We start from the raw sequence: 72,089 nt of genomic DNA on the forward strand, positions 1-72,089 counted from the left end.
AAGACTTGGTTTTGGAACGAAGTATGATTGACTTCTTGATTTAACCATTTCTTCAATTCTTGATTCTTCTTCTCGAACATACAATCGCACTAAGACTCACTTAGAGGATCAATTGAGATATGGTTCTTAATCATTAAGACCTATCATAAATCATAATAAAAGATACTCTCCCTTCTTCTTAGAATAGAGAAACTTTTATCTTTCTGCCTACTTGATTCTTCTTATTCGTTCTGCTATTGATTTAAACTCTTTCAAATCAACTCGGAATTACACTTAATCTTATAAGTATAATCATATCCACTAAACCTTTAGTAAATCATGACGAATATCTTTGTTACTCTTGTGGTGGACTTGATCAACACACAACCTTGTGTACTTGATCTCCTAGTCCTTCACTTGACACTTTGTCAACGAATTAGTCTAATTTCCAAATATGAAACTTCTCATTCATCATGCTATACTTGTTGTGTGATTCCAAGTTTCTATCCAATTGAAACTTGGGCGATGAGAAACTTTCCCTATTTGGTAAATTCTTGACCTTTCCACAAATAACATAATTAAGAATCAAATCCATTATTGCTAATAATAGAAACTTTCAAACATCAATTTTTCATACACCCCATTGCAAGGATAAATAAATAATATAAAAATCAAAATTTATTTTATTGTGGAAAAAATTTGTCCTTACAATGCAATTCAATTGAAAAACTATGTTAATACATATTTCTTAGCAATCTTATTCTAACTCCAAGTAGTAGCTCAAGATTCTAATCTTCAAGTAATGCGATCGAAATCCATTTCTTCATGATTAGATTCCGCTCACTTTTTCCCCTTAAGCTTCCTTTCTTTTCTTTGATCCTAAAACAGAGCCATACGTTTTGACTCTCCCATCTCTTATATCTCTTAGGTAAATAGGGCAGCTTCGTCTCCAATGCCCATTCTCTTGGCAATAAAAGCAAATTGACTTCTTTGGAACAACACACGAAACTACTTCTGACTTTGCCTTTCTCTTATGATCAAACTTTTCGATCATGGCATGCCTTTCGTTGCCATTGCCTATATCCATAGAGGTCCGAAAGGCAGATCCACCAATCAACTTTGCTTTTCCAGGGCGCCAAATCATTGCTGATTCAGCAGCAATAAGCATATAGGTGAGATCAATGAGGGTTATGTCGTGGTTTATCATATAGTACTATTACAAACTCACTATATGAGTCAGGAAGTGACTGAAGAACCCAGTCAACAGCCAGCTCCTCACAGACAACAGATCCCAACATTCTTAATCTATCAATGTGTGACTTCATCTCTAGGATGTGTGCACACACTGACTTTCCTTCTTCATGTTTACTTGCCAAAAGGGCTTGAGTGAGTTTGAACTTTTCAATCTTTTGAACTTGTGGGTTAGGGAGAATAATAGGAGGAAGTGGAGGAAGTGAAGCATGATCTCGTGTTCCTCGATCGAATCGTGGAATATCATCTTCATGTGAAAGGTTTGTTCTACGGGATTTGGGAAGACCATAGTTGTCATGCTTTGACATCTACAAAACGGGAGAAAAACTAAATTCAAGTTAGTTGATTGATTGAGTCCATAATAAATCACCCAAATGAGATATTAAGGCTAGGACCCAACACAATACTCTACAACCTAGAAAAGGGATGTCGTAATCTAGTTGCAGAATATTTGAAGGTAAGTGAATGACGATTCACTAATTTCCACCATGAAAAACGAAAAAGAAATTTCAGTTTTAAATCTATTGAAAATTCCTAGATCTTTTGAGATTCATTGAACTTTTCAATGGCATGTTTAAATCTCGATATGCCCCTCTAGTTTGTGACTGGGATACCGAGGATCACAAAGCGGGTGTGAATAACCATGCAAACTTACATGGTGCCCCCACATGTTACAGTCATCTATTCGATGTGCCGGTTAACCACACACGCTCCACCGAACTATGACAAACATTGAGTCACCATTTGCTACCTTTGCTTAGAACCATTTAGTGTGCCGGTTAACCACACACGCTCCACTAACGTCTTCGCGAGGGCACAAAGTGTAATTTCATGGAATTGCATAAATTCACTTTTGCCTAAAGTAACTAAGATTGGGAATTTGTAAAAGCATTTAGTTACTTTTATACTTCATTATACTTATAATGAAAGGTTTCTGTCCTATCCTACTCGTTCGGCTAACGACCCTCCACTAGTCAAGAGTGCGGTGGGTAAGAGTGGATACCCATTCAATCGCCATTTTATAGGCAATTTCCTTAAACACCCCTTATAGACCAGCTTCGTGAATGAGTCATACTAACGGTAAGACTGACTTTTACTCATACATATATATTAGACCTTTAATGTTATATATAGTATAGGGTGTATTTTACACTTTTACAATACTAGGAGGTCAAATTTAATAATTATACTTTTAATTTAATTAAATTGTAAACCAAAACTTTTATTGATTTATTAAATCTCTCTTAATTATACACTTTAATTAATTAATAAAACCATAAGGGTGTGAGTTGAACTTTTCAAAACAATACTAGGGTTTTCGAATTTAACATTTCTAAATTAAACTATTAATCAACTTTTAAATTCCAAAACTTGAGGGCAAGTTTTGAAACATTTCAAAACATTAGGGTTTTAACTATTTAAATTTCAAAACAAAACCTTTAAGTTCATATTTAAACCATAAAATTACGTGGGCACAATTGAAACTTTTTCACAATACAAGGATCAAATAACAAATAATAGAAATTAAACAATTAATTTTGTCATTATCTATATTTGACCTAATTTCAATTTCTTACAAGATAAGTTACCCAATTAATACAAATAATCAATCTTTAATCATATAAGGAAGTTATTATTTAATCAATTGGTAATTATCTTTTGTTTAATCAAGGATATTCTCAAATATAAGATAAAATTCGAATATTAAAGATCCAAAACCATTAAGGCAAGTATCCTCAAGCAAAACAGCAAGAAATCCCAAAATCTCCTCTTTCCGACGCTCGAACTCGCCGAGTTAATCAGACAGGGGACCAAAAAATCGATTTTTTGAAGCTTGAACAAATAACCAAGGCATCAATACAATAGAAACCAATCTAGGCTCTGATACCACTGATGGGTTTTAGCCATAAGAACATCCTATGTGCTCATGCAACCCTAATGCTTGGATCTAGGTTTCTCTATTGTACATGCAATTCATCCAAGACTTTAAACCCTAGTTCTAGCATACAATTAATCATATTAACATTTTAAAGGGTTGTTAGATCTTACCTTGATTGTTATGCAGCAATAACAATCTCAAATCCTCCTTGTAATGACTTTAGAAAGCTTAGAGTCACAATTGTCACTCCTCTAATGGTTCACAAACACCAAGAGCAAGAGGATGAAAGGAGAGAGGAGGCTGCCCAAAACATGTGGAAACCGTAGTGGAACCCTTATCTATGTTTTTGGGGCTTAAGGGTATTATATATACATGTAGGCTATTAGGGTTTTCAACTAGGAAACCCTAATTTGACTGCTTAAGCCCTAAGCAGCCCATGGACCCTTTTAGAATATCCCTTGGACGATTTCTAATGGGTTTCCCCATAGAATTCATGCAACCTATTATCCCAAGGTGATCCATAGCCCAAATGCAATTATCTTATAATTACAGTTCCAGTCCCTTAAGTTTAATTAATCTCTTTTAGTCACAAAATTAATTATCAATTAATTCTTGACTAATATTAAATAAACAATATGATTTCTCCTTTAATATATTATTCTCATAATATATTAATAAATCATAATTAATATTCTCTCTCCATAATTCATCCCATCAAGTTGCTTTGGTGAAGGCAACCCAAAAGGACCATGCACCATCGGGTCAAGTACATACCAAAAATAGTTATGGACTTAGACACTAATCCAACAGAGGTAACAAATTTGTCTCGGACTATGACATATTCATAGAGGGTTTCCTGAAAGCTCTATGTTAATTCTACTTGCATTGTTGTTTGAGCTTTTTCTTCATTGTTAATCACTTTCAACTCATGAATCATGTCATGCTTTGTAAAACATTCTAATTTTAAGATTATGACCAATTACACTTTTTCGACGAGTCAATTTCTTGATTTCTTTATAATCTTGATTTTCGTAAAAAAACATGTTTGGTTTTTCTAATATCTAGGATTCTTCATTATAGCATAATAAACAGGTTTAACCTGATGTAGGGTATATTAGTCTTTGATGATTATGTTAGTTCTTTGTATGATTTGTTTTTCAAGAATTTCTTTAATTGGTGGTGGTTAGTAAGGGTGGTGATTGGTGGTGGGGTCCATGTTAAAGTGTCAAAAATAAGAAAGAAATAAAATAAAAATGGGGGGTAATATGGTCTTTTAGAAGCTATTAACAAATGAAGCTTAAGGTAACAACCTCATTGACCACAATTGCAACTTAACCATATGAATGAGTCTTGTCAAAAAAAAAATGGACTAAAATTGTAGATTGGTGTAAATCATATGGGCCAAAATTATATTTATCATTTACAAAATAATTGTATTACACTTTTAATCTGTCTTAGTATTTTAATTGCAACTTTGGTCCCTGTAGTATTTAGTTTGCATTCATCACAATTTTGGTCCATGTGGTTTGGTTAGATTCGTATGTACCAGTATTTAGTTTGCATTCATCACAATTTTGGTCCATGTGATTTGGTTAGATTCGTATGTTTGGTACGATCTTTGAAAAGTGGACAAGATTGCATCCATGTCTGATTTGGTTAGATTCGTATGTTTGGTACGATCTTTGAAAAATGGACAAGATTGCATCCATGTCTTTAAAGAAATTACATTGTACGTTCATTATCCATATAAAAAATATTGTTTTATCATTGCTAATATTTTTCTATTTTTTTCTTTTATTTATTTTTATCTATAAGTTTTAGAAAATAAAAAAGGCCCACCCGAACCTCCATCCACCACCACCTTCCTCTCTCCCCTCTTTTCCCCTATGTCCACACTCCATCAGTAAACTCATATGAAGTTTCTCAAACACAAGATCAAAGCAAAATCTTCCGAACATATTAATAAAATCAACACAAGATTGCTCCCCCCCCCCCCTTTCTCCCTTCAACTTTTAGTGGTCTTTTTAAAAGATTATTCATCTTTATTAATTTGTGAATGATTGGTTGTTCATCACAAAGAATGGCTTCTCAAACAACTTTTAGTGGAGATTTAAAGGGGGTTCCATCATAATTTCTAAAAGACATACTTTGATTTTGTACTTTCTCACATTGGAAGAAAATTAGTTTTAGAATGTATTTCAAGACGGATAGTGTGAAACTTACTTTTAAAAATGAGTTTGTTTTTCTTAGTTAAAACATTTTAACTTTCAGTTTTAACAAAATAAGTGGTTTAACCTATTTTTAAAAACTTGTTTTATAAAACCAATTTTCTAATTTGTCAATTTTATTTGCAAGTGACCTTAGTTAACTCAATAACGTTATGTCGTGTTTCAATTATTTTCAAAAATATTTCTAGCATGCAATGATCCTATATAAAATAAAAAACAATAAACACAAGCATACATGCAAATAACATTAACAATAACTTCATTCTTAAGTGTTTTGTTGATGAACCGACATGTAGTAAAATATGCTCATTTTAGGGACAAAACAATTAATTGTAAGTAACGTGTTAGCTCCTATTAAAAAGTCACACTAAGTAACGACTAGGGGTGGCAAATCGGGTCATCGTGTTGTGTTTTTGTCTGACACGACACGACAATTTTTATGTAACACGAACACGACACGACACAATCTCGAGTTTTTTTAACTAACACGAAAACGAACCGATTAAAAAACGACAAACACGACACGACACGACAAATATAACATGAAATAACAATTAATGTTTTTAATTTATATTTATTCACACATAACACGAAAAACAGGACAAACACGAAAAACACAACAAAAAATGTTAAATCGTGTCAATTTCGTGTCAAATTTTGAACACGACACGACGTCATATTTTTTGCACTTGACACGAACACGACACAGACACGAATTCGAATTTCAATTTTGTCTCAATTTCGTTTCGTGCCGTGTATTTTTGTCGTGTCGTGTCATCAATTGCCACCCCTAGTGACAACTCAAAAGGTGCCCGTACTAAGGCTTCAATTGAAGGATAACTGGATGATCTTGATCTTGATCATGTTCTTCATTTGAAGGATTGTGCTCAGTTGGAACATCTTCATTAAAAGGCACAAGAATATATGAATCTTGGACATTAATACCCTTTGTGAGATGAAGAGGAAATATGTGTTCAATGAACTTAACATCACTTAACATCACGTGAAATAGAAATGATTCTTATTTGTAAATCAAGAACTTTATAACCCTTTTGACAAAAAGGATATCCCACGAAAATGCATGCTTTTGATCTGGGCATAAATTTGTCCCTGTTGACAGATAAAGTTGAAACAAAACATAAGCAGCAAAAAGACTTCATGTCATTTAAATTTACCCTTTTCTTGAATAAGATTTCATAAGGAGTACTATGATTCAATACTTTTGATGGAGTACGATTTATGATATGAGATGCAGTCAATACACATTCTCCCCAATAGCTTTTTCCTATCCTATATTGAAAAAATAATGCACGTGCTACCTCCAACAGATGTTTATGCTTTCGTTCAACCACCCCATTTTGTTGCGGTGTGTGAGGACATGATTTTTGATGAACTATGCCAAGAGATTGAAAGAATTTGATACCCTCTTTGTAACAACCATACATTTTACGCCAAATTTAAACTTTTTTTTCAATCATAAATAAAAAACCACATAGCATTGTTTACAAAATGTTTTCAAATCATTTTCCATCAAAGTGTCCCAAAAATCTTAACATAAGGATAAGGAGCGGTACGGTCACACCTTCGCCTTTCCACGATCTCCTGAAGTACCTGAAACAATAAACTGAAAACTGTAAGCCCGAGGGCTTAGTGAGCTACCCCCAAAATACCAATACCATATTGATAATACCACAACCGTAATAATCAATTCAATCAACATGCATACTGGGCCATCGGCCTGACTGGACCGCCCTACCGAGCCTATAGTCTGTCTGAATCCATCCTGAGCCTTCGGCATGACTGGTCCGCCACGTGGGCCTAAAGTCTCCCCGGACCGCTCATAGGGTGTATTGGCATACAGCACAAAGCAGGACCGCCTCAACCCAGCCACAAGCAAATAACCATGTGCGCATACTATCATATATAGGCATATATAAACATCAAACATATCTGTCACACTGATCATCAATTATAGAATTCTCTTGTAACTAGAGTACCGACCTAGCAGGTCACTAACACACCAATCCCTACGGATCATAAGAGCATAACATACTGTCTACCCCGATTCCGAACTAACAGATCATAACCACATGCAACATACCATAACAATAACAACTAAAGGGTCGGCCTTGGTGCCGTAGACCCTATCGATATAGTGAGGATAACTCACCCTGCAGATGTCGACACGAAGGGTAAACTCCAACTCTCGGATCAACTTACACGGGATCCACCACCTACCATCATAGTACAATATACTCATGAGTACTTAACCTTATAAGGTACCCCATAACCCACTAGTCAACCCCTGGTCAAAGTGAAAGTTCTTAGTCAAAGCCAACAGTCCATGTTGACCTTAACTCGCCGAGTACCCTTGGGTACTCGCCGAGTTCTCTGAAGTACAATCCAACTCGCCGAGTCATCGGGGTGACTCGTGGAGTTCCTTTGATTTCTCGTTCGAACTATAAGGCCACCCGTCGAGTTTCCTAATGAAACTCGGCGGATACACACTCATACCTATCCAAGAGAAAACTCATCCGACTCGCCGAGTTGTTCTTCAACTCGTCGAGTCTTATGGCGATCTTCATCGGACTCGCCGAGTTGTTCATCCAACTCGTCGAGTTTTCGGCCATCTTCAAATGACTCGCCGAGTCAACCTTGCGACTCGCCGAGTCCATTCAGTCCTCTTTCCATACAGACTTGTTTTGAGCCATGCAACGGCTCCAAATCACATATCCAATCTTCTAGGGCATGCTTATCACGTAAAGTTGCAAACTTTACGTGCATGCATGGCCTTAAAGGCTCCAAATGTCTATTCTAAGGTCTTAATGGAACTTCATGCTCAAGAGGGACCATAATCACAACCAAGACTGTGACTTTATGCTTCTCAAATCCAAGGAGGGTCCAGATCTTAAGTTACAACTTCAGATCTAGCCCATAGCTCATCTTACCAACTTAAAAATCCATAAAAACCCTAGAACTCAACAAAAGGGAAAAAGGGAAAAAGGGAAGTAGAAATGACACTTTGATACCTCCAAAGGATGCTTGCTGAGGTAAATCCGGCCTCCCACTCCTTCCTTGCTTCAATTTCCTTTGCACTCTTAGCTTTCTTCCTCCAAGGTCCTCTTTTCAAGCTTCAACACCACACCAAGGCACACACACACGAATTAGGGTTTAAGGAGGCTCTCAAAGACTGTAAAGGGGCCAAAGGAGGCTAAGGCTCATTTAAATAGAGGTGCAAACCCGTGGATTTAGGGTTTCCACTGCCAGCTCCTACTCGCCGAGTCCCAACATGGACTCGTCGAGTAGGTCACTTAACTTGCGATCCCATCCCGCTGCTACTCGACGAGTAGGTCAACCAACTCATCGAGTAGAGCTTAACCCAACAAATCTTATATAAGCAATACCTGAGAATCGGGGCGTTACAACTCTCCCCCACTTGAACTAGACTTCGTCCTCGAAGTCCGCTGGAATAAACAATGCCGGGTAATGCTCGCGCATCTCCGCCTCCGGCTCCCATGTCCACTCGGATCCCTTTCGATGTTCCCACAATACCTTTACTAAAGGTACTCCCTTGTTCCGCATAATCTTCTTCTTCCTTTCCAAAATAGCCATAAGCCTCTCCACATAGTTCAGGCACTCATCGACCTGAATGTCATCCAACGATACCACTGCCTCCTGGTCCATAATGCATTTTCGCAACTACGAAACATGAAATGTGTTGTGGAGCCAGCTAAGCTCCTCCGGAAGCTCTAGCCTATAAGCCACCCTACCAACCCTGGCGATAATCCTGAACAACCCAATGTAACGGGGACCCAATTTTCCCCTCTTCCTGAAGCGGATCACACCCTTCCAGGGTGAGACCTTTAGAAGAACCATGTCACCTACCTGAAATTCCAGCTCAGATCGACGTCGGTCGGCATAACTTTTCTGCCGACTCTGAGCGGTCTACAGTCGCTGTCTAATCTGCTGTATCATTTCGGTAGTTTGCAGAACTACCTCTGTCTGACCCATCACTCTGTGCCCAACCTCGCCCAAGCAGACTGGGGTCCTACACTTCCGCCCATACAACAGCTCGAAAGGCGGCGCGCCAATGCTGAAATGATAGCTGTTGTTGTAGGCGAACTCTGCAAGCAGTAGGTGGGAATCCCAACTCCCACCGAAATCAATAACGTACGCCCTCAACATATCCTAGAGGGTCTGAATGGTCCACTCACTCTGCCCATCCGTCTGCGGATGGAACGCCGTGCTAAAATGCAGTCGTGTACCCAGTTCCTCATGAAACTTCTGCCAAAAACGGGAAGTGAACCTGACATCTCGATCGGAAACGATAGAAACTGGAACCCCATGGCGAGAGACAATCTCTCTAACGTACAGGTCGGCCAACTTCTCTGCCGACGAACTCTCCTGTATGGCTAGGAAATGGGCACTCTTGGTCAATCAATCCACAATGACCCATATAGCATCGAACCCTCTTGCCGTCTTCGGCAACTTCATGATGAAATCCATAACGATCCTTTCCCATTTCCACATGGGAATCTCCAGAGGCTGTAACTTACCATGCGGCCTCTGATGCTCAGCCTTCACCATCCTACAGGTCAAGCACCTCTCAACAAACCAAGCGATATCTCGCTTCATACCAGGCCACCAATAACTCGAACTCAAATCATGGTACATCTTGGTGGCTCCTGGGTGAATTGAAAAACGAGACTTATGAGCCTCATCCATCACTGTCTGCCAGACCCCTCCGGACATCGGAACCCAAACCTGACCGTAACGGGTCAACAATCTGCGGCTATCCTGAACAAACCGGGCGCTTTCGCCCTTAATCCTCTCCAACTTCCAGTTCTCTGGCCTTATGCCCTCAATCTGAGCATCTCTGATCAAACCCACCAGTGGGGAATCCACTGTTATCCTCATACACCTGGCTGGGGTCAAGGACCCAGCTGAATTGCGACTCAGAGCATCCGTAACCACATTCGCTTTACCAGGATGGTAAAGGATCTCGCAATCATAGTCCTTGACCACATCCAGCCACCTGCGCTGCCTCATGTTCAGGTTCGGCTGATTCATGATGTGTCTCAAACTCTTGTGATCCGTGTATATAGTACAACGGACCCCGTATAGATAGTGCCTCCAAATCTTGAGAGCGAAAACCACCGCTCCCAACTCAAGATCGTGTGTAGGGTATCTTGTCTCATGCGGCTTCAGCTGCCGCGATGCGTAGGCTACAACTCGTCCACTCTGCATGAGGACTGCCCCCAAGCATGTGATGGATGCATCACAAAATATCACTAAATCCTCCACTCCCTCGGGGAGTGTCAACACTGGCGCCTCGCATAAACACTGCCGGAGGGTCTCAAACGCCCTCTGCTGCTCAGGGCCGCACCTGAAATCCACCCCTTCCTCGTTAGACGAGTGAGGGGCACGACAATCTTGGAGAAATCACGAATGAATCTCCTATAATACCCTGCTAAACCCAAGAAACTCCTGATGTCTGAGGGAGATTTTGGAGTCTCCCACTGCATTACTGCCTCCACCTTAGCCAGATCGACCAAAATCCCCTCCTGGTTAACGAGATGTCCGAGGAAATGGACCTCTCGTAACCAAAACTTGCATTTTGAGAACTTGGCATACAACTGTTCTCACCTCAGAACCCCCAACAACTCCCTAAGATGCTCCTCATGCTGCTCTCGAGTCTTGGAATACACCAAGATATCATCTATGAACACAATGACCGAGCGATCGAGCATCGGTCTGCAGACTCGGTTCATTAGATCCATGAACACCGCTAGCGCGTTGGTGAGCCCAAACGGCATCACCACGAACTCGTAATGACCATAACGAGTCCGGAACGCGGTCTTTTCCACGTCATCCTCCCTCACCCTGACTTGGTGATATCCTGATCTCAAATCAATCTTGGAAAACCAAGACGTACCCTGCAGCTGATCAAAAAGATCATCTATCCTTGGGAGTGGATAACGGTTCTTCACCGTTAACTTGTTCAACTCCCTATAGTCAATGCACATCCTGTGCGAACCGTCCTTCTTCCTGACGAAAAGGATCGGTGCTCCCCAAGGTGAACTACTCGGACGAATAAACTGCTTGCCCAGCAGCTCCTGCAACTGAGATGATAGCTCCTGCATCTCAGGCGGTGCCTGTCGGTACGACGCCTTGGCGATAGGGGCCGCACCTGACACTAAGTCGATCCTGAACTCAACCTGCCTCTACGGAGGCACTCCGGGTAACTCTTCCGGAAACACATCAGCAAATTCCCTCACCACCGGGACCTCAAAAACAGAGAGCTGCTCTCTAACCCGCGTATCTACCGCATACGCCAAATAATCAGCACACCCGTGCTGAATATACTGTCGAGCCTTGGCTGCCGAACAAAACCCTGATCCCAACCTGGTGCCCTCACCATATGCTACAATTTCTCCCCCACTTGGGGTTCGAACCACCACCCGCTGACCCTCACAGTCGATCATGGCGCCAAAACGGCTAAGCCAATCCATCCCTACAATCACGCATACATCCCCCATGGGGATAGGAATCAAATCTATCGGGAAGGACACCCCGAAAATCTCTAACTCGCATCCCCGGTTTGACCGAAGAAGCAGAAACCCCATGCTCGCCGGCGATCGAAACTCGCAACGGACACTCAAGATCATCTATCGGCACACTGAACCCTCTAGAGAAGGTCTGAGATACAAACGACCGACTCGTCCCCGAGTCAAATAATACCAAAGTGGGCAAAGAATTTACTAAAAACGTACCTAATCACAGGTACAATCAATAAGCATACCACAAATACAATAACTGAGATAGAGAATAGAAATGTACCAGTAACCACATCTGGCGCTGACTTGGCCTCCTCGGCCGTGAGCTGGAAGGCGCGACCATGAGCCTTTGGAGGCTCCACCTTGACTGGCCTCCCATCTCCAATCCTCGCAGCAGCTGGTGTGGAACCCTACACCGGCTTAGCGGCGAGCTGCGAACAGTTAGTCTTCACATGACCAACCTAATGACAATGGTAACAAATCCTCATATCTACGGGAGGGGCGGATTGACGGCAGTCCCTGGCATAGTGCCCCTCCTTGCCACATTTGTGGCACCCACTTCCTGCTCTACAAACTCCCGAATGAGCCCTGCCACACTTTCCACAAGTGCGGCTCTGCTGACCCCCAGACCGTGTATCAGCGGTCTTAGACCGCTTAGGCGCCGACTGAGACTGTGCCGGTGCCTGACGCTGCTCCCTCAGTTGCAGATCTATCTCCAACTCACGCCGCCTCGTGGCTTTCTGAAGGTCCAGGAGGGTATCACATCGCTGTGTAGAAACGAAATGTCGGATATCAGTCTTGAGCATACTCACATAACGACTCATCTGAGCCTACTCTGAAGGGAACTCCGGGCAAAACATAGCCCTCTCCGTGAACATACGGGTGATCTCCATCGCAGACTTCCCATCCTGTCTTAATGTCAAAAACTCCTGAGCAAGCCGCTCTCGTTCCACGCACGGAATGTAGCGGGTGCGAAACATATCCCGGAACTGCTCCCAAGTAATAGCAGCCCGCTGATCATCATAATATGAACCTGTCATCAATCTCCACCAGTCTTTTGCCCCGAACCTAAGCAGGTTCAGAGCACACCTGACCTTCTGGTCAGCAGGATATAAGCACGTGAAGAAACAGCTCTCCACGTCAGACAACCACCACATAGCCCTGATCGCATCCTGTATACCATCAAACGTCGGGGGTTTCGTATTATCGATGTCCCGGTACTGGAAAGCCCTGTCGGTTCCTCCTCCAACCCCTACCGCAGTTACAGCCGAAGTGGCTGCAACGGCAGCTGTCTCTGCTAGAGCTGCATATCGTTCATCAAGTTACTTAACCATCACGGTCTTAATCGACCCAAACATCTCTGGCAGCTGCGCTCAGAATGCAGTAGCAATCTCTTCGTGCATGATCTCCCGGATCCTGGCATCCAACTCCTCGGTCCCGATCTGAACCACGGGCTCAGGTGCTATTGGCACGTCCAATCCTCCGTCTCCCGACCCCAATCCTGATCCTGATCCGGATCCCGAAGCAACACGTCTCGTCACCACCATACTGAAATATATATATATATATATATATATATATATATATATATATATATATATATATATATATATATATATATAGGCCATCAGACAAATAACATAATGTCGGGAGACCAAAACCCAGAAACCCTAGGGGTTGTGATTTCCTTGCTACACGTATGGGTCTTGTGCTTTCAGTAGTACGGGCCCATACTACCTTCCACACCTACCCATATTTGTCTCAAGTATCACCACAACTCCCTAACAATATCATCAACATAAAAAAATGCGCCCCAACCCTCACTTCTAGAGGAATGCCAACTATCTCGCATCTAATTTGTGACATCCCCATTTTCACGGCCAGAAAAGACCAATTTTGTTTATGCTTTGTTTAAAAATCATAGTAACATTTTAAATAAAGTGTGCGGAATTTGTCCCAAAACAAAATATGATAAAGATTTATCAAAAGCATTTCCGTAGAAATGTATTTTATTAAAAAGACTCGGGATGTCATGTTCGATACAGATCATAAGCATAAACAATACATCATAGGCCTTACTACATTATTCTGTATTTACAGGCCTAAAATCCCTTAATCTCTCATCCCAAGGCATCACATCTTTGCTCATGCGCCACTACCTGTAATACAAGAAACTGAGTGGGTCAGGCTTAGGAGCCTGGTGAACACATAGGGTTTTCAACCCACAATAAATAAGTTTATTAGCTTTATCAAACCAAACAAACCCGATTACCCGTTACCGTTATCCTCACTTTACGTCCCTAAAACATCTAACACAAGGGACCTAGTCTAAGGACCATCATCGGGATAGACACTACTGCTAAGGGGATTCCTCAGCAATAAATGTCCTTAAGGCAACCATGTGGAGGATGGAGTACACCTGGTGAGCAAACAGTTCAAATAAACACACAGTTCAAATAAACACCTACAGGTTGCGAGCCTGCTAGTGTTCCACTAGACTGTCTAGAATAGTCCGTAGTCGTCATCTATACTCCGCTAGATTACTGGATCATCAATAACATCTATAACAAAGCCTCTCATTATTTCATTTTATCACACAACAACTAATACATCTACCCATGTTTTATCCCAATATTTTCGTAGATATAAAATACATATACAGTTTAAATCATTTAAAACATGTATAAAATTGTTCATCCAGCATAGATAGCAACTATTCAGATAATATGCACACATAGCACGTAATTTATATAAAATACTTCATATCTATGTGTAAGCTGAAAGTAACTATGCACTCACCTGAAAGGTGGTGACTCAGCACTCGGACAACGCTTCGATACTCTCAAAACAACTTTCCTTCAATAAAACCTAGTACCAATACCACTAGGGTTTAGTCTAACGATAACCGCGACAAATTAATAATCTGACTATTATTATTATTATATAAGCCTTAATAACACTCAATATAATTCATAATAATAGCCAAAATAATTATTTTAAGGACCTAATAACATTCCTATAATTATTTGAAAGCTATATTAAAAATTGCGTAAGTGTAGCTCACTTACAACGGATTTTAAAGAAAACCGGATTTGGAGCAGCGTTTTGAAACCGAAAGAATCTTTTTCTCGGGACTCCGGGAGCCTCGAGGCTTCCTTCGGGTGCTAGGGCTTCACCTAGACTTTAGGGAACTCAAAAGGGGCTAGAGAGAGAAAGTTCTTAGAGAGAGAGAGAGAGTGAGAAAATGTGTGAAAAATTTGGAGACCCTCGCCCCCCTTTTATACCCAACGAGGCCTCGGATTACGTTGGGTGTAGTCCTTGGCTACGCCGGGCGTTCCTCGGATAAGGGCGCCACCTGGACCCAGTTGTCTCGCATTCATCGGAAGAGATAAGGCCGAAGGTACGCCGCGCGTACTTGACCTCAGACGCTGGGCGTAGCGAAGCGAGGCGTGTCCGAATCCGAAGCTTTCACTGATCAGCGATGGACGGCCCACAATGCGCCACATCATCAAGTTCTTATCAGCCTTCGCAAATTCGATCATAAACTTTAAAAATTCTTAACTTTCGCGTACAAGCTCCGTTTTTAACGTTCTTTATATCCACGCGAAGGTAGGAACATACTCTACAACTTTCGTTTAGACTCCGTCGACTAATTTTGACTTTATTTTAAAAGTTATATTATTAACAGGCCGGGACATGATTGGTTCGTTAAATTCTCATAACTTCTTCATCCGACGTCCGTTTTCGCCCATCTTTTTCTTGTTACGCTACTCGTAACGAGATCTTCGATTCTCGTTCAGGTCGTGTTCGCTAAAAACCGCTCGATCTAACATTCAAATTTCGGGTTGTACACTGCTAATTTGAAACTTCGAAAAATCATAACTTCCTCATACGAAGTCAGATTTGGGTGTTCTTTTTATCGACGCTCTTAGTTTAACATATTTTACGACTTTCATTTAGATCTCTATGGCTAAATCTTGCTCTATCGTAAATTCGTTATTTACACTTCCCGGTATCGTGCCGGTTCTGCCGCGAAACTTCAACGGGTCATAACTTTTTCGTTATAACTCGGATTTCGGCGTTCTTTATATCTCCGGAATCCATGTTTCGACCACTACAACTTTATATAAAGATATCGGGCTTATATCACACTTTAATTTTGACGCTTATTTTTATTTTTTATTAATTATACATTTATAATTAAATAATAAGCACATAAATACACATAATTCACATAATACTCAAACATTTCATATTTATTACTTCAAAAAGAGTTTCAAAAGTTGACCTAGACTATTACATTGTAAAATATGATTAGCCCTGAAACCCGGACGTTACATAATCCCACCACTTCTCATGACTTATACATCCATGAAACTTCCATCATCCCCTACAACGCTAGTGCATGCTAGCTGCACATAACGCTGGACCCAATAGACTTTCGAATATCCAATCCTACCCGAAGGCCGAATCAACATTCTTAGGCTATATGGTCTTTAGTACGCACAGCCGTGATGCATGCGCTAAACATCTACAGTTATGATGTCAATTCGACATACAAGAAACCCTAGGCTAATAGGCATCATGCAATCAGGAAAATCTATCATGTGATTCCTGAAGATCCCTAGCCTAGCACTAGCATGCTGTTCTAACATGTCAGAATATCAAATAACTGCATGGTATTTTGGGGTTTACTTACAGGCTCCGGCTGATCGTACCCTCTGCATCCTCCATCCTTTATTTTGAAAACCATTTTAAAACTTATTTTCGAATATCTCCTTGATTTGAGACTGGATTCACATGAGTGTTCCTCCAATTCACTCAAACCAAGGCTCTGATACCAACTTGTAACAACCATAAATTTTACGCTAAATTTAAACTTTTTTTCAATCGTAAATAAAAACCACATAACATTGTTTACAAAATGTTTTCAAATCATTTTCCATCAAAGTGTACCAAAAATCATAACATAAGGATGAGGAGCGGTACGGTTACGCCTTCGCCTTTCCACGATCTCCTGAAGTACCTGAAACAATAAACTGAAAACTGTAAGCCCGAGGGCTTAGTGAGCTACCCCCAAAATACCAATACCATACTGACAATACCACAACCATAATAATCAAGTCAATCAACATGCATACTAGGCCATCTGCCTGACTGGACCGCCCTACCGGGCCTACAGTCTGTCTGAATCCATCCCGAGCCTTCGGCATGACTGGTCCGCCACGTGGGTCTACAGTCTCCCCGGACCGCTCATAGGGTGTATTGGCCTACAACACAAAGCAGGACTGCCTCAACCCAGCCACAAGCAAATAACCATGTGCACATACTATCATATACAGGCATATATAAACATTAAACATATCTGTCACACTGATCATCAATTATAGAATTCTCTTGTAACTAGAGTACCGACCTAGCAGGTCACTAACACACCAATCCCTACGGATCATAAGAGTATAACATACCGTCTACCCCGATTCCGAACTAACAGATCATAACCACATGCAACATACCATAACAATAACAACTAAAGGGTCGGCCTTGGTGCCGTAGACCCTATCGATATAGTGAGGATAACTCACCCCGCAGATGTCGACACGAAGGGTAAACTCCAACTCTCAGATCAACTTACACGGGCTCCACCACCTACCATCATAGTACAATATACTCATGAGTCCTTAACCTTATAAGGTACCCCATAACCCACTAGTCAACCCCTGGTCAAAGTGAAAGTTCTTAGTCAAAGCCAACAGTCCATGTTGACCTTAACTCGCCGAGTACCCTTGGGTACTCGCCGAGTTCTCTGAAGTACAATCCAACTCGCCGAGTCATCGGGGTGACTTGTCGAGTTCCTTTGATTTCTCGTTCAAACTATAAGGCCATCCGTCGAGTTCCCTCCTTGCAACTCGACATATACACACTCATACCTATCCAAGAGAAAACTCATATGACTCGCCGAGTTGTTCTTCAACTCGTCGAGTCTTATGGCGATCTTCATCGGACTCGCCGAGTTGTTCATCCGACTCGTCGAGTTTCCGGCCATCTTTAAATGACTCGCCGAGTCAACCTTGCGACTCGCCGAGTCCATTCAGTCCTCTTTCCATACAGACTTGTTTTGAGCCATGCAACGGCTCCAAATCACATATCCAATCTTCTAGGGCATGCTTATCACGTAAAGTTGCAAACTTTACGTGCATGCATGGCCTTAAAGGCTCCAAATGTCTATTCTAAGGTCTTAATGGAACTTCATGCTCAAGAGGGACCATAATCACAACCAAGACTGTGACTTTATGCTTCTCAAATCCAAGGAGGGTCCAGATCTTAAGTTATAACTTCAGATCTAGCCCATAGCTCATCTTACCAACTTAAAAATCCATAAAAACCCTAGAACTCAACAAAAAGGAAAAAGGGAAGTAGAAATGACACTTTGATACCTCCAAAGGATGCTTGCTGAGGTAAATCCGGCCTCCCACTCCTTCCTTGCTTCAATTTCCTTTGCACTCTTAGCTTTCTTCCTCCAAGGTCCTCTTTTCAAGCTTCAACACCACACCAAGGCACACACACACACACACGAATTAGGGTTTAAGGAGGCTCTCAAAGACTGTACAGGGGCCAAAGGAGGCTAAGGCTCATTTAAATAGAGGTGCAAACCCGTGGCTTTAAGGTTTCCACTGCCAGCTCCTACTCGCCGAGTCCCAACATGGACTTTTCGAGTAGGTCACTTAACTTGCGATCCCATCCCGCTGCTACTCGACGAGTAGGTCAACCAACTCTTCAAGTAGAGCTTAACCCAACAAATCTTATATAAGCAATACCTGAGAATCGGGGCGTTACACTCTTGACTGGATCCAAGTTCAAATGCATTATCAGAACGAATTTTCTTCACAATGATTTGAAATTGAGTTTGAACATACTTGATAAATGCTTGAATAGTTGTGAATGCACTATTTTTATGTTTCAATAAATGTACCCAAGTACATCTACTGTGATCATCAACAATGGTAAAAAAAATACTGAAATCCATTATGAGTTGGAATCTTGTATGGTCCCCATGTATCTATATGAACCAAGTCAAATGGATGTTGTGATACATTTTCACTTAACGAAAAAGATAGTTTGTGTTGTCTTACTTGAAAACAAATAGTACATGTTTTGAACAAGTTATTTGTACATTCCTTATTTGTAAGAGATAGTAATCTCAAATTTTCAAATGGTAAATGACCTAATCTATTATGCCAAAGAGTTACATCATTCTTATTAAATGAAACTAATTGATTGACATTGATATATGTAGGTATCTTCAAGTACTTGTCCCCACAAATGTACAAAAATTTCTCCCTTTTTCCTATAATGAAATTATCCTTGGATAAAGGGGTCCGCATTGCACAAAATTTATCAGTAAATATGATCCAAACTTTTAACTGATTAGTGATTTTGGCAATGGATATGAGATTATGTCTAAATTATGGAACATAGAGAACTTCACGAAGATTAATGGTGTTGTGAATTGGAACATTTCCAGTCTGAAAAACCGGTAAGGATTGACCATTTGGCAGTGATATGGAATGTGGTTATGAGAAGTTCGTTAATTAAGAGAACAAAGTTTTATCTAAACAAATATGATCCTTTGCTCCCGAATCAATAATCCATGATGATTTTTCACCACTTGAACCAAACAACACTTAAAAATATATGACACATGATTTCCAGAAGAATCGATATATTTAACTGCAGAGTCCATTGATCCATCAGTTATCATAGAGTTGATTTGAGTAGATCATCCATTGTTATTGTTCAGAGTTGCATCAATTGTCTGTATTGCTCAGGGGATATACATTGAGAATTATCAGCAACATTGTTTGCCATTGAGTCCACCTTCTTTGACTTTGTGAATTTAAAATCAGCTGGAAAACCATTAAGTCGATCTGTAACATGTTGACTTCACATGTCCTGTCTTCTTATAGTGAGACCAACTTAGATTTCTTTTTAATGAATGATTGACTTGCATCGCCATGGCCTTAGTAACAATATTTGGATTAGAAGAAATCTCTCTCTGTCTTTCTTCATGATTTAACAAAGAATGAACAGTAGCAATATTAGGCAAGGGATTCATCATTAGGATTTGTCCTCTTATAGCTTTATATGAATCGTTTAATCTCACCAGTAACTGAATTAAACGTTGTTCTTCCATGAATTTGTTGAGAGCATCAGCCGATTTACATGTACATGCAGGAACTTCTTGTATCATTTTCATTTCATCCTATATCTTCTTTATTTTTGAGTAATAGCTTGAAAATCCTCAGATCCTTGATTAATAGAGTATAATTGTTTTTGAACTTGATAAACCAAAGCACCATTGGATTGAGAATACATTTCTCTTAATTCAGACCAGATCTCATTTGCTGTCTGAAGAAACCATACGCTTTCAACAATTTCTTTGTTTAAAGAATTCAAGATCCAAAAAATAACCATTGAATTAACTCTATTCCATGAGTGAATGAGATCTGAATTTGCTTTAGGAGGATTCAAAGAACCATCGACAAAACAAAGTTTGTTCTTCGCTAAAAGAGTTAGAGTCATCGATCTCTTCCAAGCTGCAAAACCTGTTCCGTCAAAGAGTTTTGACACAAGAATCGTACTTGGATTATCAAAAGAACCGAGATAATAAGTACTTGAAATCTCAATGTTAGATCCATTGAATCCATTTGGTTGATTTGAAATAGAATTTGACACGATTGAAAAATAGAGATCAAATGAGATGAACACAAGACAACCAAAATGAAATCAGGTTCCGCTCTGATGCCATGTTGAAAGATGAATCAAGAAATGATTGAAAGAGAAATTAATAGAAAACGTTTTTCATTATTGAAGAATAACTTTACAACAGATCATTATATACGGAAGAAAGGAAAATATTGCCTATTAGTTATATCACATGACATGACACTTCTATAATAGAAATTATAATCATTGACTTGTTGACTTAATCGTTGACTTTTCTTCTCCAATATCTTTATCTACTAGCGAGAGGATATATTCTCACGTATATAATTATGACATTTTTGACGTGCCAAATGTCATAACCTTGCGGTTGAAAACTGCACGATTAAACGTTAATCCAGGCAAAATCTATCCCTAATAGACCTCTTCTATTTTTGGAAGCAGCATATGTCTGTACAATTCTACCAAACTACGCCAAAAAAAATTGAAACCTCGTTTAGTATCTACAAACCTATCTTCTCCATCTTTCTCTCTCTAAACAACCCTAGAGAGAGAAGGAGGTGGATCATGATCTACGTATTTCGTCAACATAGGTCATGATCAATTCGTTTCTAGTCATTTCATCTCTTTCTCTGTCAACCCACAACCGATCTAACCGTCCTCAACAACCTCTCTCTTCGTTTCCTAAATCATTCCAAAAATGGCATTATCGAAAAGATCATTCAAGAATTTCGTGGTAGAAGAGCTCGGTGAATTCCCTCATTTCCTGCTATGGGCTATTCTCGAATGGATACTAATCGCATCTCTTTACATCGATGGGCTCCTTGCGTTTCTCTCGAGCGTATTCGCCAAGATTTTCGATCTGGAACCACCATGCGTGCTCTGCACTCGTGTCGACCATGCACTCGTGTGTAAGGACCCGAATACTTATTACAACGACTCCATATGCGAGTGCCACAAAAAGGACATATCTTCGTTAGCATATTGCCATATTCACAGAAAACTTGCGGATATCAAGAACATGTGTGAAGGTTGTTCTTTTGCGTTTGCAACTGAGAAAGAACCTGATATACAGTCGCTTTTGGGGAGGATGCAAAAAGAGAAGGATGGGTTTACTGAAGACGATAAGAAGGTTTTGAAGCCTGTGAATAAGTGTTCGTGTTGTGGTGAACCTTTGAAAATGAGAGCTGCTTCTAAAGATTACACTAGAAGCCTTTCAAACCTTCGTGCTTCAACAGCATGGAAAACCGAGGATTCACGGTATACAGAGCTCAGATTTTTATCAGATACCGAGCCAGATATGCCAGAGTACCACTTCGGTTTAAGCACATACGCTAAATGTGAGTTATTTTCACTACTTGCTAGCAGAGATACACAAAGACCGGTTTGAAGTGCAGTTACAAACGACAAATAACTTAATATATATTTGAAAAATCCCAAGTAAAAATGTTTTTTTTAGGTTATAATTAAAAACTGTTCAAGAAGTTAATACTTTTGTTTGTGCTTTTTAAAAAAAGTATAGCGATATTAAGTGCTAAAAGTTTGTATAAATATAAAACAGTTTGTTCAGGTTTAAAGTTGATTCTAGCCAGCTTTAAAACTGTTCCTTGCGTAAGATTTTTTGATGAATGTATATATGTTAGAAGTTGACAAGAAAATTTGAACAATTACATTGCTACAGATGACGAACTGCATGAAGACTGTTGTAGAACTCCAAATTTTTTAAAAAGCAACAAGTTATTTGGGATCCCACTAACAGATTCAGGTTCAGTTAGCCCGAGACGTGCTAACAGGATTTCAAGAAAAGCATCAATGGAAAAATACGATTTGGCATCAGACAATGATGAAGCTTCAGGAGATGGTGATTCGAGTCTTCAACAGATAAAGAAACAAGCACGTATAGATCAAAAGACTCTTATGAAGTTGTCTATGGAGCTTGATGAAGAAAGAAGCGCTGCTGCTATTGCAGCTAATAATGCTATGGCAATGATCACACGGTTACAGGCTGAGAAGGCGTCTGTGCAAATGGAGGCGTTGCAGTATCAAAGAATGATGGAAGAGCATGTTGAGTATGATAAGGAAGCTATTCAAATACTTAAAGATTTGTTAGCTAAGAGAGATGAACATTTAAAGGTTATGGAATCAGAACTTCAGAGTTACAGAGAGAAATATGGAGAAATTAGGAAAGTAGGTAGCGATCAATGTGAAGCTGATGCCGATGAATATTACCAGGAATGGAGATCTCAATCTTTGTCATCTTTCAGTGAGAAATCCGAATCCCAATCCCGGAGCCCTTTAAAAGATGATCATGATCATGAGTTCGAGAGCCCTTTGGTGAAGGATGATGATGATGATTTTGAGTCATGGAGCCCTCTGGGAACCGATGGCAAAGATGGTGATCAGAGCCACTCCGGAAGGGGCACCTCATCGTTAGATTTTGAAACTGAAAAATATCAGCTTTACGAGATGTTAAAGAATCTTGAAAATCATATCCAGACGTGTTCAATGGAGGATGAATGGGAGGATGATGAAGATAAAGATATAGGTAATTAATATGATTTCTATTCTTTACTTGAATTCATTGTTTTTACTTTGCTCTTTTAAAGTTCATTAATTATTAATATAGCTTTATTGTGGATTGGCAGTTAAAGAAAATAGGGCAACCCTAAATAGAGAGATAACCGTAATCAGGGAGAGATTGAGAGCCTTAGAAGCAGATAGCGGATTCTTGAAGCATACTGCAATGACACTTCAAAAGGGTGAAAAAGGAGCTGAACTTCTAACAGAGATAGCTCAACATCTACGGAAGCTACGTGATCACTCTGATCAATTAAACAGAATAGATGCTTAAATTTTTCTATACTTGTATGCTAACTAACAACACTATTCTCAGTATACTACCATGCATGCATGATTTTATTTCAGAAAAACTTATATTTCTTATTTTCTTTTGTTTGTGATATTTAGGTTTCTAGGTACGACATATGATATATTTTGGAAGGAAAAGCAACCAAAGGAGCCAGACACAAGTTGTGGGGAACTCTCAAATCTCAACCTCGTGTTATTAGGATCCTGGTAAATTTCAAGACAATCAGAGACCTCGTTAAGGCCCATAATTAAGTCTATGAGTTTCCCTAATTTTAGACCATATATCAGTTTCAGCTTCACGGTTTTCCAGTTTATGTAACTTATTAGTTGGTATAAGTAAAAAATTTCAATTTCTATGTCATAGTAGATGAGATGTGAATAGTTTGCATAGGATTATCAAGAAGTACACATGATCCAGCTATACAATAAGGTTGTATAGCCGGATTATATATACATTGCATGCACCACCTACAAACCAACTATCTATTAACAAACACAGCCGAGTTAAACCAAATGTTTTACACCCATCATAAATCAATTTTTTATTAAATAATAGTCTATAAGTTTCTAAGACATAAAAAAGATTAAGATATGATAACTCATATATATATATATATATATATATATATATATATATATATATATATATATATATACACACACACACACACTAATACCCCTCAAATTCAAACCAATTTGAGTTTGAAAAGAAAAATGTATGCCTAGCCTAGGTTTCAATTTCAGTTTGCGAAGTTGTAGGATGAATGGCCTTGCTCAAGAATGGGAGGCAGCAGTTGGTGGTCAAAGAAGCATAATGACCACTGTCGGGTATGGTTTCTATAGTTGTATTGTGTGCATTGATAGTTGTTTTGTTCTTCTTTATCTTTTATGATTAGAGTAACTTATGGGATGAATATTCTTAAATTATGAAAAAGCAGAAGCAGATGGTAGAAGAAGCATGATGATTGCCTTGTTTGGTTGTACCATGTGGGAGGTTGTGGTCTTTCTTGTTCTTCTTTTCCTGATTTGAACAAGTTATGCTTCATCGGGAGTTTTTGCATAGCACTGACTAATCACATAAGGCATAATAAAGGAATGTGTTGCGAAATGAATCATTATAACTGTTAATGACGTTCCTAAACCTAAGTTGGCATTATTATATTAATGAGATAATGCAACATTTTGAGAAGAGTTGCAATTTTGCTATGTTGTTTTATGCATTGCAACCTTTTTAATTTCCTAACCATAAGGAGGTTTTTTAGTTGATTTGGTATTCTCTTGTATGGATACGTATAAAGTTGTTAAGAAGCGAGAATATAATTTATTCCGTCTAATTTTCATGTAATTCCATCTATTTTTTATTTTATTATTTTTTTTATCATTTTATATATATATATATATATATATATATATATATATATATATATATATATATATATATATATATATATATAGGGTGAGGTTCAATAGAGAACCATAATTAACCAAGGAACCAATCTTTTTTCTCAACTTTTAAACTTATCTTTTATAAAAAAAAAACTAAAAATACAGAAATTAATTATTGTTTTATTGTATGTATAAATGTCGACCAATCAAAATTAAATAAAAAATTAAATAATTAAATAAATAAATAAGGGTAATATAGTAATTTGTTTAGTAACTTCTAAAATTAATCCCTATAATCATGGTATTGACTTTTAACCTAAGTTCTCCAGGTTTATAAAACCTAGAAGTCACTCCATCGACCAACGCCCACAGAAGATCGTCACCACCATCGTTTGCTATTGCCGCCACCACCATTGTTTGATGTTGTTGCCGATCTCTAGCCGCCATTCGCTGTTATGGCCGCCGGTATAATTCATAATATTTTTTTCATCTCACTAACGCTTATGGATGTCTCCTCCACCTTCCCCGCTGCTCTCCATCTGCTCCTCTATATGCCTGTAAATAGTCTGTCGGTTTAATTTTCAATTTTGTATGCCTCTCCATTTCTGATTAAGGCGTTGTGCTCTCGATTCCTTTTCGTATCTTCGGTGTCTCTGCCTCTTCTTTCATCTCCTCGGTCCTCCTCTACCCCACTATAGAAATCATGTTTCAACCTAAAAAGCCCTAAATTATTTCGAGTTTAACAGTGGGGGAGGCGTTGCCATGGCTTTAGATGAACCTTCGATTTTCTCCCGCAAACTTAAACACATGAAATCGAAGTTGTATTATACGGTGGATTAGTCCCTGGTTCTTTCTACTTCAAAGTTGAATCCATTGGTAAGTATCTTTTATATCCATTCCATTCACTGATTATGTGTAGAAATTGATTCCAAAATTGGATTTTGAATTCGTATTTTGTTACGATTTTGAAAGGGGTTGAGTTGGATTGTGTGATTGTGTAGGAAGCTTACTTCAAAGGAAGAATATTGCAGCTTACGACTTTTTTTTTCTTCCTCGTGGTTATCAAAGAATGGCGTGACAGTGCTTCTATTCCAGGTAACATGGTTTTTAACTTGAACTAAAAAAAGACAATAAGAAGCTATCGACTACTACCGACACTAAAAAGCCGACCAAACCTAAAGCCTAACCTTCACGGTTTGATTTTGATTTCTCGATTTCTTTTTTCGTTTCTGCAGACAAAGATGGGTGAAGACATATCTGGAGGAGACGGAATGAGGATTAGCAAAGTAACATTTCTATCTCTCAGTTACCTTTTTCATAGGAAAAATCATAATCTAATTTTCTTTTTATATCCTATTTCCAGCTGTCGTTTACTTCTAGGTGAAGACATATCTGGACTCGATTTTCTTTCAACAAACTAATTTACCATATGCTTTTCATATGTAACAACGTAAAATTCCAATTCAATTTTTTTATTTTTAAAACCACCAAGTGTATATCATATCATAATTTCAAATCCGAAACAACAGTGTTTTCAAAACAAATTCCCAAGATCTCTCAAATGTGAACTCCATCGATGTAAGTGTGTACGAGTCAAGCCGTCGCCTTCCCACGGTCCTCGCTAGTACCTGAGACATCAAACACAACAACTATAAGCATAATGCTTAGTGAGTTCCCCAATATACCACATACCACAAATACGCCACTCGAGGCTAAACCCGACCCTCTGGTCAAGATGTCTCAACGGGACCCTCCAGTCCCGCAGCTCGTCGGACCCTCTGGTCCAGTCATAGCTCATTAGGCCCTCTGGCCCGTTCTGAATCGTTGGACCCTCCGGTCCGGTCCATATAGTCATACAACATACAAATAACACATAGCATACAATCTCATAAATAGCACATAAGACCCTCTGGCCAAATCAGAATACCACTCAAGGTAACGTATAGTGAGAAGACTCACCTCGTGGAAAGTCTAAGATCTCGCGTACTCGCTATCTCCAAAACCCAATGACGACTCTACCTCGCCTAATCACAAAAAAATATCATTTAATAATCAAGACTTCCACAACTAAACTTTAACCCTTATCATCATCCTCAGAGGGTAAAAGACCATTTTACCCCTCCTTGACCCAAAGTCCTCATGTTGACCAAAACCCTAAAAACTCAACAAAAGTCAACCCTACAAGTACGCGGGGCGTACTGCTTGATGTACGCGGGGCGTACATCGCCAACCCATGGATCGGGGTCTCCACCCAGTACGCTGCGCGTACTGGAAGTTACGCCCAGCATAACCATCAGACTTTAGCATACATCATTTCTGGTCTTAATCGGTTAAGCCATTACTCCAACTTCTAGATCCGACTCAGTTTATGCGTCTATGCTCATAAAGTCGAGACCTTTAAGCCTTGGCATGGTTGTAAAGGCTCCAACACTTCATAACATCACTCTATTCCAACTCAAGGACCTAGATCTCATGCATGGTGCAATGTTCACGACCAAGATTGCATTTTTATGAGTCTACATCTCAAATAGACCAGAAATACGAAGGATCTAAGCTTATGGAGACCATTTGCTCAAAAGTCTCCACCTTTGGGACTAAAATGCTAGAAAATGGTACATGAAACATATTACAAGAACTATAGAACAAGATCTGAGCTTTTTACCTTGAAATGAAGCCTCAACCTTTGCTAAGCTCAGATCTACACTTGAGTACCACTTCTAGCCTTCTCCAATGAGCTCCTCTTCTCCTTTGCTACCTAGAAATGGCACCACCAAGCTTAGAATACTCACAAATGGCCTAAGAACGGTTGCACACTCTCTTTAGGGTTTCTTTATGAGGGATGGTGGTTGAGAAGTCGAGCCACACATTCCTTATATAGCCCTCCAAATGAATTAGGGTTTTTAGGTCAGGACCGGTTACGCCCCGCGTAACCTTGGGTACGCCCAGCGTACCTGAGGGTGAACGCGTCCAAATGAAGAGCAAGAGGTACGCGCAGCGTACCTCTTGTACGCCCAACGTACTCGCAAATCATGCAACCCTAAAAAGAGAACATAACAAAGATGAAGGGATAAATAGAAGGGTACCTGGTTTTCGGGCTGTTACATCATATATCCATTCTGTCAGAATTACTGAAGCTTGTCTTATTATACATTTCCAATTCTATCGGAATGGAATCACAAATTCAAATTATATCGGAATGGAAACACGAATTCTAATTCTATTGGAATGGAATATGAATATTTTCTCATTGATTATACATGTTCTAAAATTTTTGGTTATTGATTTTGGTGCAATTAACAAGTTATTTTTCTAAAGGAATATAGTTTTTTATTTACCATTTGCTAATGCGTTATTGGATTCTAACCTACAATTGGATTTGTTTTCACAGAAGTTGATGCTTGAAGAACGGACAACAAAATTGAAAGTGTTTCTTAACAACATTATTCTTTTAAATGAATTAGTGTATTTGTTATATTTTGATATTTTTTTCCCGATTTGAAAGTTTTTTAGTTTTATTCTTTAACAATAAATGTAATTCTTAGCAATTGTTACATGTATTCTATAAGAATTAATGTAATTTTTGTTTTAATTCTTCAATTGATGGTTCCAGAAGTTGTTATTCTACAAGAAATTTTTAAAGTCATGATCAAGAAATATGTTGAAGAATACTTTTATTATTTTATGGTTCAAGAATACTTTTTATTTTTAAACATACTCAAACATATTCTGTCAGAATGTCCGAATTAAAAACCTTATAATTCGTAAAATCGGATTTTTAAAATTAATAGAATCTATGATCCCTTAAAATATGCAAATTTCCTTTATTAAATCTATATTAATTGACTAAAATACCTTTGTAATTAAATTATATGATAATTTTCAATTATATTTAATTCAATAATATATATTAATCACTTTCTTAAAATAAGTAAAATTGATTGGCCCAGATTTATGTATACAATAACACAATAATTAGTTTTAATAGAATAACCTAAGCATATATATATATATATATATATATATATATATATATATATATATATATATATATATATATATATAAGGGACGATTCACTTGAGATAAAAAAAAATAGAGATCTTACGATTCAACATCGGTCATATATTTCTCATTTGTCGTTCTAACGCTCTAATATATTGGCAACAACGAGGTATGCCTAATTTACAGAAGAGGTACGTAAAACGTCTACAATATGTGAACCATATTTACAGAAGATGCGATTGATTAAACGTCTGCAATCTACAAGAAAATTTTATTTTTTTAAAGTCTGTAGACTGCATAATAAACTAAAGTTTCAAAAAAACTAATTTTTTTAATGTATTGTAAAACTCTAATCACAAAATTGGTTATGTCTATCAAACTCTATTTGATTTATTCATCGTACTAGGGATTTCACTCATATTAAATAATACACTTTTCAAAATATTGTAATTATTTAAGAAGGAACTATGAAAGGATGTTTAAGCAACAATATATAAAATCAGAGTTAATATGAACAAGAGATGTAAATAAGATCTTGATTCAATGAAAGGATGCTTAAGCAACCGTATATAAAATGAGAGTTAATATGAACAAGAGATGTAAATAAGATCTTGATTCAACTCATATTATCCGGAGAAGTACAAATACATTTGTGTGAGAGAAAGTACGATACACAAGTTGCAAAAATTACAAATCACTTAGGTACTTACACTATTTATAGTGTACTCGACGGATACAAAAAGTATACATGGGCTTCATCAGTTAAACATAATCAACAAAAGCGCTTGATAAAATACATACAACATCGAAGTCATGAAGACCTTCGATATAGACAAACACTTCGACATATGAAATCTACCTAAGACTTCAATATATCACAATATGTTTGACTATACAATCTCCCCATTTGTGATCAATATCGAATCTTCAAACAGCGGGTAACGTCTTTATCACTTTTAATAAAATCCTTCTTATCTCCATGTACCAAATGATAATCTTCCTTATCTCCGCTTTGTCTTCATTTGATTTCTTCATACATTTGTTGACACAAAAAGTACACCGGAAAGATTCTAATTTGAGTATCTTTCTTTATCGTCGGTATGGAAGAAGTATTTCTTTTTCCCTCCTTTCATGTTCTTTCCTTGAAAGACAACACATTGAGGTTGATTGATAATTTCACCATCTTCAAAATTATCAATATTCAATTTCCCTTTCAATAATGACTTGCGAACCTTTGGCTTTTTCATGAAAAAATTAGTGAAATCAAAATCTATTAATGCTAGATGAGCAAAATAACAATCATTGAAGCTTTTGATGTAACTATACCCAATGATGTACGAAGCTTTATCTTGAACTTGATCATTATTCAAATCTACCATAATCTTCATAATAGTGATGAGATCATTCAAGCTCATCAAGGGAAAGTCAACCATGGTGAATTCAAAAAGAACATTGTTAGCTCTGACAACTTTATATCGATAGTTTTGAATGACTCCTTCAAACATGACATCAGGAGTTATCAATAAACGTTTAACAATCTTCACCAAGGACCAAGCATATTCTTCTTTCTATCCAAGAACTGCATGGAATCTGATTTTCATACTTTTATACTCCTTCGTATCATGGAAATTCTCTACAAGCTTAAACTGACCAAAGGTGAACATCGTATGATTGAATGGAAAGTCCAATAGATGAAATATGTGTCTTCGATGTCATAGCTTCTCTTTGGTCTTTTCTCAAATGCGCCAACTTCGCCATAAGAAACATTTTCAATTGTTTCATAACACCACACCTTATTTGGATCTCCCTTATCAATACCAGGTGAGTCATTTGCTCTCATTCTCATAATGTTGCTAAGTTGCTTCATTCTTTTAACTTCAAGCTATTGAAGTCTCTTTTGCTCTTCTTTAGTAGGTTCACTTGAACACCTTTTCCTTTTCCTTTTGATTCAGAAGTTGTAACAGGTTTAACATTCAATAACCTAAGCTTCCTTCATTTATGTTCAACCCCTTCTTTGATTAAATCTTTGACATATCAACTTTGACATTTGGTGTTGCTTTTGTTGTCGAAATTGTCAGAATAGGTTCATTTGAATTGAAAATGAAATTTTCATAGAAATTACCATCCTAAAAAAATTCCCTTGTCTTCACCTTCATCTTTCGATGAACCATCCTTATCTCCCCCTTGTGACACAAGCATTGATGGGCGTGGAACATTAGTGGGTAATCGAAGAACAAGAACCAAAATTAGAGCAAGTTGAGTTTTAAAATACGATTCCACTGAAGAAACCATAAAAGATATTTTTTCTTGAGAAATCGAAGTCATTGATGGAATGTCAAACTTCAGTAAGCGATCATGAAAACTTGTAAGAGAGTTATCAGTATTTGTAAAAACTTTCCCGTCAGATTCTTTCTTTAACTTCCATTCTTCAACATAGTATTTATTTAAAACATGAATGTCTTCAATTAGTGTTCTTGTAGCACCAAGAAGAACATCAACATTCTGCTGAATTCCTATACAGAACTTATCAAGCTTCATAATATCTTTAGAGACCAAATCAACCAAATCCTTAATTTTCAACTCAATAGACTCTTTCGAATCAGTCACCATGTTCTCAAAAGGTTCATGTCTCTCACAAGCCATATTTTTTTATTTTTATAATATCATAGGTGAAAGAGGACATGTAAATAGAAAGACGAGTTTCCAGCTGAGAAATTGCCTTATCAACAAGATTCTTCATCTTTGTTTCTTGACCTTTCAACAAAAATTCAACATCTTCACCAACCACAAAAGACGTTGTAAATGCAGACGAGTCATTTAAGAACTGAAGAAGCGTATTCAGCTTCGAATTTAAGATCTTGTATTGCTTACCAGGCATTATAGCATGATATTCTACATCTTCTTCATCTGGATCAAACTCTAATTCAGAAAAATCAATATGTTCATCTTCTTTAGCATTCATCATGTCCTGATCAACGGATTGAGAAGAAAACAATGTAGTAATGGGTTGTTGCATGATATTGTCAAAGGTGGGAGAATGAAAAGGAACTGTTGTAGGTGGAATGATCAAAGATGGTTGTGGTGATGAAGGTGGTGGTAAAGTACTTGATGAAACTGGAATAGGTGTTAAAGGATTCATCCATATTTACATTTGAGTCCTTATCATATAAGTTCTCAGGGATGTTTGAAGACCTATCCTCCTTCGTATTGGACTTGGAACTAGGACCTTCAGGTAGAATACCACTTGTCAACCTAGGAATCGAATTCGAAGTTGTTTCATGATTTATAATGTTTGTATCCCCACTAAATGTGTGTACAGTGACATCTGGGTTGCTTGTCTCCTTGGTATTCGATTCGATAGTGATACCCTTTCACGGTGAAACCTAGAATATGAGATCATCAATTTCAGTAAGATCTTCATATGTCTCTTCTCTAACCTTAACACCTTCAACAACCTTTATTTTAGTGGAAAGCTCTTCGATTAGTTGAGCTCTTAGCTTCTTAAATTGTTTCAACAACCCAATAGCTTTACGCTTCTTGTCCTGTTGTTCCTCCTCATCAGTTACTTCTTTAATAACAACACCTTGAGACTTTGATTTTGATTTCTTCTTTTTCTTAAACACTTCCTTGGAAACACCTGTATTAATTGTGAATTTGGGATTAGATGGTGATTTTTTCATAACAATAGGATGAGCTTTAGTTGTACTCTCTTTCACTTTAAATGTAACATTCTTATATATGGGAACTGAAGAAGTAAGATTCAAGGATGCTAGAAAGCCTGCTTAGGAGATATGCCTTTTATGCATGATATGTGAATTGGTAGAGATGCTTGATAGCGAGTAGACTAATTATCTTTAGGAATTGTAGGTGAGGATGACATGATCTTTATGATGCCTTATTGTTAGTTGGTTTAGTTGATCGAATGTTTCTTTCTTTGTGTAATGTGAGGCCTGTATTGATACTAATTAACTATTAAGAGAATACGTTAGGTTGCATGCCACAAAGATTAAATCATTTTAGATTGCTTGAGTCGGCTCTACAGCGCATCTTGTGTTTGATTCCAACCATTATAGGGCAAGATCTTTCTATTTTTTAATCTGTGTTGCATGTAATTATGTTCGTAAGATAGTTAATTGAAATTGGTAGTTTCCTTTGCGGCTGAGAGCAATGTGAAGTGGGGTTCCTAGTATATTAGGAACAGTGTTAGAACATGCTTATATGGAAAGTGGGATCCTAAGAGAGCCTAAGAATTACGTTAGAATGTTATTTAGTACTAGGAACTGTGACGGTAGCCATAGAGAAGTGACTTAGAGGATCCGGGATGACTCTTGAGGAAAGTATGGATAGGTGTGGAAGGTTGTATTGGACCCGTACTACTGGAAGCACAGGATCCATACTCAAATTAAGGAAAATCATGGGGATTATAAGAAGTTGTTTGATGGTAGATAACATGGTTACCACTATGATTCATTACTATGTGTTTCCGTCTTTATCGACCTTTTTTGCGAGAGAGATTATGTTCTTCCATATTTTCATGTTTGAGGAAAGAGAGAGCGGGCATATGATTTCAAGACCGAGGATGTAGACCCATCATGGTACAATATAGTTGTGATTTATGCGACAAGTGTGGGAGTGCACGAGAAGAGTTTTTAGGTATGGTTACCTAAAGATATGTCGTATACGGGCATGAGAGTCATTGTTTGTGGGACTGTAGAAAAAGTAAATCAAGGTTATGCTCTCTTTTAAATCGGTTAGGTCATGTTCTAACGAAATGTTTCAGGTAATCAGGAGAAGTGATTCGGTACCGGAAAATTTCGTTGTCTCTGATGTGTCCTGACTATGAGAATGAAGCCTCTCATATTCATGTTGATTCTTGCGATGAGTTACTAGATGAGTGGTTAGTCTAATGGTTTCTAGGTGGAGATTTGGTGCTATAATAGGATTGTTAGAGTTATTGCTTGTGCACCTGCATGGGAAATGTAATGTTGAAGACGTTTTTGAATTTGACGATGAAAGTGATATGAGTGAAATCTCTATAGAGGATGAGGTTGACTGTTTGGAATTTGTTAAAAGCGAAACTGGACCTGCAAAAGTCTTAATTTCTGAAAATTCAGTCGAGTTCACACGTATTTCTGAAAACAAGTCTAAAGTCTTAAAAGCCAAAGCAATTGTTTGTCCAAAAGTCCAAATTATCCCTAATCAAGTGTTCACAACTAAAGGACTGAACAAAAATCAAACAGTTGAATTAACGTCCATGGTCAAAGATGATAACAAAGATGGATGTGATGAGTTCTTTTGGTCTACTCCAATCAAAAATGAAGACAAAACCAAAGGTCTTTCTAAAATGACAGCATTGGAAACGAAGAGCCGATACGTAGCAGAACCTCTAAACAAAGTCAATTCAAGCTACGAAAAGGGATGTCTAAGTGAAACTAAGAGTGTTCCAAGTGATACATCGTCAGTTCGGACCGAAACCCCTACCAGAAAGCCAAAACCTAGGGCCAGTATTCACAATTCCTCAGAGTAGTTCGTAGCTCAAAAACGCCAAAGGAATGCTAGATATAACAAGAATCTTAAGGAAAGAAAGCAGTTGTGGCAGTTTAAGAATCCAAATTTCGTTCACAAAGAAAAAGTCAATCCAAATGTGAAAGTCTCTTCATCTGCGAAACCTAAGATCTTTCAAAAAAATCATGCCCCTAAAGTCTCGCATCAAAAAGTTTCTCAAAAACCATCATTTCAAAATCATGTGAAACTTGTGCAGAAAACCAACTCTCACAAGAATGTTTCGCATACAGTCAAGGCTACGCAAGTCGTTAAAGGCAAAGGAAAGATGGTTTCGTAGCCTAAAGTTCCTCTAAAAGGATCTGAAGCTAATCCTAAGCAAGTTGAGAAAAAGGCCATTAAACAGCAAATCTAGAATAAACAAAAGAAACCATCCACCAAGGAACATTGAACCACTCGAACTTCTGCACATCGACCTTTGTGGTCCTTCTGCGATTGAAAGTATTGGTGGTAATAAGTACATTCTTGTTATTGTAGATGATTTTTCCCGATTCACTTGGGTGTATTTTCTCATGTAGAAATCTGAAGCAACTGCCAAGCTCAAAGACTTTATAGGGCAGATAGAGCTTTAACTACGAAAGCTGGTTCGCAAAATTCGCAGCGACAACGGGTTGGAATTCAAAAACCAATTGTTTGAAGAATTTCTCACTACGAAAGGAGTTTTGCACAACTTTTTGGCTCCTTATACTCCACAACAGAACGAGGTTGTTGAAAGACGAAACCGGTCTTTTTGCGAGGTTGCAAGAACCATGATGTCCTTTACGAATCTGCCACTCTACTTCTGGGCGGATGCAATAGGAACTGCTTGCTTCACCCAAAACCGATCCATTCTCAATAAGCGTTTCTCTGTCACCCCATATGAAAAAATAAATAAAAGAAAACCTAATGTCAAGTTTTTCCATGTTTTTGGTTCCAGGTGTTTATTTTTCAACTCAAAGGAACAAAGGAACAAATTCGATGTGAAGGCTGACGAAGGTATTTTCCTAAGGTATTCTCTAACTTCTAAAGCATATCGGGTTCTCAAAAAAAGATCCAAAAGGATTGAAGAAACCTATTATGTTATGTTTGACGACAATTACACGAAGAAGTTTTAGAAGAATGATAGTCCAACACAAGAGATATTCCCTAAACCGAATCCCGCTACCATCCCACTCTCCAACCTTTACGAGGAGTTCTTGAATTTATTTGATGAACCAGAGAAGGCAATCTCCTCAGAGTCCAAAGCAGTAGACAACAAAGAAGACGAACTGAAGAAAATCATTGATGATGCTGCGAAAGAAATGGAACAGGAGAATCCCACTCTGAAAGACCATGAAGGTCCATCACAATCTTCAGATGCGAATGTTACACTGCAGGGGGTGCCACAACTAGGAATTCTATACCATGTAACCACGACAATGATAACATTTGTGAACCAAAAATGTGAAAGCATGTATGATTCTTATTCAATAACAACAAAATTTTCCATCAAACACCCTATACAAACTTTCAAATAGTCAACAAAGAATTGGAAACCCTAGAAATCCCGGTTTAAGTCCATTTTGGACTAGGACTTCCCTATTGGGCCTAATGGGCCAATATGTTTCCAATTTGATTATTTTGGGCGTAGAACTCTTATATGAGCTCTAATTGGACCCACTTTCATTTATTTTAACATTTTAGGCCATAATGGGCCTAGAATGAAATAAAATACCCTAATGGGCCATAACAAACTTAATTAGCCCTAAAGGACTCATACTTTGGTGTGTATTGGGCCCATATCTTGGACTTAAGCACTCAAGGCCCAAACTCTCTCCTCTTTTCTCTATCTCTCGGCCCAAGTAATATTTTTTTTTAAAAGTGTAATGTATAAAATTTCAAAATTATGTCAAAAGCAAGAATTGAACACAGGTCTCTTCAATACAAACTTTGCTGCATAACCATCTCAATTATAAGTAAATTTGTTTTTCTTCTGCATATTATATTTTATATTATTTACAACTATATATACATAAATTAATCATACCACGTAGAGGCCCCAGATTTTGATGAGGCCAAGAGTAGATTTTGACGAGGCCCGAGGCAGTCTTCCAGTTTACCCGTGCTCTAGGACCGGCCTGGATATAAGCTATTGAGATGATGTGATTTTTAGTATGTTTATATTATAATATATTTGAAACAATTACAATGTTTTAAATCAACTTAATGTAAGAATAAACATTTCATAGTTAAAGAAGTTGATATAGTTATTTTAATAACACATATGTCGATGTTTTTACTATATAGTTGTGTATGTACAACACGTGAATATTTACCTAGTATCATATAATAAGAAATTGTAAACATAATTGTCTTTTAAGTCACGCCTTTAAATGTTGTGACATTGTTATGTCTCGTAAAACTTGAAGCTTGACTTTGCTGACACACTACCAAGAGTCTTTGGCCTAGCGGTAAGGAGTGACTCTCTCAAATGAGAGGTCATGGGTTCAAGTCTCACTAGGAGATATATGTGGTGTTTATGATTAGATTAGGAGTAGATAGTTTGTCATTAAAAAAAAAAGGACTTTGCTGGCACGCTAAGTTTTGTTTAATACTATTTAGAACTTTACAAAATATATAGAACAACTTTCTTTTAAAATTTTAATTTTGAAAATAAAAACATTTTCATTAAAATTTGATTAAAGTCTCATTTTTATAATATATACACCACTTAAATTTTTTTAATAAATTAGCTTAGAAGCATTACCATTCGATATTTCCTATGATGAATACTATAGATCTGACCACATAATACATTTCAAATCATCACAACACACTTTTTGATGCTTTGGTATGTTTCCCGAAGCGGCCGTTCATCACAACAAATATACAAAATGATATCAGAATAGATAACCGTTTGATGACATGAATTCATTGCTACGTATCAAATGCACATCATGTTCTTTCCTTGACTCACACAAACAAGTATTTGATGAAGTCTTGCTAAAATGGCAATCTATTAGCATCACATTGCTATCTAATCGGTAGCAATCCATTCACTTCTGAATAATCATGAATCATATTTAGAGAAATACAAACTAAAAAATTTGTCTCACTTGATTATTAGTTATTGAAGGGTTAGCAATATATTTTGGCTTGACAGAAAGAGAATAAACGTTCATTTGATCTTGATCCTCGTTGATCGAACAAGGACTTAGACTGTATCTCCACGGCTCCCCTAATAATATCCATAAATGATTTGTTTTTGGTAAGAGATGAGTATTACCATATGTAAATTCAGGTGCATAGTACACATCAGTATTCCGGTGCATTCTGTTTTTTGAGCCAGAATAAATATGTTTTTGAACATTTTCTCTCAAATTCAAAGTGGATGTTCTCGCACGAATCTTAACAATCACTTGTTCTGATTTTACATATTGATCGTTTTGAACTAAAAGAAAACTTTTTGGCGGAATACACACATTTTGTATAATATCTTCACTCTTGATAGTTACATACAAGTCTCTAGAACATAGAAAATCAGGATGTCATTGACGTGTCGTATCAAACGAACCAAATCCTCGTTGAATTTTATTAATCGCACCGATTTATGATAAATAAACATCACACTACTGATGAGTCGGTCTCTTGAAATCAAAACCTCGCAATTCATAAATGCAATCCATCGACATAGTAGCAATGTCTAATCGTGTTTCCTTATATGGTATGTCCCATGTGTTATGATCAAAGTGTCAATGTATTATTATCAACATATAAGAAGTGTTGACAATTAAGCTTTATGTTTTTGATTTGAATGTTTATATTCATTTACGTTTGTTTATGTTCATTTTGCGTCTTAACAAATACAAACAAAATAATTTTTAAATGAATGAACATGAACAAAAAATTTGTTTGTTTATATGTTCATGTTTGTTCGTTCGTTTGGTTAACTTAAATGAATTTTTTCATTTCTTTATGCTTATTTGGAATGCTACTCATTTGTATTCATACTCTTGTATTACATTCCAATAATTGCATGTCCATCATATTGGGACACTTCTGTACCAACAAGTACATTACCAAATACATATAATGCTCATGCTTTATCTATTTTCCATGTGGACATCGTACTTCTATTATATTCCATTTAAGCAATGTACTTTTGTTGCTTATGCTTCCATCAAACTTTAAGATTTCTCATGCATCTTTACCTTGATGTTATAAAATACCTTTATCTTAACATTCATTTCCAAACACCAGACCCCATACATCAATTATGTTCCTAATGCTTGGTATTTGATCATATTCTCCTATTGGTCAATTTGTTATTGTCTTTACATACTAAAAGTTTCCATAATGCACAAACTAAAAATCTTTTTAAGAAAATATCATGGAATTTAAAACAATGAATGTTATGTTAAGAAAAAACATTAAATTGCTAATTAGTACATTTCACAGAAACAATCTTTTTGCATATTGCAAAAAGCAAAAAAGAAAAAGAACATGTAAAACCACTTTTCGCCCCAACACGAGTAGTTTTGATCCATCAAAGGAGTCATTCAGAATTGCAATTTTTTACAGATCATACATTTTATATAGCCTAAATATCACGAGTAATCTGATATGAGTTCATATAACAATAATAATCATACATATTACATACCTCAGAATTGCAAACTTTCTGATTGACTAACAATTGTGCTTCATGTTGACTTTATGTTGCTCTCTCAAAGCTACTTCCTAATTGCATATGAAGCCACTCAGGTTGTGATTCTTGACCATATTCACGTGCTGCTTGTGACCCAAACAGAAGTGCTGCTGCATCAAAGGGTTGTGGATGCCCAATCTGAAAACATTTCATGTCAATTATGAAGTCAAAATTATAACTCGTTTGACCTTAAAAAGTCAAAAGAAACATGACCCTTTTCTCTTTAAGATATAAGGAATCAGATTGTGACTCAATAACCCAATCAAGTAAAAACAGAACCACAAGAAAAGAGTCAAGATGTAGTGCAAAGTGGTCCAAACTCCATTAAACAAGATTAAAGCTTGTGAATGACAAAAGTTTTTGTGGTCCAATACTTCCTCAAACTCATTTGTAGACTCTACAAATTCCTAGAAATGATTCTCTATAGATCAAATTTGTTTTTATTTTTGCATTTATATCAATTAAATAATAAAGGTGTTTAATACTTACATCTTTTGTAGGAAACCCTTCAATGGGAGAGTGCATTCTTGTATTTACAGCTTCAAGCTTCATAGACAAGAACTACAACATGGAATAATACATCAACAATTTAGGATTTTTATCATACAAAAAATTGTAAATTTGAGATGAAAATAGCGACAAACTACCTCGACTTGATGTTGGAGTGATTGAATGTAGTTGATTATTTCATCAAGTACAAGTGCTTTTCCTATAACCTAATACAACAAAACAAGTGAATATTAGTAGTTTTTTTCAATCTTTTTAGGCCAAAATAACCAGATTCAAAGAAATCGGAATCCATGGTGCACCTTATTACACCCAGGGACCAAATCTTGAAGAATTTTCATCCTTTCACTAATCTTTTCTCTCCTAGCCTGTTAAAAATGGGATTAGATAATGAACATGGAGTTATAAAAAAGTGGGAATAAATATAAATATAATCAATATATAAAAGAAATGGATAATAAATGGAAATAAATTACTCTTTCTGCAAGACTATGGCTATCTGTGGCTTGACCCCTTCTTGCTCTGACATGGATGTAGTCTTTAGGTGGCTCTGAAGGTTTACTGTTTTCTCCATCAACTTTCAAACCACTGAATTCATCTTTAGATTCAGACATCTTCGTTCTTTTTCCATTCAAGTTGCTCTGTTCATAAATTGAATTAATAACGCGTTTGGATCTAAATTTATGGAAACAATCAGCAAGAGGAATATAATTGATGGTCAAGGATGGATTTAATCGCAAAATAAATAGTCACAGAAGAGTCGAAAGATTTGAAGGTAGGACCAAATGAAAAGTCTACAGTAAGCACAAAAATCGAAAAGATCGGATATGGAAAGGTACCCATCATTACAGACTCAGAATTCAAAAGACCCATGAACAGTAAGATACTGTAAATCGTTTACAAGATGCCAATAATAATATTTCAACATTGATTCAAATAGATTTTGGAATCCTTTATTGTTTGAAAATTGAAACGCGTCTAAATAAACGCATAGAAAGATCGGTGTGAACCCTAATTTATCTGGAAATGAAATTTGAGGGAAAACAATTGGGAGATTTTCGAACGAAATTTAGCGGCAATTTCAGTTCCAGAACAGGAGGTCGATGTCTGGAAACATCTGTTTCAGCTAGAAATAAAAATAAAAATAGAAAATAGTAGGTAAATTTGGAAATTACCAAATCATTGCCGCTACTAGTAGAGACAAGCTTTGAAGATTCGTCTTCAGAATTAGCATCCCTCCGCTTCCTTCCGCCACCACTCTGCTCCGTCACCGAAGATTCCTCGTCGCGGTTGTTACCTGGTTCCACAAATCCATTGATAAAGCTGCTGCCCATCTTCAGTCCCAATCCCTCATTGCCACCGCCATTGATGGAGGAAAACGGCCAAATCTCAGTTAAACTGTAAGAAGAAGGATTCGCTGCTGAGAAGGAAGTCTCATTGATTATAGGTGGATCCATTAAGATCAAGATAAACCTTCCTATGTGATTCAATGTTATGTGTATACAAAATGTATATATTTTTTTGATTTTGAGGGAACCAATCAATAAATACGAGCCCTAAGCGTTCGGTTGAAGACTAAATATGGAAACTGGACATGGGGTTTGACTAAGCTGATCTGGGTTGAATTCCTATTGCTGTATCTTCGTAGCCAATTCGGCTATTTAATAATCTGACCCAGAGTTTATATATATAATATATAGATATAGATGCATACATGTATGGAGAGAGAGAGAGAGAGAGAGAGAGAGAGAGAGAGAGAGAGAGATGTGTAAGGTCAGTGAATGCTGGGAGCGAGTGAAGGAGACGATGAAGGAGCGCAGTGCGCTCCCGGCGCATTTTAAGCAATGTCCCCAGTTTGTTAGAAAGAAAATTTAAATTACAAAAGAGTCCTTGTACTATTAGTTAATATGCTAACGTTGTATATTGACCAAAACGTTTGCAGAAATGGTGTTTATTGGGACTTTGTTTTCTAATAAGGTTCTTATCGAGATATAAAATTGGGTCAAATACACATAAAATTATCATTTTGAATAAATAAAAATACTTTCATGTTTGAAAATAAAGATAAAACAAAATTGATTAAAACCATAATTACTAATCTTAATTCGCTTTAGACCTTCATACCTAGCTAATTTCCTATACAAAATTAGGGAAAAATAACTCAGAAAAATAACAAATTTTTGGTTTTGTACACGTGTAGTCATTTTTCTTTTATTTGTACAACATTTATCATTTAACTTGTTGATGTTGTCATAATTTACCATTATGACTGACTAACATAACCTTACCCGGTCAATTAATTTTCCAGCAAAGTCTATGAATTTTCCACCAAACATAAAATTTCTGATGAACGCTATGAATTTTCCACGCAATTTGAACATACACACACATGAGCACAAATCCGAAATGTAGATTTTTTTTTGGCATTTGCTCTTTGAAATCGATTTCAAAATCTAAATCCAAACCCAAAACCTAAAAATCAAAACCCCAAAAATCTAATGTTCATTCATCAGAAACGATTTTAAAAGAAACGAAGATCTTAATTTCATGAAGCTCTTACCCAGAAAACGGTTTCCAGATGTTTGTTGTGTTAAAAAAAAATCTTTTTCATATGATTTTTTTTCAACAGAAATATCAAACCTTCGATTTCAAGGGTTACGTTTCTGGGATTTCAGGAACAAGAAGTCGTTCGATTTCTGGGTTTGTTCTTGAAACACATGAACAAAATGCCATATTTTGCGTCGATTTCTAAAGAACAAGATGTAAGTGTGTGTTCTTGAAATCGTTTTCTAATCTGAAACCGTTCCTAAAATCGTTTATGAAATTGTTTGGATCTTTGTAGATTTATGTTCAAACCAAAATGTTTCTGAACAGATGAAGATTAGGAAAACACAAACAAGTCTGAGACAAATCAGTTTCTGGAACTTGAGGATTTTGATTCCTGGGTTTTGTTGGACACGATGAAGATGAACACCTAATCTGACACACACTTTCAACCCTTTGCTTGCTGGACCTTCGTCCCTTCGATTTTTGGACCTTCAAACTCACTGATGAACACACTCAAGAATTTTAAGTGTGTTCTTGAACCTATACCCATAAATTAAACATAAACGAAGAACTCAAAAACTAAAATCGTTTTTGGAAACAAACGAACAGATGGTAGTGAGTGTTCATGAAATCTTTTTTAGATCTGAAATTGTTCCTAAAATCATTTGGCCGGAAAAACCATCGGAGAAGATGACCGGAGTGATATACTCGTCGGAAACCTTCAATACCCGGTAACAATGTTATCTTTTAAACAACTACAACAAGTTCAATGGTAAATTATGTACAAAAAATGAGTGAATGTGAACAATAGCAAAACTCATTGCCCTTATAAGTCATTTTGCCACAAGATTATCCATAAACGTGGAACTAAAATATTACGAGACCTAGACATTTAAAAGCAATTTATGAAAGATACCATGGTTAAGATGATCCGTTACATCCTTTAAGTTCACAAAATCATTGTCAACTATACATAATCATGATAAAACAAGAATGTTAAACTCAAGAGTGATGATGGTAGAAAACTCAGGGGATTATGTATCATATAGCCATGAATGTGAATATCATGGTAAATGAAGAGCAAGATCAAGCCTAATATGTTTGATTAACCCTTTCCTTTCAATTCATATAAGAAAGATATTCAACATTTGAAGTATGAGCCAACAAAACAGTCAGACTAAAACATAGTGCATGACATAAGAAAGGTTGTCGAGCAAAAGTTGTAGAATGGTAGAATGAAAATCAAAGCACAAAAACCATATAACGATTAAATTACACATCTAAGTAGAAGCTATAAGATGACAAATGCACATTGTTGAGCAAGATTTGCTAAGAAATATAAGAGCATCTAAAATATTGTAACTTACTTATTAAGTTTTTCATGACGCCTACACACTATTCATCAATCTAAACTCTCAAAAAAACTATACATTATAAGACTTTTTTCATGGACTCACTAATATGTATTATATGGGCCATTGCTAGCTCCTATGATTTGAATACATATCAATTCTCAAGCCTTGTTGTTATCTGCTACATTCAAATGGGTCTGAGGTTGAATCATATCATTTTTTCATCTGTTTTTTTATAATACAAAGGTCGAAGAAAAAAAGAAATATTGTTTGTCCAGAAAAAGAAACCTACACCTGCTATTTTGTTTACCCAATGCCTATTTCTTTTTCTCTCGAAATGATGAATTGAGCTCGTATAAGCATTTTGGACGTTGCTATTGAAATAACCTTTCTCACTATATTTTCTATTACTCCACCCATTTCATAAAGTATTCGATCTGGTTTAACAACAACTACCCAATATTCATGAGAGCCTTTACCTAAACCCATACGTGTTTTTGCAGGTCTTACTGTAATTGGTTTATCAAGAAATATACGGACCCATATTTTTCCACCGCGACATGCATTTCGTGTCATTGCTCGCCGACCTGCTTCTATTTTCCTAGATGTGACCCAAGCGTGTTCAAGTGCCTGAAAAGTGTATTTATCAAAAAAATATATCATTACCTCGATAAGATATTCCCTTCATTCTTCCTCTATCTTGTTTACATAATCTGGTTCTTTTGGGGATATAGTCGATAGATTGTTTTGAATTCCATCTCTACTACAAAACTCGACATGAGAGTTTCTTCTTATCCAACTCATCGCAAATAAAATGAATTCAAATTAAGCATTTTGAATTCATTTCAGATAGAATATAATTTGAATGACAATATACAATCTCAAAGAGAAGGCTTTGAATGTCATATGTGTAGCAACCCAAATTTTTAAAAGAAATTTTTTCATTTTAAAAAAAAATCAAACACATTTCCATAAACCATGAAATCCCAACACAATTGTTTTCAAATCCACATTCATTACATCTTTATTTAAAAACATCAGAGTATCCCATAAAATGTCGGTGAGAGAGTGCACGTCGTGCCAGCAAGTCTTGCCCTTGCCCTTGGGCTCAGATGTACCTGAAACAAATCCACAAATTGTAAGCTAATGCTTAGTGAGTCCCCCAGAGCATACCCCACACACAAGCCACATAACACATACCATATTATCTATAAAAGCTATCTCTACCACAAAACATATCATATTAGCCATAAAGCTATCTCTACCATATCACATATCATGTTATCCATAAAGCTATCTCTACCATATAAGATTAGCTATAAAAGCTATCTCTACCACATATCCCTACATAAGGATGCCATGGGCTCCCCCACATGGTCTTACCTAAATTAAACATAAACAAAGAACTCAAAAACTAAAATCGTTTTCAGAAACAAACGAACAGATGGTAGTGAGTGTTCATGAAATCTTTTTTAGATCTGAAATTCTTCCTAAAATCATTTGGCCGGAAAAACCATCGGAGAAGATGACCGGAGTGATATACTTGTCGGAAACCTTCAATACCCGGTAACAATGTTATCTTTTAAACAACTACAACAAGTTCAATGGTAAATTATGTACAAAAAATGAGTGAATGTGAACAATAGCAAAACTCATTGCCCTTATAAGTCATTTTGCCACAAGATTATCCATAAACGTGGAACTAAAATATTACGAGACCTAGTCATTTAAAAGCAATTTATGAAAGATACCATGGTTAAGATGATCCGTTACATCCTTTAAGTTCACAAAATCATTGTCAACTATACATAATCATGATAAAACAAGAATTTTAACCTCAAGAGTGATGATGGTAGCAAACTCAGAGGATTATGTATCATATAGCCATGAATGTGAATATCATGGTAAATGAAGAGCAAGATCAAGCCTAATATGTTTGATTAACCCTTTCCTTTCAATTCATATAAGAAAGATATTCAACATTTGAAGTATGAGCCAACAAAACAGTCAGACTAAAACATAGTGCATGACATAAGAAAGGTTGTCGAGCAAAAGTTATAGAATGGTAGAATGAAAATCAAAGCACAAAAACCATATAACGATTAAATTACACATCTAAGTAGAAGCTATAAGATGACAAATGCACATTGTTGAGCAAGATTTGCTAAGAAATATAAGAGCATCTAAAATATTATAACTTATTTATTAAGTTTTTCATGACGCCTACACACTATTCATCAATCTAAACTCTCAAAAAACCTATACATTATAAGACTTTTTTCATGGACTCACTAATATGTATTATATGGGCCATTGCTAGCTCCTATGATTTGATTACATATCAATTCTCAAGCCTTGTTGTTATCTGCTACATTCAAATGGGTCTGAGGTTGTATCATATCATTTTTCATTTGTTTTTTTTATAATACAAACGTCGAAGAAAAAAAGAAATATTGTTTGTCCAGAAAAAGAAACCTACACCTGATATTTTGTTTACCCAAGGCCTATTTCTTTTTATCTCGAAATGATGAATTGAGCTCGTATAAGCATTTTGTACGTTGCTATTGAAATAACCTTTCTCACTATATTTTCTATTACTCCACCCATTTCATAAAGTATTCGTTCTGGTTTAACAAAAGCTACCCAATATTCATGAGAGCCTTTACCTGAACCCATACGTGTTTTTGCGGGTCTTACTGTAATTGGTTTATCAAGAAATATACGGACCCATATTTTTCCACCGCGACATGCATTTCGTGTCATTGCTCGTCGACCTGCTTCTATTTTTCTAGATGTGACCCAAGCGTGTTCAAGTGCCTGAAAAGTGTATTTATCAAAAAAATATATCATTACCTCGATAAGATATTCCCTTCATTCTTCCTCTATCTTGTTTACAGAATCTGGTTCTTTTGGGGATATAGTCGATAGATTGTTTTGAATTCCATCTCTACTACAAAACTCGACATGAGAGTTTCTTCTCATCCAACTCATCGCAAATAAAGTGAATTCAAATTAAGCATTTTGAATTCAATTTAGATAGAATATAATTTGAATGACAATATACAATCTCAGAGAGAAGGCTTTGAATGTCATATGTGTAACAACCCAAATTTTTAAAAGAAATTTTTTCATTTTAAAAAAAAATCAAACACATTTCCATAAACCATGAAATCCCAACACAATTGTTTTCAAATCCACATTCATTACATCTTTATTTAAAAACATCAGAGTATCCCATAAAATGTCGGTGAGAGAGTGCACGTCGTGCCATCAAGTCTTGCCCTTTCCCTTGGGCTCAGATGTACTTGAAACAAATCCACAAACTGTAAGCTAATGCTCAGTGAGTCCCCCATAGCATACTCCACACACAAGCCACATAACACATACCATATTAGCTATAAAAGCTATATCTACCACAAAACATATCATATTAGCCATAAAGTTATCTCTACCATATCACATATCATGTTAGCCATAAAGCTATCTCTACCATATAAGATTAGCTATAAAAGCTATCTCTACCACATATCCCTACATAAGGATGCCATGGGCTCCCTCACATGGTCTTACACCTAAGTGTCATGGGCTCCCCCATGGTCTTTCCCTGTCGGACAGCCATGGGCTCCCCCACATGGTCTTACATCCAAGTGTCATGGGCTCCCCCCATGGTCTTTCATGCAAATATCACATAATCACTAGAATACAACTTAGCATTAAGCTAACTATCATACCACATATCTCTACTACAACTAGTATACCACATATCATAAAATGGGTCGGCCTTGGTGCCTTAGACCCATTGGTATAGTGAGACAACTCACCTCTGTCTATAGAATCTGAAGGCTGCTCTCTTAACAATCTGTAGACATTCGTTGTAACATCAAGAAATTCAGGTAAAGCTATCTAACCCTTCCATTTTGTCACGTTGTCAAGATTGGTCCCTTGAGAAAGTTCTTGTAGCTAATGAGTACGTTGGGCGTACTGGGGAGTACGCTGCGCGTACTCATGCGCTTAATTTGGATGCAGACTCGTCGGGGTACGTTGGGCGTACCCAGGGTTACGCTGGGCGTAACGGGTCCAGATGCAAACCCTAAATGTTTGGCTTGTTGTCACAACAAGAAATTTTTGGTGCCTTGTAACTACAACACTTAAGCCAAATTATGAATCAAAGACATAAGAGCATGTATGATGCATACTCTATGACAACAAAATTTCAATCAAACACCCCATGCAAGCATTTCAAGTAGTCAATAAGCAATTGGAAACCCTAGAAGTTCTTGTTTAAGTCCATTTTGAACTAGGACTTCCTTATTGGGCCCAATGGACCAATAAGCTTCCAATTTGACCATCTTGGGCTTAGAACTCTTAAATGGGCTCTAATTGGACCCACTTCCATTTATTTTAATATTTTGGGCCATATTGGGTTTAGAATGAAATAAATTAATTATATGAACCATTTTGGGCCATAATTAACCTAAGTTAGCCCTAATAGGTCATAAAAATTATACTTTGATTTATTTGAGTCAAGCATCATCTAACTTAACTATAATATGGGCTTAAGGACAAAAGCCCAAAAATCTTCTCTTTCCCTCTCCATTCTCGGCCCAAGCCCACAAAGAAGAAGAGTTGACTTTGTGTGTGTGCCACCTCACAATTATTCAAGGGATTTCCATGCAAGAGGACTCATACTTCCATGCACCATCCAATCATTCACTCTCTCCTCCCCTCTCTTTCTTCCTCTCGGCCAAAACAACACCCACACACACACTTCACACAAAAATCTCTCAAATAAACTCTCTCCATTCCTCTCCAAAACTTTCGAGATCTAAGGAGCTTTCAAGAAGATATCTCCACAAATTCTTCATCTAAGGTAAGATCATGCTTGGATTTATGATCTAGGTTCTTTGTTTTATCAAAAATCTCCTTCTAATCCATGTAAAAATCATGATTACTCTCTTAGAAACCCTCTAAGTTCGAACTCAACAAAGGAAGGCTTGTTAGGGCCGAAAACAACATCAAACTCTTTCCAATCTTCTTTAAAACCGAAACTACAACTCAAGGTGATCTTCATACCCCCCCTCTTTTTCGGTTTTTATGAGTTTTATGGGGGAGAATACAAGCAAATGTGTAGATCTATGAGTAAATGTCTGCCTTGTGTGATTTTTATGCTTGTATGTATGATTTATGTGTTTTGTGATGAATATGTTAGCCAAAAAGTACCTAAAAACCGAGATCTACAATATGAGGAATGAAGTAAACATAACTTACACCATTTTACACTAATCAAGTTTAGAAAAATAGTTTATTTGGTTAGGATGAACATTTTTGGACATAAAACTCATTTTTGGGCTTGAATTGTCAAAAATACAAAACTAAGAGCCCAATACGACAAATAATAATTCCTGGAGGTTGAAAAGGGTCCAAACAGTTTCTAATATAATTTTTCTGAATATCAACACTGTTGAGGGGCTTAAAATGTAAATTTTGAACATAATGGGCTAAAATGGGCTTTTCAGCCCAATAAGCCCCAAATTGCGAAATTTTTGAAATTGAGGGGCTGGAAATGCAAGTTTCTGTAAAACAGGGGATTACAAGTGTATTAAAACCATTTCAAAGGTCAAAAATGCTTTTCAAATTCAAAAGGGATAAAAAATGCAAAAAATTTCCATTTTGGGCCAAAACTGTAAAGGTTGCGAAAATGGGGGTTCCAACCGAGAAAATTTCATTTTTGAGGGACTTAAGCTGTTTATCAAGTAAATTTGGGCTGAAAATGTCTTTTCAATAAGTTTTGATACAAAAGTGTCAAGAAAAATGGTTTGAGGACTAAAATGGAAATTCTTTTATATAAAGGACTGAAAGTGTAAATTTTATACAAGAAGGGTCGTAAAAAGGTAAACTCTTACTTTTAAACAAATAAATCCCTTAAGATAAAATACGAGCACCACGACTACCGGCGAAACATAATAACAAATACACTTTCAATACCGATATCGTTACCAAACAAATTGATTCGGTCTCGAATCAATAACGAATCAAAAATCAATAAACAATAGTACTTCAATAAACACGCAAAATTTACAAGAAGTCAATATTCAATCTTTGGGCTTGAAAGTTTCAAATCGTGCTTGTTGGGCCTAGCTAGCCCAATAACATGATCTTTAGGCCCGAAGGGAACGCGCTTACATGTTATTGGACCTTCTAAGACTTAATTCCATGTAAAAGGACTTTCAATAGCTTTATTGTGCTGTTGGGCCCCAAGGGTCCATTGGTACTGCTAGCAAAGTCGAGAAGTCAAATGCGAGTCGGGCCAAGTGCCTTTCGCATTCCCGATAGCCTTGAACGACTTATGGAAATAACGGGGACTTCGTACTCTCCTTTCTCCTCGGTTGTGGGGCTATGAGAAGTCAGGGTGGTTGGATTAAGTGAGTAGTACGGACGACGCCTAAGGGATCGTTTGTATTTGGTAGTTATAAACTAGCCATTTTCATTAATGCGTGATTATAACGACTCACAACCCATAATTAATCCAATGTCACCTAGGTAATCATAATCAATCGTCGTATCGGTATAACAATAACTAAGACATGTAATTTTATGTATTGGGAAAACATCGGGTTTTCCCGGGAAGTTCAACACTTTTACCTATGTGATGTATACAGAGTTTAACAATTATACACGTTTACAAAAATCGACAAGCATACTTACGGATCTTCACACTTTTTCTTACATACAATACTCTTTTCAGAAAATATCAGATTTTCTGGGTTTTCAAACTTCACAAAAATCATTCTTTTTTTATAATCATTACTTATGAACTCACCAACATTTCATATGTTGACGTTTTTCCAAAATACTTGTATTCTCAGGTAATAGGTAAACCGAAGAATATGTATTCAGTGATGTCATGGTGTTTTGTTTAAATTAGTATCGAACGGTTTATGTTATGGAAATGTAATGTTTAGAACAATGTATTGAATGTAAACAATATCAGTTGTAATATTTCAATGCATGGTGATGAATGATGTTATGATTCATGTATAATCATTGTGATGGTATTCAATTAAGTCACAATAGCCCTCGGACGTTTCCGCCGTCTGGTTCGGGGGTGTGACACTTGTGCACTATTTAAAGGATGCTAAGGCTTATTTCTCAGCCTCCATATCAGAGAGTGAAACCCTAAGAGAGAACCTTCCATTGTCCTTAGCTTGAGTGTGTGTGTGTTTGGAGCTAAAAGTGTCTTGGTGTGTTAGTAAAGAAGAAGGAGAAGAGATTGTGGAGGCTAGGGCTTGAAGTGCAAGTTTGGATCTGAGATCTTCAGAGAAAGGAGCTTCATCTAGAGGTATAAAGTTCAAAACTTTCCTCTTTATTTGGTTTGATGTTGCATGGACCATTTCTAGGGTTAAAAGTCCCAAAGGTGGAGACTTTATGAGTGTAATGTACTCCATGGACCTAGATCTGTCCCATTTCAGTGATATTTGGGTTATAGATCCATAAAAACTCCATCTTGGTCGTTGTTATGAGGTCATGCTTGAGTTACGAGCTTTCTAGAGTTGGGAAATGGAATGTTATGGGTGTTAGTGACTTGTCCAGCCATGCAAAGGCTTAAAGTCACCAACTTTATGGATTAAGAGGTTTAGAAATGGTCAAATTTAGAAGTTGGACGTGGGTCTTAACTGTTTAAGACCTCAAGAGCTTAGAGTCTGAAACTGGGAGTTACGCGGGGCGTAATCCCAGTACGCGCGGCGTAAGGGGTCGCGCACCCCGTTTCTGTGAGGACGCCAGGTACGCCCAACGTACATGTTTGGTACGCGCAAAGTAACCCGAAGAGTTGACTTTTGTTGACTTTTAGGGTTTGGTCAACTTTAGGGTCTTTGAGCCATGAGAAGGGGTGAAATGGTCTTTTACCCTTCTGAGAGCACTAAGAGAGGGAATAGTCTATCCTTGAGAGATGTATTGATTTAGAGTGTTCATTTCATATGATTAGGTGGAGGCTAGACCAGATTTTTACAGAGTTCGAGATTACCGAGTTACCCGAGGTGAGTCTTCTCACTATACTTTACCTAGAGTGGTAATTAGAGTTATGTGACAGAGTATTTGTATGTTTTTGCATGATGAGATTCCTATGTGATTTATGCTATGTATGTTACAGATTTTACAGAGTTAGGACCGTAAGGTCCACAGAGTTAGGGCCAGAGGGCCCCCAGAGTTATGGGACTGGAGGGTCCCACTGAGACACACTGACCAGAGGGTCAAACATAGTTATAGCCTCGAGGGGCTAATATGTGTTGTGTGTGGTATTTTGGGGAACTCACTAAGCATTTATGCTTACAATATTATGTTATGTGTTTCAGGTACCAGTGAGGATCGCGGGAAGGCGCTGGCTTAATCAGTACACACTTGAGGAGCTTTTACATATTATGATCTTGGGATGTGATGTTATGAATTGATTATGTGATACAATGATATGTTTATAACAATTATGATTATGAATGAAAGTGTGTTTTTAAAATGTGAAAAAATATTTGAAAATTTAGGTGTTACAAGTTGGTATCAGAGCCTTGGTTTGAGGGATTTGGGTGCACCTTTGGGCGTATCTGAACTCAAACTGAGGATTTGAGAGATTTTCAAAATAAATTCACAAATATTTTCTCAAGAGTAAAAAGTTTTTGAAAGAGCAGAGCAGAGCACAGTGTGTACGGTCAGCCGGCGCCCGAACGGTGATTTCCTAAAATACCCTTACATTATGAGTTATGAGATGTGTTATGATATGATATGCATGCTAGAGTAGGCTAGGTATTCTTATTAGGACTAGAGTGGCTTGATTTGTGATGCCTTAGCCTAGGGATTTTGCTGCTAGGAGATGCTTGAGAATGAATAGATAGCAACGAGGAGCTTATGAGAGATTTGCTAGGGAGTAGACTATGTATAGAGAGAGTAGAGTACTTGGGATTTGGGATCCTAGGAGGAGGACTTGGGGTGAATGTTGATGTGGTGTGGACGGTAGTATTGGGCCCGTACTACTGAAGACACCGGAGCAGTGCGCAGCCCAAGTAAGAATCCTTGGGGTACCATGGAACGAGTAGGTTCAAGTTATCGAGTACGTGTATGTTCGAGCGAGTCTCTAATATGTTTTATGTTGTATTTCAGAGACATCATGGTTGGGACACGCTACAGACCAGGGACCAACGGGGTGAGTGATGAGGAGCTCCGCCAGATGATTCATGAGGAGGTGGCTGCGGCCATCCGTGCGGAGATTACAGAGATGTTTGGGTCTATCAAGACCACTATGATTGAGACTTTCGATGAGAGATACGCAACGGTTACTGAGGCTGCAACCGCTGCTGCTACCGCAGCTGTTGCTACTGCCAGAACTCAGGGTGGCGATTCGTTGCTGTTCCGGGAGTTCAGCAACACGAAGCCACTAGAGTTTGATGGGACGCAGGATCTGATTGCTGCGATGAGATGGGTTTCTGATATTGAGTGATGCTTCTATACGTGTTCATGTCCAGAGCATATGAGGGTCCGATTCGCGCTGAACCAGCTTCGCTTGGGAGCGAAGGAATGGTGGAAGTTTGTGAGGGTGCACTTTTCGTCTGCTGAGCTTGCCGCGGTGACCTGGGAGAGGTTCACCGCTATGTTTTGTGATGAGTACGTTCCCCCGATGGAGAGGTAACGTTTGGACCAGGAGTTTCTAACCCTCAAGCAGGGTACCGAGTCTGTTACAGTGATCACCAGGATGTTTCATGAGAGGGAGATGTTCTGTCCTGAGCACGTGTCTTCCGAGCAGGCACGCATGAGCAGATATTTGACTATTTTGAGGAAAGACATACACGAGTTTGTGGCAAACTTGACATACCATACATTTGCCGAGCTTCAGGCAAATGCCCGAAATAGGGAGATTGAGCTAGAGACTCAGGCCAGGGAGGAGGCGGAGTCTCAGGGGAGGGATCGGCGACCGGCACAGTCCCAGCTGGCTGCCAAGCGGGCTAAAACCGCCGATTCGAGATCATGGAACCAGAAGGGCCACACTTGTGGCAAGTGTGGCAAAAGTCATGAGGGGGTGTGCAGAGCAGGGTCTTGATACAAGTGTGTCAAGGAGGGGCACATGGACAAGGATTGCCCCAAGGGGTTTGCAGTTTGTTTTCACTGCAACCAGACCGGACACCGGAAGGCCGAGTGTCTGCAGTTATGAGGGTCAGCTCAGGGATCTTCTCAGGGATCTATCCCTTCTGTTGTTCGAGCTACGGAGAGTCGGCCGGTGAAGGCCAAGGCGCCGAAGGCTCGTGGGAGAGCCTTCCACTTGACAACGGAGGAGGTCAGCACAACACCTGATGTTGTGGCTAGTATGTATTCTTTCATCTGTTTATTTTGAATTTGAGGTGTTATTCTTATATTGTGATATGCGTAGGTACATTTCTTGTGTGTTCTGTGCCTGCTTTGGTGTTATTTGACTCGGGTGCGAGTCGGTCTTTTGTGTCGTTAGCCTTTAGTCAGCATATCAGTATTCGTCGAGAGGCGTTGAGTCGACCTTTGTGAGTTTTCATAGCTGACGAGAGAGCAGTGTATGCCACTGATGTGATTCGAGGATGTGTACTCGAGATCTTCGGTGTTGAGTTTCTGATTGATGTGGTCCCGATTGCTATGGGAGATGTCTGTGTCATCGTGGGCATGGACTGGTTGAGCAGATTTGGAGCGGTTATCGACTACGAGCGACAGTTGGTGACCATACGAGACCCTAGTGGGGGAGTTCTTACGGTTTATGGCGAGGGTACCCGTTCTGGGTCATCATTTTGTTCAGCTGCGAGAGCGAGGCAGAGTCTGTAGCATGGCTGTAGTGGGTTTGTGGCTTATGTGGTGGATACGAGGGTAAGTGCAGAGAGACCGAGGTCAGTCGATGAGGTCCCGATAGTGCGTAACTTCCTGGATGTTTTCCCCGAGGAGTTTCCAGGTGTGCCTCCCGAGAGGCAAGTGGAGTTCCATATCGATTTGGTTCCGGGGGCAGCCCCTATCGCCAAGGCACCCTATCGTCTTGCACCTCCAGAGATGCAGGAGTTATCCTCGCAGCTTCAGGAGCTGCTGGGAAAGGGGTTTATACGGCTGAGTAGCTCACCGTGGGGAGCACCGATCCTTTTTGTCAAGAAAAAGGATGGTTCATACCGGATGTGCATTGATTACCGAGAGTTGAACAAGCTGACGGTCAAGAACTGTTACCCCTTACCGAGGATCGACGATTTGTTCGATCAGTTGCAGGGAGAATCTTGGTTCTCCAAGATTGATTTGAGATCTGGATATCATCAGATGAGGGTGCGTGATGAGGATATCCATAAGACAGCATTCAGGAATCGTTACGGGCACTACAAGTTTGTGGTGATGCCTTTCGGGCTCACCAATGCACCGGCGACGTTCATGGATCTCATGAACAGGGTGTGCAGGCCGATGTTGGATCGTTCGGTGATCGTGTTCATTGATGATATATTGGTGTATTTGAGATCCAGAGAGCAGCATGAGGAGCATTTGAGGGAGATCCTTGGAGTTCTGAGATCGGAGAGGCTTTATGCCAAATTCTCCAAGTGCGATTTCTGGTTACGAGAGGTCCAGTTTCTAGGAAACCTCGTCAACCAGAATGGGATATTGGTCGATCCGGCCAAGATTGAGGCGGTGATGAGTTGGGAGGTGCCGAGATCCCCTTCGGAGATCAGGAGTTTCCTGGGGTTGGCTGGTTATTATCGGAGATTCATCCAGGATTTCTCCAGGATTGCAGTTCCTCTCACCAGACTGACCCGGAAGGGCATGGCTTTCATTTGGGGCCCGGAGCAGCAGGCCTCATTCGAGACACTTCGCCAGAGATTGTGCGAAGCCCCAGTGTTGGCCCTTCTGGAGGGAATGGAGGACTTTGTGGTATATTGTGACGCGTCGATATCGGGACTGGGTGCGGTGCTGATGCAGAGAGGGCATATGATAGCATATGCATCAAGGCAGCTGAAGCCTCATGAGACGAGGTATCCTACTCATGATAAGGAGTTAGGGGCTGTGGTGTTTGCCCTTAAGATCTGGCATCGCTATTTGTATGGGGTTCGGTGTACCATATACACAGCCCACAAGAGCTTGAAGTATCTGATTGATCAGCCCAACCTGAACATGCGTCAGAGGAGATGGTTGGACGTGGTAAAGGATTATAAGTGTGAGATCTTGTACCACTCGGGCAAGGATAACGTGGTAGCCATTGCCTTGAGTCACAGGGCAGAGAGTGCCCCTTTGCGAGATGTTTGTCTGAGGCTGACGGTGATTACTCCGGTGTTGGACACCATTCGGGAGGCCCAGGTAGAGGCCATGAGACCGGAGAACCGCAAGCGAGAGCGGGTGATCGGACAGATATCTGAGTTCATAGCCGATAGTCGGGGGCTTATGACCTTCCAGGGACGGATTTGGGTGCCATTTGAGGGCGGGGCACGTGCCATTTTGATGGAGGAGGCGCACAGGTCAAGGTTTCCGATCCATCTCGGGGCTACTAAGATGTATTTGAACCTAAAAAGAGACTATTGGTGGCCCTGTATGAAGAGGGATGTGGCGTGGTTTGTAGAGAGGTGCTTGAACTGTCACAGGGTTAAGGCCGAGCACTAGTGTCCACATGGCAAGTTGCAGTCGCTTGAGGTTCCCCAGTGGAAGTGGGAACAGATTTCCATGGATTTTATCACCAAATTGCCGAGGACTGCGAGGGGCGTCGATGCAATTTGGGAGATCGTCGATCGGATGACAAAGAGCACTCATTTTATTGCTATCAGTGAGAGCTCATCCGCAGAGAGGCTGGCAGAGGTGTATATGAGGGAGGTGGTATCACGACATGGTGTACCGATCTCGATTGTGTCAGATCAAGATGTGCGTTTCATTTCCAGGTTCTGGAAAGGTTCTGGAAGAAGTTCCATGAGGAGTTGGGTACTAGGTTGCATTTCAGTACCGCTTACCACCCACAGAAGGACAGATAGAGTGAACGGACGATTCAGACGCTCGAGGACATGCTTCGGGCATGTGTGTTGGACTTCAGAGGGAGTTGGGACACATATCTGCCTTTGGATGAGTTTTCCTATAACAACAGCCACCATTCGATCATTGGTATGCGTCCCTTTGAGTTGTTGTATTGGAGGAAGTGTCGGACTCCCATCTGTTGGGGAGAGGTAGGGCAACGAGTGATGGGCAACACTAAGATAGTGCTTCAGACGACAAAGCAGATACAACAGGTTAGACAGAGGTTGTTGACGGCCCAGAGTCACCAGAAGAGTTATGCAGATAGGCGTTGATCCGAGCTCGAGTTTCAGGTTGGAGATTTTGTACACCTGAAAGTTTCTCCTTGGAAAGGAATGATCCGATTCAGGAAAAAGGGCAATTTGGGGCCCCGTTACATTGGACCGTTTAGGGTGATCACGAGGGTGGGCAGGGTAGCATATCGTTTGGAGCTACCTGCGGAGTTGAGCCAGATTCATGATATCTTCCACGTGTCTCAGCTGAGGAAGTGTATAGCCGATGAGTCGGCAGTGGTGCCGTTGGAGGATATCCAGGTGGACGCAAGGCTGAATTATGTTGAGAGACCGATCGCGATCTTGGACCGGAAGGTCAAGGTTCTGAGGAACAAGGAGGTGCCTCTAATTCAAGTCGAGTGGCAGCATCGGAGAGGGTCCGAGCTGATTTGGGAGACGGAGTTAGAGATGCGGGAGCAGCATCCAAAGTTGATTTCGACATGAGACTTCGAGGGCGAAGTCTGGTTCTAGTGGGGGAGAATTGTAACATCCCGAAATTCAGGTAAAGCTATCTAACCTTTCCATTTTTTCAAGTTGTCAAGATTGGTCCCTTGAGAGATTTCTTGTAGCTAATGAGTACGTTGGGCGTACTGGGGAGTACGATGCGCGTACTCATGCGCTTAATTTGGACGCGGACTCGTCGGGGTACGTTGGGCGTACCCAGGGTTACGCTGGGCGTAACGGGTCCAGATGCAAACCCTAAATGTTTGGCTTGTGCACTATTTAAAGGATGCTAAGGCTCATTTCTCAGCCTCCATATCAGAGAGTGAAACCCTAAGAGAGAACCTTCCATCGTCCTTAGCTTGAGTGTGTGTGTTTTGGAGCTAAAAGTGTCTTGGTGTGTTAGTGAAGAAGAAGGAGAAGAGATTGTGGAGGCTAGGGCTTGAAGTGCAAGTTTGGATCTGAGATCTTTAGAGAAAGGAGCTTCATCTAGAGGTATAAAGTTCAAAACTTTCCTATTTATTTGGTTTGATGTTGCATGGACCATTTCTAGGGTTAAAAGTCCCAAAGGTGGAGACTTTATGAGTGTAATGTACTCCATGGACCTAGATCTGTCCCATTTCAGTGATATTTGGGTTATAGATCCATAAAAACTCCATCTTGGTCGTTGTTATGAGGTCATGCTTGAGTTACGAGCTTTCTAGAGTTGGGAAATGGAATGTTATGGGTGTTAGTGACTTGTCCAGCCATGCAAAGGCTTAAAGTCACCAACTTTATGGATTAAGAGGTTTAGAAATGGTCAGATCTAGAAGTTGGACGTGGGTCTTAACTATTTAAGACCTCAAGAGCTTAGAGTCTGAAACTGGGAGTTACGCGGGGCGTAATCCCAGTACGCGCGGCGTAAGGGGTCGTGCACCCCGTTTCTGTGAGGACGCCGGGTACGCCCAACGTACATGTTTGGTACGCGCAAAGTAACCCGGAGAGTTGACTTTTGTTGACTTTTAGGGTTTGGTCAACTTTAGGGTCTTTGAGCCATGAGAAGGGGTGAAATGGTCTTTTACCCTTCTGAGAGTACTAAGAGAGGGAATAGTCTAGCCTTGAGAGATGTATTGATTTAGAGTGTTTATTTCATATTATTAGGCGGAGGCTAGACCAGATTGTTACAGAGTTCAAGATTACCGAGTTACCCGAGGTGAGTCTTCTCACAATACTTTACCTAGAGTGGTAATTAGAGTTATGTGACAGAGTATTTGTATGTTTTTGCATGATGAGATTCCTATGTGATTTATGCTATGTATGTTACAGAGTTTACAAAGTTAGGACCGTAAGGTCCACAGAGTTAGGGCCAGAGGGCCTACAAAGTTATGGGACCGGAGGGTCCCACTGAGACACACTGACCAGAGGGTCAAACAGAGGTATAGCCTCGAGGGGCTAATATGTGTTGTTTGTGGTATTTTGGGGAACTCACTAAGCATTTATGCTTACAGTATTATGTTATGTGTTTCAGGTACCAGTGATGATCGAGGGAAGGCGCCAACTTGATCAGTACACATTTGAGGAGCTTTTACATATTATGATCTTGGGATGTGATGTTATGAATTGATTATGTGATACAATGATATTTTTATAACAATTATGAATGAAAGTGTGTTTTTAAAATGTGAAAATTTATTTGAAAATTTGGGTGTTACACTCGTGCTGAACAATAATAATATTACTCAATGTTAGGATCAAACACCATCTAAGTGGGGAACCCGAATCCCCAAGTCCTTTCACAAAGCCCCAAAAGGTCTTCCTTAGCTAATAGGCCTAAAGTGCATATCCCAAGTCATTATTGGGCCTCATGGCCAAATAAGGCTCAATCATAACATCTATGGTCCAATATAGATAAACTGCCCCCTAACCCCAAAGTATGACCAAGCCCAATGACTAACTGAGGCCCAAAACAAATCCAAGTTCATTTGCTGTGCGTACGCTTAGTGTACCACCCTGGTACACGCAGGGTACTAAGTCCCTAGGCCTTACGTGCTGTGTACGCTCGGTTACGTCCAACATACTAACAAGTTAATCACTTTCTTCATTAAGTGCTTAATACTTGATTTTCTCACATCCAATAGTTAGATCTAAGCTTATTAAGACGATCTAGGGCATAAAGTTGGCAACTTTATGCCTTTACATGTCTCATATGTATCCAACAACCCCATTAAGACCTTTTTAAGGGTCTTAATTGATGCATGAGGTCAAAACACCCATCAAGACTTCATTTTTATGTTATGAATGGACCAAAGGACCTCAAATCTAACATTTCCAGCCTCTAGAGTTGCTCAACTCACAAGAGGAGGTCCAAAACCAACAAAAGGGACAAAACTAGAAAATTAACTAGATCTAAAGAATAAAATGGCGACAAAAGCACTCTCTAAGCTAAAAAAAATGATCTCACAAACTCTCTTTGGAGTAGAAGGGAAAAATAAGATTGGGGAGGCTGTCTAGGGTAAGGTCCAAGAGGCTTAAGGACGTGTAAATAGGCCTCAAGTCCGGAAATTAAGGTTTTAGACGTCCGTTACATATGCCCGGCGTACTTTTGGTATGCCCAGCGTACGTGCTGTCCCTCTGCGACCAATTATACATAGTACGCTAAACATACCCATGAGTACGCCCAACGTACTTAAGGGACTTAATATGAAATTTTTAAAATTCTCAAGGGCTTCAAGGTAGTACCTGATTTGGAGTGTTACAACTCTCCCCCACTTGAAATACACTTCGTCCTCGAAGTCCATAGTTGTGAATATATTTGGATAATGCTCCCACATTTCCTCCTCCAGCTCCCATGTCCATTTGGAGCCCCTTCGGTGCTGCCATTGCACCTTTACAAGCTTCACCTCCTTGTTCTGAAGACCCTTTTTCTTCCTGTCTAAGATGACAACCGACCTCTCGATGTAGTTCAGGCTCCCATCTACCTGAATATCGTCCAATGAAATGACTGCGAACTCGTCAGTAACACACTTTCGAAGCTGAGACACATGGAAGGTGTTGTGAATCTGGCTAAGCTGCTCCGGCATATCTAAGCGATATGCCACCTTGCCCACCCGAGCTGTAATCCTAAATGGGACTATGTATCGAGGCCCTACCTTGCCTCTCTTCCGAAACTTGATGATCCCCTTCCAGGGCGACACTTTCAGTAACACAAAGTCCCCCACCTGGAACTCATGATATTATCTTTTGACGGATCTGCGCGACCTGCAACCGGTTGCGCACCTGCTGAATCAGCCCGGTAATCTTGAGCACTACCTCAGTGCTCCCCATGACTCGGTGCTCAACCTCGTCCCAACAAACCGGAGTCCTGTACCTCCGACCATATAACATCTTGAATGGAGCTCGGTCGATACTAACATGATAACTGTTATTGTACGAAAACTCTGCCAATGGGAGGTATATGTCCCAACTCCCTCTAAAATCCAACACACATGCTCGAAGCATGTCCTCCAGTGTCTGTATCGTCCTCTCGCTTTGGCCCTTAGTTTGGGGGTGGTACGCCATGCTAAAATGTAGTTGAGTGCCCAGTTCCTCATGGAACTTCTTCAAGAACCTGGAAGTAAATCGAACATCCCTGTCAGAGACTACCGACACTGGCACCCCGTGTCTAGCCACCACCTCTCATACATAAATGTCCACCAACTTCTCCATGGATATACTCTCAGAAATCGGAATGAAGTGAGCACTCTTCGTCAATCTGTCCACGATCACCCCTATGGCGTCTACAGCCCTCGTCGTCCTCGGTAACTTCATGATAAAGTCCATAGTGATCTCATCCCATTTCCACGTGGGAATGGGTAGCAGTTGAACCTTTCTATGAGGTTGTTGATGCTTGGCCTTGACCTTCCTGCAGGTCAAGCACCGCTCCACGAACTAGGCGATCTCCGGCTTCATGCAGGGCCACCAATAACTCAGTCTTAAGTCTCTATACATTTTCATAGCCCCTGGATGTATAGAGAACTTGGACTTGTGTGCCTCCTCTAATATCCTCTTTCTCACTCCCGCAGTGACCGGTACCCACACCCGGCCACACTGTGTCAAAAGACCACGACTATCCTTAACAAATAAAGGATATTGTCCTCGAATCCGCTCTATCTTCCAATTCTCATTCTTTACTCCATCGACCTAGGCCTCCTTGATCATATCCTTCAGCCCATCCAACCACCTCCTAGATGGTATAGGATTTCACAATCATAATCCTTCAGCACATCCAACCACCTCCTTTTCCGCATGTTGGGGTTCTGCCAATCCATCAAATACTTCAAACTCTTGTGATTAGTATAAATGGTGCACCGCACTCCATACAAATAATGCCTCCAAATCTTGAGGGCAAACACCACTTCCCCAAGTTCCAGGGTGTGAGTGGGGTAATTTGCTTCATGAGGCTTCAACTGCCTCAAGGCATAAGCTATCATGTGCCCCCTCTGCATCAGTATCGCACCTAATCCTGAAATCGATGCGTCACAGTACACCACCAAATCATCTAACCCCTCGGGTAGTACTGGGATTGGAGCCTCACATAACCTCCGTCTCAGGGTCTCAAATTCCAACTGTTGATCTGTGCCCCACTGAAATGTCACATTTTTCTTGGTCAAGTGGGTCAAGGGTACAACAATCTTGGAGAAATCATGGATAAATCTCCGATAATAGCTAGCTAAACCCAAGAAGCCATGGATCTCAGACGCGTTCTTCGATACTTCCCACCGCATCACTGCCTCAACCTTGGCTGGATCAACCAAAATGCCCTCCTGGTTGATGATGTGCCCCAAAAACTGTACCTCTCGCAGCCAAAAATCACACTTGGAGAACTTGGCATACAGCCTCTCCGCCCTCAGGGTCTCCAATACCTCCCTCAGATATTGCTCATGTTGCTCCCTAGTCTTAGAATAGACCAGGATATCATCAATAAAAACGATCACCGACCGATCCAACATCGGTCAACATACCCTGTTCATGAGATCCATGAGCGTTGCTGGGGAATTGGTGAGCCCAAACGACATCACCACAAACTCATAATGCCCATACCAAGTCCTAAAAGCTGTCTTCGGTATATCCTCATCCCGAATCCTCATCTAATGGTACCCCTATTGAAGATCAATCTTGGAAAACCAAGAGGCAACCTACAGCTGATCGAACAAATCGTCAATCCTTGGTAACGGATAATGGTTGTTCACCGTTAGTTTGTTCAGCTCTCAATAGTCAATGCACATCATGTGTGATCCATCCTTCTTTTTCACAAACAGGATCGGTGCTCCCCACGGGGAACTGCTCGGACAGATAAACACTCAGTCTAGCAGCTCCTGAAGCTGCGTAGATAACTCCTGCATCTCGGGTGGTGCTAACTGGTATGGTGCCTTTGCTATTGGGGCGGCACCCGACACCAAATCGATGCGAAACTCCACCTGCTTCTCTGGAGGCACTCCTGGTAAATCTTTGGGAAAGACATCCCGAAATTCCTGTACTACCGGCACACTTCCCACATCCGTCGTGGTCTCAACCCTTGTATCTGAGATATAAGCAATAAATCCCTTACATCCCTGTTGCATAAATCTCCTAGCCCTCGCAGCCAAACAGAGAGTTGGCCCCTGCGAGGCCCTCTCACCATGTATAACCAGTTATTCCCCTCTTGGGGTTTGAACCCTCGCTCACAATCAATCATGGCCCCATTGGCCTCCAACCAGTCCATCCTGATAATCACCTTCGACCCTGGCAACGATATATGGACTAGATCAATGCGGAACCTCTCGCCAAGCACATTCAAGACATAGTCCCGATACACCCTCGCAGCATGCAAAGTGCAATCATCTGCAATCTCTACCTCGAGCGGGGAATCCAAAGTTCCTGGCGCGTCCCGGAATTTCTTGCTAAGCGCAAGAGACACGAACGATCGGGTAGCACCCGAATCAAACAAAACATGAGCCGACATACCATTGAACAAAAAGGTCCCTATACAAACACAACATACACATAAGCAATACACATAAACATAGAGTATAGAATCATAAATACGTACCAGCCATACAATCTGGCGCTGCCCGAGCCTCCTTGGTAGTCAGATGAAAGGCGCAACTCTTCACCGCTGGAGCATCCGCCTTACCAGGGCGGCCATCAATGATCCTCATCGTGGCGGGCGTGAGCGCTGCCACTGCTCCTCCTCCTGCCTGCGACCTCGGACAATCAACCCGCTTATGGCTGGTCTGGTTGCAGTGAAAACAAATCAAGCCCTTCTTGGGGTAATCCCTGCTCAAGTGGCCCTGCTGGCCACATACGCAGCATTCCGAGCCTGTTATCCGACAAGCTCCACCGTGCAGCTTACCGCACTTGGTGCACTGGCCTCGGCCCTGCTGTCCTCTACTAGATGAATCCGAGGTCATAGGCTTTTTAGCCTGACCCACTACTGTCTATGCCTGCTCAGGCTTCCGCTTGGTGCGGAAGTCTAACTCCATCTCCTACTGACGGGCCTTCTCCACCATCTCGTTTAGGGTTTTGCACCCTGTGAAGCTCACAAACTCCCATATCATCCCTCAACATGGCATGATACCGTGTCCTCGTCAGTAGCATACTGTGGTATCAAAAAAGCTCATTCCCGAAACTTGGCGGTGATCTCCGCCACAGTCTCGGTGGTCTGTTGAAGGTCATTAAATTCTCTCACAAGTCGTTACACCTCAATGGCTGGTGCAAAATCCAAATCAAATCGCCAAACAAACTCGGCCCATGTCATCTCCGCCACACCGGCTGCTCCCACCTGGCTAGTAACCTTGCCCCACCAATCTTGGGCCCTGTCTCTCAACATGCAAGAAGAAAATCCCACCTTTTCCGCATCCGGGCAAGAACTCGTACGCTGGGCATTCTCGATATCCGCCACCCAGCATCGGCTAACAATTGGGTCCCTGACCCCGAAAAACTCCGGCTCTCCGCATGCCTTGAACTCCCGGAATGAGGGAGTTCAGGCCCTAACCTGGCTTGCAGCAATCTCGGCTCTGAATGCCCTGAGCCTCTCCTCCATAATCTCCATCATACCCTGCTTGACCATCCAAAAGATGATTGGGGTAGGTTCAAGGATGCCCCTCGTAACCTCGGCTGCAATAAGCTCATGCAGCCTCTCATCAATGACATCGGTAGTGTGGCCTGATCCAGCCCCGAATCCAGATCCCGATCCCGATCCCCCAGTCCCATGTTGTGTCACCACCATACTGTACTGCAATACCATAAAACATAATGATCAGGATATCCATAACAAGGATCTTCCCACACTGATCCTCCTTAGAGCTCCCATGGATAACATTGGTTTGGGTACAGGTCCTGTGCTTTCAGTAGTACGAGCCCAATACTACCTTCCACACCTACCTGTAACTTTCCCCAAACTCTACCTGATAACTCCAATTCGTCCCAATATAAGCCATATCCCACAGACTACCGCATATCTCAAATCCTAGGTTGTCCTAAGATTTGCTCTACTCACATCAATCAGACTAATCATAATAGGTTGCTTTTATGCATGCAAATTATACACATAAAAAGGATCAAATAGACTTTCGAATAAAAGATTCTACCCTAGGACCACAACCAAACGTGGAACAGGAAATAAGGCCAAATCAATCATTCTAAGACTATAAGATCCTAACCGTATACAATTTCAAAAGCATACACATAGCAAATTCCATACGATCATCAAAGCTTAAATATCAATATAACATGGCTAACACATTGGGGAACTACTTACTTGGCTTGTCTGATCACGCGTGTTGCACTCTCATCTTTTCCTTTCATTAAAAGCTTTTATTTATTTATTCATTTATTTTTTTAAAACAACTTTTTTGACTATTTCCTTAGTTTGAGTCCTAACACACCTGAGAGTGTGCCCGAATCCCTCAAACTAAGGCTCTGATACAAACTTGTAACAACCCAAATTTTCAAAAGAAAATTTTTCATTTTTAAAAAAATCAAACACATTTCTATAAACCATGAAATCCCAACACAATTGTTTTCAAATCCACATTCATTACATCTTTATTTAAAAACATCAGAGTATCCCATAAAATGTCGGTGAGAGAGTGCACGCCACGCCATCAAGCCTTACCATTGCCTTTGGGCTCAAATGTACCTAAAACAGATCTACAAATTGTAAGCTAATGCTTAGTGATTCCCCTAGAGCATACCCCACACACAAGACACATAACACATACCATTAGCTATAAAAGCTATCTCTACCACATAACATATCATATTAGCCATAAAGCTATCTCTACCATATATCACATATCATGTTAGCCATAAAGCTATCTCTACTTCGATGGGCTCCCCCACATGGTCTTACACCTAAGTGTCATGGGCTCCCCCATGGTCTTTCCCTGCCGGACAACCATGGGCTCCCCCACATGGTCTTACATCCAAGTGCCATGGGCCCCCATGGTCTTTCATGTAAATATAACATAATCAAAATCATACAACTTAGCATAAAGCTAACTATCATACCATATATCTCTACTACAACTAGTGTACCACATATCATAAAATGGGCCAGCCTTGGTGCCTTAGACCCATTGGTATGGTGAGAAAACTCACCTCTGTCTGTAGAATCCGAAGGCTGCTCTCCTAACAATCTGTAGACACTCATGCTGAACAATAATAATATTACTCGATGTTAGGATCAAACACCTTCTAAGTGGGGAACCCAAATCCCCAAGTCCTATCACAAAGACCCAAAAGGTCTTCCTTAGCTAATGGGCCAAAACTCCATATCCTAAGTCATTAATGGGCCTCATGGCCCAATAAGGCCCAATCATAATATCCATGGTCCAAAACAGATAAACTACCCCTAACCCCAAAATATGACCAGGCCTAATGACTAATTGAGGCCCAAAAGCTCAAAGGCCCAAAACAAATCTAAGTCCATCTGTTGTGCGTACGCTTAGCGTACCACCCTGGTACGCGCAGCGTACTAAGTCACTGGGCCTTACGCACTGCGTACGCTAGGTTACGCCCAACGTACCAACAGGTTAAGAACTTTCTCCATTAAGTGCTTAATACTCGATTTCTCACGTCCAACAGTCAAATCTAAGCTTATTAAGACGATCTAGGGCATAAAGTTGGCAACTTTATGCATTTGCATGTCTCATGTAACATCCCAAATTTTAGAAGTCAGAGTTATAGGCTTAAAGTGTAAATTGAAGAAGGGACTCGACGAGTAGGTATACTTACTCGTCGATTCGGAACGGGTTTGGATCACGAATTAAGTGACCAACTCGCCGAGTCGAAGCTGGACTCGACGAGTTGGTGCTGGAATGAGAAAACCCTAATCTTAGGGTTTGCACCTTATTTAAAGGACTTTATGTCCCTCTCACAGCCTCCTAATCCCACAGAGAGTTCCAGAAAAACCCTAAATTCGTGTGAGGCTTCATTATTGAGGAGATTGGGGCTTGGAAAAGGAAATTGGTGGAAGGAGCTTGAGAAATTGGAAGCTAGCATCAAGGGGCTTGTATAGATTTGGGATCTACATCAGTTTTGGGCACATCTCTGAGGTAAGGAGCCCTTATCTTGAACTATTTCCTTTTTGGTTCATCCTTTGTGGTTGTTTTGGGAATTCTTTAACTTGTTTGAGATCTATTTCGGGTTTGGAGTTCAAGTCTAGGCTTGTGATGGTCCATAATGTCATAAAGTTTATGTTTAAGAGTTGTTGGTGAACCCCTTAGTCCTTAAACCTAGCCATAGTGTGTTTTGGGCCTATATCTCTTTGGTTTCACGTAAATTTTGCAACTTTATGTGAGGGTTAGATTGTAGAGGGGTGGATCTATGGTTTGGAGCCCCTGCATGGCTCGAAAAGCCTCTGAATGGATTGAGAACTAGAGAGACTCGGCGAGTCACATGGGTATACTCGACGAGTTGTATGAACATATGCATGGACTCGACGAGTTGGAAGAACAACTCGGCGAGTCTGTTGAAGATTGCCTTGGACTCGGCGAGTCAGGTCGCAGAACCCCAACCTGTTTTGGTTAAGCTTCAGATCTGTGAGTCGGTTGGCGACTCAGTGAGTTGGTCAAGACGTAATTCAGAGATCGTTCAACTCGACGAGTCCTGGGGCGACTTGGCGAGTTGAGTCGTGTTATGGGAGTTTTCTGAGTATAAGAACTCGACGAGTCGACAGGTTGACTCGACTAGTAGAGTCAATCAGGAAGGTCGACTTTGACTAGGACTTTGACCAAAGTTGACTTAGTTGACCCCGGGACGACAGTTTAGTCTAAGTGTTGTCATTGGTATTGGTTGCTCAGGGAGCTAGAGGAGCTGCATTTCGGAAAGTTGTCGGTTAGCAGCCGGAGGGTTATCGGCCGAGTTCAGCAGTTTAGGTGAGTTTCCTTATAGTAGGAACGGGTCTACGGCCACAATGCCGACCCGTCTAGTTAGCAGTATTTTCCGGACTTCGGTCCGATGTAGTAGTTCAGTGTGCTTGATGTCTTTGTGATTCAAGCATGTTTTTGTGTTATGTGTTCCGGACTTTGGTTCGATGCAATATGCAGTATATGTGTTTATGCTAGTAGTTATGATTATGCTATGCCATGTTTAGCCAGTTAGTCCGGACTTCGGTCCGATGCAGCTAGCCGGACTTCGGTCCGATGTAGGGGTCAAGGCCCCAGTTAGTCCGGACTTCGGTCCGATGCAGTAGCCGGACTTCGGTCCGATGCAGGGGGTAAGGCCCCAGTTAGTCCGGACTTCGATCCGATGCAGTAGCCGGACTTCGGTCTAATGTAGGGGCAAGGCCCCAGTTAGTCCGGGGTTCGGCCAGATGCAATTTCCAGACTTCGGTCCGATGTAGGGGGCAAGGCCCCGGTTAGTCCAGACTTTGGTTCGATGTAGTGGGCAAGGCCCAGTATGTGCTTTATATGTTATTGTATGGTATGTGGTAGTTTGGGGGAGCTCACTAAGCTTTGTGCTTACAGTTTCAGTTTTGGTTTCAGGTACTTCCGCAAGCAAGGGGAAGAGCTCGGGTTGATGGTATGGCACACACCACAGTTGCAGTTTATTCCTGGGAGTTTTATTGATATTTTGATATGATATTAACTTCTGTTTTGAATTGATACATTTACTATGGCATTTTGAGACATACGATTCATGGTTTCATTATCTAATAGTTGATGTTGCGATTTTTAGTGATATTAAAACAAAAATTTTTGGGTCGTATTTTGGGTCGTTAAATCTCATATGTTTCCAACAACCCCATTAAGACCTTTTTAAGGGTTTTAATCCATGCATGAGGTCAAAACGCCCATCAAGACTTCATTTTTATGTTATTAATGGACCAAAGGACCTCAAATCTAACATTTCCAGCCTCTGGTGCTGCTCAACTCACAAAAGGAGGTCCAAAACCAACAAAAGGGACAAAACTAGAAAACCCTAACAAGATTTAAAGAATAATATGGAAAGATCAAAGCTTTATACCTCCAGAAGCTCCTCAAGGTGATCTAGATGCAAATTCTTAAAGCCCAATGTCACTCCAAGCTTGCTTGACAACTTCTCCTTCTTGAATGGACACTAAAATGGCCAAAAAAGCACTCTCTAAGCTAAAAAATGATCTCACAAACTCTCTCTGGAGTAGAAGGGCGAAATAAGACTGTGGAGGCTTTCTAGGGTTAGGTCAAAGAGGCTTAAGGACGTTTAAATAGGCCTCAAGTCCGGAAATTAGGGTTTTAGACGTTCGTCACGCATGTGCAACGTACTTTGGTACGCCCAGCGTACGTGCGGTCCCTCTGCGACCAATTATACATAATATGCTAAGCATACCCATGAGTACGGCCAACGTACTTAAGAGACTTGTTATGAAAATTTTAAAATTCTCAAGGGCTTCAAGATAGTACCTGATTTGCAGTGTTACAATATGACTCCATCACAGATGAAAGCACCATCGCTATTAGTAGGCAGTAACCATAACATAACCCTAGATGCCAAGAGGAGCGGGCAAGGTTGGATCGGATACAAATCTTTTCATTTTCCAAGTCGATCAAATTCATTCGTTCGTAGAGCTATTTACTCGATCGTAGACATTTATGAAACACCTCTAACATTTTATTATGTTATTGTTTTTATATGATTTAGTTATTTAACAAATGGTTGAATATGTATATAGTGCTAATTTGAAAAAAAAATTATAAGAGTTGGAAAATTACAAGCTTAGTTGAATCAACTTTTATTGAAAATCCTCCGCAACAAGGAGTCTTTTTCATTCTCTCTCAAAGAAAAAGGTTTGTAAAAGATCATATTATAAAGAGGAGTTATTATATCAAGAAGTAATTAAGCACCCAATTAATTACATCAAGAGATAAACAACCATAAAAGTTGTCTAAAATGTGTCTTAGTGATATGTTATTGGAGGTTTAAATGGTTACCCGCCTTTAGTTTTATATTTTTGGCTTAAGTTTTATTTTTTATTATGAATTTACTATAAAAAAGAAATTTTAATTTTGCCTATTTTTTCACAGTTTTGTTCTTACATGTTTTTTCTAGAGAACTGTTTTTGTACAAGTTTTTTAAAAGTTTTTCTACAACTTACCTTTTTTAATACTTTTTCTTTCTTACAAATTTGTATTTATAAAACTAATTTTCTACATTTTGTGCAACTTTTTTCTCAATTTGTACCCAATTTTGTCTTTACAAATTTGTAAAATAGAATTGTGATTCCATGTTCTTTTCACGGCCTTTACAAGTGAAAAAACAAACAAACAAAAACAATGTTTTAAAGAACAAACTTGTGAAAATGAATTTATAAAAAAATAATTGGCAAAAATAAGTAAACACGTGCATAAAAAATGAAAATATGAAATTTAGAAAAAGATTCACAGAATTATATAAATAAATTTATAGAAAAATAATAATAAGTTGTAAATTGATTAAAAAAATCAATTTACAAAAAATATAAAAACTAATTTTAGAAAAAATTAAATTTTCAAAAATTTATAAATATAAAGTTAAAAAATTATGTCAATTTAATATATATATATATATATATATATATATATATATATATATATATATATATATATATATATATATATATATATATATATACCATTTTTCTAAAAAATAATTAAAATTTAGCCATTTCTTTTTATTAAAAAAAACTAGCTGGCCCTTTAAACCTTTTATAAAACTTATCTTCCAGTGCATTTTTTATATTAAAAATAGTATTTAAGCCATCTTTTTCCTTGCAACTAAAAACTCTTTGTAATTAATAAAAATGAAACTATAAAAGGAAATTATTTAAGCGAAGAAAACATAATTTTAATGTATGAGATAACTTTTGTAATTCGTATACAAAATGTGATTTAAAATGATTAAGAGTTGATATATATATGACGGTAACGATTATAACACATTAAGTGAACTACAAATATATCAGAATAAAGTTTTGATCCAAATAATTATTTATGAAAGAGATAGATAAAAATAAAGCTTGAAAAATATTCTACGGAAACTAATAAAAGCGAAAACTATAAAAATAAATTATGTAAGGAAACAAAACTATAAATTTAAAATATAAAAATACAATGTATAATTCATATATAGAACCCAATTTTTAAACAATAATAGTTATAATTACATCATATCAATCATATCAAGTATACTATTATACACAAAATAATGTCTATGTAAATTAGGAATAGAGAATAAAACGTAAGATTAATAAAAACGAAAAATATAAAAAATTATGTAAGATACTAAAAACGTAACATTATAATATAATAACATTATAATATAATAAGGGCCAAAATACCATAACTTAACTTTAAAAAAAGAAAAATAATTATTGCATCCAAAAAAATTAAAGAGAAAATATATAAATATAAGAATTTGCTAATACCAAAGACTAAATCTCTATTTTAGATAAACTCTTATTTTATGTTTTATATTATATGCTTGACAAAATTGCAAAAATGGTTCATGTGGTATGTATTTTTTTGTGGTTTTAGTCAAAATCACGACTTTTTTTGGATTGGTGGTCCTTTTGAGCTAATTTCATTGCGAATTTGGTCCCTCGGTAAACTGAAATGACTTTAATGCCCTTGGGTATTTATTTTCTATTTTTAAATTCATTTTTTTAAAGTTTAATAATTATTTATTCATTTTAATAATTATAAAAATGAGAGGGTCTCTCTCTCTCTCTCTCAGAACACACATGGTAACACACTCACACACACCTACTCTCAATCTCTCCAGATTTTTTTTGGTTTTTAATTCTAAACACACAGTGCTCAAGAACAAGTGCTCAAGAACACACAGTGCTCAAGAACAAACACACTCTCATAAATCTAAATCTTTTTCTAAAACTCAAAAGAAAACCCATAAATCCAATCTATAATCGATTTATGTAAGTATGCATGTGTGAGTTTCGTTCGGGAATCTATTTATGTATGTTCATCCCTAAAAATCGATTTGTATGTGTATGTTTTTGTTTTTGAAATCGATATGTATGTGTATGAATCCGAAATCCACCATCGCCTCTTTCCTCCTCTCTGTCTACTCCGATTACTTAACTTCCGCCCACCGCAAAGGATGTCATCAGAGAAGGAGGGAGAGGAAGTCGTCGTGGGCGAACCTCCGTAAAGGGAAAATGTTTCTCTAGCTTCACCTTCACCGCCTTCGTCGAGTCACATATGGAGTGTATGTGTATACTCAGAGATCTGAAGAAGAAGTGAGACGCTGCAAACCGTAGCAACTCGAAAACACTACCACTTCGATCTTTAACTCGTCGTTTGGGAGGGACACAGATCTGAGAAAGGGGCGAATGGTGAAGGACGAATTGAGAAAGATGGACAAACTGAGTCAGGT

At 39.0% G+C, this 72,089-nt stretch overlaps 2 protein-coding genes across 3 annotated transcripts; one reads left to right on the forward strand and one right to left on the reverse strand.

The window, feature by feature from the left end:
- The first annotated feature begins 21,102 nt into the window (after nt 1–21,102).
- On the forward strand, nt 21,103–24,550 carry LOC111882102 (probable myosin-binding protein 5). 2 transcript variants are annotated; one of them, XR_008232190.1, is made up of 6 exons: nt 21,103–21,958; nt 22,300–23,163; nt 23,264–23,483; nt 23,586–23,693; nt 24,246–24,314; nt 24,425–24,550. XR_008232190.1 is itself a non-coding variant. In XM_042901693.2 (4 exons), exons 1-3 carry the CDS (start codon nt 21,319–21,321, stop codon nt 23,467–23,469), a joined length of 1,710 nt encoding a protein of 569 aa, XP_042757627.1. In that variant the 5' UTR covers nt 21,103–21,318; the 3' UTR covers nt 23,470–23,483; nt 23,586–23,847. The 2 variants fall into 2 exon arrangements, 1 of the variants encoding a protein (XP_042757627.1); XM_042901693.2 differs by lacking the exons at nt 24,246–24,314; nt 24,425–24,550 and having other exon boundaries at nt 23,586–23,847.
- A 14,357-nt stretch (nt 24,551–38,907) lies between these two features.
- LOC111882124 (transcription factor bHLH79) lies at nt 38,908–41,419 on the reverse strand. The gene is made up of 6 exons (XM_023878489.3): nt 40,783–41,419; nt 40,084–40,248; nt 39,910–39,975; nt 39,748–39,816; nt 39,590–39,661; nt 38,908–39,238 (listed from the first exon to the last, which is right to left on the reverse strand). The coding sequence occupies exons 1-6, from the start codon at nt 41,062–41,064 to the stop codon at nt 39,107–39,109; spliced, it is 786 nt and encodes a 261-aa protein (XP_023734257.1). The 5' UTR covers nt 41,065–41,419; the 3' UTR covers nt 38,908–39,106.
- Between the last annotated feature and the right edge of the window lie 30,670 nt (nt 41,420–72,089).

Source organism: Lactuca sativa, chromosome 4, assembly GCF_002870075.4.
Source record: "Lactuca sativa cultivar Salinas chromosome 4, Lsat_Salinas_v11, whole genome shotgun sequence".
NCBI classification, from domain to species: Eukaryota; Viridiplantae; Streptophyta; class Magnoliopsida; order Asterales; family Asteraceae; genus Lactuca; species Lactuca sativa.

Bases quoted from the DNA above. Each gene is read 5' to 3' on its own strand.
- LOC111882124 (XM_023878489.3), bottom strand. From the start codon at position 41,064: ATGGATCCACCTATAATCAATGAGACTTCCTTCTCAGCAGCGAATCCT. The intron at 39,817-39,909 runs GTGCACCATGGA...TTGTTGTATTAG, and splicing joins TGGTCCCTGGGTGTAATAAG to GTTATAGGAAAAGCACTTGT. The intron at 39,662-39,747 runs GTAGTTTGTCGC...TCCATGTTGTAG, and splicing joins CACTCCAACATCAAGTCGAG to TTCTTGTCTATGAAGCTTGA.
- LOC111882102 (XM_042901693.2), top strand. From the start codon at position 21,319: ATGGCATTATCGAAAAGATCATTCAAGAATTTCGTGGTAGAAGAGCTC. The intron at 21,959-22,299 runs GTGAGTTATTTT...ACATTGCTACAG, and splicing joins TTTAAGCACATACGCTAAAT to ATGACGAACTGCATGAAGAC. The intron at 23,164-23,263 runs GTAATTAATATG...GTGGATTGGCAG, and splicing joins TGATGAAGATAAAGATATAG to TTAAAGAAAATAGGGCAACC.